At 36.0% G+C, this 72,089-nt stretch overlaps 3 protein-coding genes across 3 annotated transcripts; 1 reads left to right on the top strand and 2 right to left on the bottom strand.

Annotated features, from left to right (window-relative positions):
• Positions 1 to 28,100: 28,100 nt before the first annotated feature.
• Positions 28,101 to 31,661, top strand: LOC109789664 (peroxidase 16). Its single transcript, XM_020348680.3, has 4 exons — positions 28,101 to 28,478; positions 28,948 to 29,145; positions 30,083 to 30,248; positions 31,027 to 31,661. Exons 1-4 carry the CDS (start codon positions 28,269 to 28,271, stop codon positions 31,431 to 31,433), a joined length of 981 nt encoding a protein of 326 aa, XP_020204269.1. The 5' UTR covers positions 28,101 to 28,268; the 3' UTR covers positions 31,434 to 31,661.
• A 311-nt stretch (positions 31,662 to 31,972) lies between these two features.
• Positions 31,973 to 42,128, bottom strand: LOC109789662 (plasma membrane ATPase 4). Its single transcript, XM_020348679.3, has 16 exons — positions 41,791 to 42,128; positions 37,583 to 37,702; positions 37,253 to 37,489; positions 35,918 to 36,679; positions 35,687 to 35,809; positions 35,505 to 35,609; positions 35,268 to 35,412; positions 35,013 to 35,177; positions 34,506 to 34,744; positions 34,385 to 34,417; positions 34,203 to 34,284; positions 33,950 to 34,110; positions 33,689 to 33,862; positions 33,281 to 33,463; positions 32,891 to 33,072; positions 31,973 to 32,396 (listed from the first exon to the last, which is right to left on the bottom strand). Exons 1-16 carry the CDS (start codon positions 41,836 to 41,838, stop codon positions 32,300 to 32,302), a joined length of 2,856 nt encoding a protein of 951 aa, XP_020204268.1. The 5' UTR covers positions 41,839 to 42,128; the 3' UTR covers positions 31,973 to 32,299.
• A 9,986-nt stretch (positions 42,129 to 52,114) lies between these two features.
• Positions 52,115 to 54,208, bottom strand: LOC145952051 (uncharacterized). Its single transcript, XM_083064270.1, has 2 exons — positions 53,636 to 54,208; positions 52,115 to 52,420 (listed from the first exon to the last, which is right to left on the bottom strand). The coding sequence occupies exons 1-2, from the start codon at positions 54,206 to 54,208 to the stop codon at positions 52,115 to 52,117; spliced, it is 879 nt and encodes a 292-aa protein (XP_082920396.1).
• Positions 54,209 to 72,089: the final 17,881 nt, after the last annotated feature.

Here is a 72,089-nt window from a genome sequence, read left to right as displayed (position 1 = left end):
AACAGAATATTGATAAGACCATTACTAAACAAGACTCCCTATGAATTGCGGAGAGGAAGAAGACCCAACATATCATATTTCCATCCTTTTGGATGTGAATATTATATCCTAAATACTAAGGATCAACTTGGAAAGTTTAATTCCAAAGTAGACGAGGGTACCTTCCTTGGATATTCATACACATTAAAGGCTTATAAAGTTTACAACTCTAGAACCTCTATAGTAGAATAACCTGTCCATGTAAAGTTTAATGATGCATGGAATACTAATAGGAAACTATCATATCTAGAAGAAGATTTTGTGTATTTACAAATTGGAGAAGATCAAATGAAAGAACCAAACGCTACAAACCAAATGATGGACTCTTCTGAAGAATAGACAAATTAATCAAACAAATCCACCAAACCTTAGAGAGACTGGAATTTCATCAATTATCATCCTGAAGATCATATCTTAGGAGATAAGACTGAAGGAATCAAGACCAGATATGCTCTCGAAGATATTGCATCATGTGCTTTGGTTTATGAAACAAAACCAAAGAACATAGACGAAGCATTAAGAGATAATGACTGGATCATTTTCATGGAGGAGGAGCTCCATTAATTCGAAAGAAATAACGTCTGGGCCCAAGTACCAAAGCCAAAACACAAAACCATAATTAGAACTAGATGGGTATTCAGAAACAAACTGAACGAATAAGGTAAAATGGTAAGGAATAAGGCTAGATTGGTAGCTCAAGACTATAATTAACAAGAAGGTATTGATTTCACTGAAACCTTTGTTCCTATTGCTATACTTGAAGCTATTATGATCATGTTAGCCTTTGTAGCTCACAAAAACACAGTTTTTTCAAATTGATGTAAAGAACACTTTTTAAATGGAATAACTAAGGAGGAAGTGCATGTTAAGCAACCTCTGGGTTTTAAAAATCCTAATTTTAAAGAATATATTTTCAAACTCAGCAAGGTTCTTTATGGTCTGAAAAAATATCCTAGAGCTTGGTATGAAAAACTAAGTATCTTTTACTTAGAAATGATTTTATGAGAGGTAAAGTAGACACGGTCCTCTTTAGAAAAGAGTTTAGGACAGATTTCATTGTAATTCAAATATATGTAAATAATGTAAATTTTGGTGTTACTAATGAATCTCTGTGTAAGGATGTTTCTAAGTTAATGTAGATAGAATTTGAGATGAGCATGATCGGGGAACTAAAGTTCTTCTTAGGACTTCAAATCAAGCAAACAAACGAAGGCATCTTCATTCATTAGCAAAAATATACTAAATAACTTCTTTGAAATTTTGGAATGAATGGTTGCAATCTAATGCCCACACCTATGCGTTTGTTTATAAGTCTATCAAAAGATGAATCTGGTAAACAAGTAAATAAGACGATCTACAGAGGTATGATCGAATCTTTACTCTACCTAAATGCAAGTAGATCTAATATCATGTTCAATGTTTGTCTCTATGATGGGTTTCAATCTAATCCAAGAGAGTCACATCTAAAAGCTATCAAATGAATATTTAAATACCTTGCAAGTTCTACTAACCTTTATATGTTCTATGAAAAGAATAATAATTTCAAGTTAGAAGGATTTTGTGATGTTGACTATGCTAGAGATAAGATTGAGATAAAGAGTAAAAGTAGAGCTTGTTAGTTCTTAGGAAATTGCCTTATCTCTTGGGCAAACAAGATATAGAACACCATAGCTTTTTCTACTGTAGAGGTAGAGTATATCTCAATAATTGGATGTTGCTCACAACTCTTATGGGTCAAGTATCAACTTGAAAACTAGGCTAGTCTTAAACATAATATACCTATATTCTATGAAAACACTAATGCTACTAATTTATCTAAAAATCCTATACAACATTCCAAAGCAAAGCACATTGAGATAAGATATCATTTTATTTGTGACTATGAGTAAAAAGGAGTTTTTGATGCAAAATTTATTGACACTAATCATCAATGGGTTGATATCTTTACAAAGGCTTTAGTTGAAGAATGTTTTAGATTCATTAGAAATCATTTGCATTTAAAATGTATGTCAAATTGACCATTATATGCATCATCTCACTTTACATCATCTTACATTGCAATATGTATCATCTGACACACATCATCTTATACTTACGTGTCATCTCATTAATTTGACCTAATATCTACGATAACCTATCCTCTGAGTTTTTGATAGAGTTTCAAGTGCTTTTAAAGCTCATTAATGTAAAGAATCATGAGATTCTTTGGCTTTCGGGAAAGTAACGCGTTAAATAGTGGAAATGATAGAGGCACATCATGTTAGTACCTACCTCGTATCCCCTCATTCTACCAACCACGCTTGCATAGACCCGATCTCCCATTACCAACAAAACATAACCGTCTTTCCCTCCACTCTCTTACTCTCTCAAAAGAACTTCCATATGTATTTGTTCATCTTTTTTCCCAAATTTCTCTTTGCAAATACAAACCCTAATTTCTCAAATCACCAATGGCACCTAAAGCTACTCCATCTGGCCGCAAGGTACCTTTGGAGGAGTACCCAGAATCTGCATTCTTACCCAGTAAGACCATTGTTTTGTATAAGATGCAAGATGAGGGTTACCCTATGAAGACCTATCTTGACCAAGCAGGGTGGACCTCATTCGTTGAGTTGAAGCGCAACTAAAACCACGCTCCTCACACCATTTTTAGGGCATCTACCATCCAAGAGCCAAACTCCATCACAACCGAGTAGACTAATCCACCACCCACATCAATCCTTTGACTATTGCAACAATCTCTAGTTGTAAGGAGGAAGGAAAAGTCTATAAGGGTGATTGGGAGGCCACTATCACCCAGGATATAGTTGATGCACTTATCTACTCTAATAGCCCAAGACCATCAAAAAGAAACGCCTTGAAGAAATTCCTCCGACAAGCAAACCTGACTCCACTAAGCAGGATGTTCCATCACTTATTGCTCAACACCATTTTGCTAAGGTTAGGCTCTAGAGACCACATATCTTATGAAGATCACTTCTGTCTCTACTATCTTATGTTGGGAAGCAAGATTAATCTATCGAAGCTGGTCTACAACCATTGGAAGGCTTACCTCTCACAACGTGACCATGAGAGGATCAAGAGAGGCCTAATACCTTATGAGATGCTCTTTTCTTAGATCATCCAGTATGTGAAGATTAACACTTCATCCTTCTTTGCCAGCCCTAATGCAAGAGAGTTCTTAATAATCACACAACGAAAAATAGGCATAACCCGTCTCTTTCCTTCAAAGCAAAGTCATCCCTTGACCATTAAATATGAACTAATGGAAAAAAAGCCATCTACCAAAAAGCTCGCTCTGAATGTTCAGCATGTTGAGATTCATGGATGATGAATCAAACTCAGCTCTAAATTTTTGAGAGTTTTGATGAAAACAAAGGACACAAGCTAATTAAGAAAGGAAGACATGAAGATCATGAAATAATACAATATGTAATAGGAGTAGTTTATATGTTCTTATATGTTGAGCCTTATTGAGTCTATTTTGCATGTGTATGCTTTGTGCATGAGTTAATCTTAATCTAAATTGACTAACAGAGTGAGTATGATGATGATTCAAATAACTTAGAAAGTTTTCTAAAGTGTGAAATCGAATTTTTGAAAACTAACTCAAAATAATCGATTATTACTAACTATAATCTATTATTCCAGCAAGAGGTTCAGAGAACCTTGTTGTAATAATCGATTATCTGTGAAATAATCGATTATTCCAGGAAGTACTCTCTGGAATAATCAATTATCCTGCAAAATAATTGATTATTTTGTTCTTGAGTGATTTTTAGAATTCATGAAGAACAAAATAATTGATTATCCTTAAAAATAATCGATTATCTAGGTCTGGAAAACTTTATAAATAGTTTTCACACTTTGAAACAAAAAAAAAGAAGAACAGAGAACAGAAGACAGTATTCTACTAATTTTGTTAAGTCTTTGTGACCTTCTTGGAGTGTTTTCTTTGTGAAACCAAGAAGAAAAACATTTTGTGAAATGCTTTGAGAGAGATCATCATCATCGCTACATTCTTAGAAGAGAAGAATTGAGATTTGTTAAGAATTCACTATCTGATTTGTTTAGTGATAAATCATATTTTTTGTGCATTTTCTTACCTCTGTAACCCCCTATTGAGTATTATCAGTGCTTAATTGTTTTCTCTTGCCATATTTTACTGTCTTGAGGTTTATTGGGCTATTAATTCAGAATTTCAGTTAATTGGATTTATTAGCCTAATTAATTTCATAATTATTTTGCAAAGAATTTGGAATCACTTATTGGACTGGAAGCACTGCCACATGGGTCTACCATGTGGACCGATTTCAGCACAATTTTAATTTTATTTGTAATCTCATTTTTTGTTGTTGGATGGGCCAACTAGGCCAGCCCACTCTCTTAACCCAGTGCACTCAAACTCATAGGGAGACAAGATGCACACTAGGCATCAATATTAGGTCAGACTTGGAGGGGACATGAGATACACAGCCGCCACCCCCTTTTGGTTCAAAAATGAGATAGAGAAAAACACCATTTTTGTACTGCATTTGTGCTTGCTTTTGTTGTAGCTTATTCTCTGTAGTTCTTCCATTTCTCTTTTCGTTTTTCTTCTTTGTCTTCCTCCATGGAAGGCTAGATTGTAATAATCTCTGTTGGTTGTATCACACGAACCTCAAATTGACATTGTTTCTCCTTGAGAGACGACCTAGGAGTCGCTTCCTAATACTACAAATTTCATATTCTATTTGATCGGGTACGACACCGATCAAATTTGGTGCCATTGCCGGGGAACAACACTCCAGCCAAAGGTTAATAATATAGTGTGTGTTATGTTATGTTTGTGTTCGTGTATGTTAGTGTGTCTCTGTCCGTGTGTTCATTGTGTTGTGAAGTGTAGTGTGTTAGTAGTGTAGTGAGTTAGTAGTGTGTGTAGGGTAACTCTGTTTGGTGCGTGTATGCTCTATTTTGGTGCGTGTATGCTTTGTTTTGGTGCGCCATACTCTTTTTTCTGTCTCTACTAGTCCTCTATTCGGGTTCCAAAAACTTGGAAAATTTTGTGCTGGTGAATAGTGTTGAATAGTAGCCGAATTTTCCAATTAATTGGGATTTTTGGTTTTGATAGCTAGACTTGTTATTTTTGCCTCAAATTTTGTGTGGTAACTTCTTTCAACCTATATTTGTGTAAAAAATCCTAGAAGCACTTATAGTGGTCCTGATTTGAAGATACAAAAGTTTGTTAAACTAGTTTTCAGCAAAACTTCAAACTACCATAACTTTTGCTCTAGCTATCAGAATTGGACATATTATATATGCATTTGGGGTAGAAAAAAAAAAGATCTATCAAACCCATCTGGTATTGCTAGCTGGCCCTAGTTAGATTTTCAAAAAAAGGTCGTTTACTATTTTTTTTTCTAATTTTGAAGTTTTATTTTCCTATTTTTCCAAACTTTTCATAGGTGATTCATATAGTTAGGCTTTGAATTTTTCTTTGAAATTTTTTTGTGGTAGTTTCTAATGATTTTAGGATGATATATGTGCATTTTTTTATGGTTTCCAAGTTTGCATTAAAATTCCCATTTTACCCCTATTGTTCACGTGGTAGTTGCATGTGATTGCATGTAGTGCATGACTTGGAATAATCCAGGCATTTTGCATCCATTTGATCTTGAAATAGATAAGACCTTCCTTAGATTAGTTAGAGAACATATAGTCCCACCTTCTGAGTGTGATAACCATAGTGTGAGTGTAGCATCTGAGGTTGACTCAACTGAAAATATGGGTGACCAACCTGCACCTTGAGAGAGAACACTTAGGGAGATGACTGCACTTGATTTCACATATGAGAGTTTATGCATTCAATACCCTAAGGAAGATGTTCCTTTTGTGCTTAAAACTGGATTAATCCATTTGTTGCCTAAGTTTCATGGTCGTGCAGGTGAGGATCCACACAAGCATCTCAAGGAGTTCCACATAGTTTGTTCCACCATGAGATCGCATAATGTCCCTGAAGATCACATCTGCTTGAAGGTATTCCCTTTTTCATTGGAGGATCTTGCCAAGGACTGGTTGTACTATTTGGCTCCTGGTTCAATAACAAGCTGGGATGACTTGAAGAGAGTGTTCCTAAAAAAATTCTTCCCTACATCTAGGACCACTATAACCCGAAAGGACATATCTGGAATTAGGCAACTCATGGGGGAGAGCTTATACGAGTACCGGGAGAGATTCAAGAGGCTATGTGCTAGCTGCCCTCACCATCAAATTTATGAGCAATTATTATTACAGTATTTCTATGAGGGTTTGAACATAATGGATAGGAGCATGATTGATATAGCCAGTGAAGGAGCTTTAGGAGATATGGCACCTGCTTCTGCTAGAGGGCTGATTGAAAAAATGGCATCCAATTCGCAACAATTCAATATGAGGAGTGACGCCATAGTTGTGAGAGGTGTGCATAATGTGATAGCCTCAAATTCAACAGAACATAAGAAGCTGGAGAGTAAGATTGATGCTCTCACCACCTTAGTCTCCCAACTTGCTACAAATCAAAAATCTACTCAAGTCAAACCAAGGATCACCGTCGAGTATCCGCCAAAGGTTCCAAGGTCCACCTTCACAAAGGACGTCAATACTTATCTCGATTGAGAGACGTCGTTGAGCCTCTCAAATCAGTGAGCGACAAAGAGGGCATCGCCGAGTTCCTCAAGTCAAACCAAGGATCACCATCGAGTATCCGTCAACGGTTTCAAGATCCACCTTCATAAAGGACGCCAATACTCATCTCGATTAAGAGACGTCGTCGAGCCCCTCAAATCAATGACAACAAGGGCACTGCCGAGTTCCTCAAGTCAGCCCAAGGATCATTGTCGAGTATCAACCCAAAGGTTCTAAGGTCCACCTTCACAAAGGACATTAACAATATTTATCTCGATTTGGAGACATCTCTCGGCTCCTCAAATAAAGAAATGACAATGAGGGCACCACTAAGTTCTTCAAGTCAAACCAAGGATCACCGTCAAGTATCTGCCAAAGGTTCTGAGGTCCACCTTCACAAAGGACATCAATACTCATCTCGATTGAGAGACGTCGTTGAGCCTCTCAAATTAGTGATCAACAACCAGGGCACCACCGAGTTTCTCAAGTCAAACCAAGGATCATCGCTGAGTATCCACCAAAGGTTTCGAGGTCCACCTTCACAAAGGACGTCAATACTCATCTCGATTAAGAGATGTCGACGAGCCTCTCAAATCAATGAGCAACAAAGAGGGTTCTGCCAAGTTCCTCAAGTCAAACCCATGATCACCATTGAGTATCCATTCAAAGGTTCCGAGGTCCACCTTCACAAATGACGTTAGTACTTATTTCGATTGAGAGACGTTGTCAAGCTCCTCAAATCAACGAGTGACAATGAGGGCACTGCCCAGTTCCTCAAAGTCAAAACCAGGATCACCATCGAGTTCCCCACCATAGGTCAGTTGAAGCCTCAATATTAGTTCAGCCTAGAGATGTTGAGCTTAGAACATACTCCCTCTTCAATGAGCTACGAATAAGGATCACACTATCACAAAATAAGCAAAAGTAGCATGGGATATCTACATCAAGCCAGAAGCCTAGATGGTACAGTTTACAATCCTTGTCACCCAACGGAATGTAACCCAACACTCAGTTACTCCAAAGGGAAAGGACATAGGTAAACACCATCTACTCGAGGGAAACGATGTGGAGACATCTACACTATTGAAGCGAAAGGGAAAATTCAAACGTAGCAACAAAACAAGCAACATGGAACATTCACACGGAGCCCAAAGCCTAGATGGTACAGTTTACCATCCTTGACACCTAACGGAGCATGCAACTCAACACTCAGTTGCTTCAAAGGGCAAGGATACAAGTAAACACCCTTTATCCGAGGGAAACAACATGGAGGCAGCTATTGTCAAAGCGAGAGTGAAGACCCGGATCTTCACCTCAACAACAATAAAAGGAGCAACTAGAGCAAATAGCATGGAGCATCTACTTGAAGATAGAAGATCAGGTGTACAGCTTGTCACCCTTATTACCCAATGGAGTACACAACCCAATATTCAGCTATTCCAAAAGGCAAGGATACAAGTAAATCCACCTATTCAAAGGAAACGACATGGAAGTGCCAGCACGAAAAGATAGAGAGAAGACCCGGACGATATGTCTACATCTCTACTTGCCTTTGGAAAAGCAACACCTAGTCATTCAAAGGACAAGTAAAAAAGGGCAGTTGTAGACACCCAATTTCATCTGGGGTACCTAAACCAAGGACAAAGGTCTACTAGAGAGAGACAAACAACCCTTGAGGGGCCCAACGCATTAGGAAACATTTTTGTCATGATAATATCTCTTGTTACAACCTAGTTTTGACGATCCGGGTGTTGAAGTTAAAGATCAATGTATTGAGAAGATATCATCAAAATTTCAGCATGATCCAGCAGTTAAAGAATTCCCTAGAAGCCCCGCACTACAACTGGAAAAAAGTAGCACGTAACACCCCTAAGGGCCCAACAAAGCACCTAAACAGGCCAAGATGGCTCTAGAAGGCCCAAAAAACTCAAAAAAAAAAAACTGATCCAAGATGTAGAATGGTCGTTCCTAAATTAGAACAGGTCATTCTCGATGTTGGAACAGCCCATTCTGAAACCAGAATGACCCATTCCCCTTTCTAGAAAATTTTGATTTGAGTATCGTTTTTGTTCTGATAATATCTCTCACTAAAGTCTAAATTTTCATGATCCGACCGTTGAAGTTAAAGATAAATGTATTAAGAAGATTTCATCCAATTTTTAGCATTATCCAACGGTTAATGATTTCTCTAGAGGCCACGCATTGTAGCTGGAAAATAAGTCTTATACCCGACAACATTTTTGTTATGACATTATGTCTCACTATAGACCTAATTTCAATGATCCAACCGTTGAAATTGAAGATCAATATATTGTGAGGATACCATAAAAAAAAATCACAATCTGATGGTTAATGATTTATCTAAAGGTCCTGCATGGTGCCTAGAAAAAGATTATATTTTTATAAAATTTAGTACCACATCAGATAGCTCTCTTATGCTTATGTCTCCTAGTTGGCTATATAAGAAACCCTTTGGCCAAGGGATTAAACACGAGAAAAATTGAAAAAGTTTCATAGCTTCCCCTCTCTATAATTATCTGAGTGATAGTGAGGATTTTGTAGAGCGAAGGGTTGCTAAAACGCATCCCGCAGGCAATTGGGAAGATTTCCTTATAAAAGACTTGCTTCAAAGATTCTAAATTATTCTCTTTTATTTATTATTTTTTATTTATTTTATTTATTGATTTATTTATTATTTTATTTATTATTTTATTTATTTATTTATCATTTTATTTATTTATTTATAATTCTTATATGCCAATAAATAATCATGTAGATAATAGGTATTTTTTGTTTTGTAAATAATATTAATAATAAAAAGGGATAAGATATTTAAAATATTATTTATTATTATGCTAATATCATCATAGGGTACCGATTTAGGACGTTGTTGGATGCCTAACACCTTCCCTACATTTAATCGACTCCCGAATCCAATTCTGGCTATGAAGGCCTTTATTGCAATTTCAAGATCTTTTCTTTTTTCTGATATTTTGAGTAAAATATCGATGGCGTCTCCTTCAAACCTTTTTTCAAAAAAAATGTTGGTTAGGGATTAGTCTAGTCTTTGAGCATTCCCTAATCAATGAGATTTGCAAAACGGAAGTCCAAACCATTAGTTGTAAGAATGGAAAATTTCGGGTTACAACAAGGTTTAAAGTAAAAGAATACTTGGTTGTGAAGCTTGATAAAAGAACACTTGGATAGTTTCTTGAAGAGAAAAGTCAAAGAATACTTAAGATTGAGCAAGAATTGGTTTTTTAAGAGAATACTTGTATCTTTATTTAAAGATAGTGGAGCTCAATCCGGTTGGATTGAGAACTAGATATAGTATCAACGATTGAGGCAAACCAATATAAAAATACTCAATGTTCCATCTAATTGCTCTTCTTGCTTCATCTAACTGATGTTACTACTTCACTAAAAAATGTGCGAGTTTTTGATATATACTATTCAACCTCCTTTCTAGTGTTTATCTATTTGTCCATAACTTGGTATCAGAGCTTAACCTTGGACAGGATTGAGTATCTAATTGTGCTAAGGAAAAAGATTCATTATGGGAAGTAGTGAATGATAGTACCTACCAGAAGGAGCCTCACTCACAAATTTGCCTGCCTTTAATAGAGAGGACTACCTATATTGGAAGGACCGAATAGAGATGTTCATCAAATTCACTCAATACCACCTTAAGAGAATCATCACTCAAGGTGATGTTGTTGTTATCAAGCTTGAGAATGAATATACTCAAGATGAATACAACACATTGCAGCTCAATACTAAAGCAAGATACATCATTTTTTTCTCCTTATCCATAATAGAGTACAACAAGTTCTGTAGCTGTTCAATAGCTAAAGAAATGGTGTATGCCATCAGGGTAACTCATGAAGGTACTGAAGACGTAAGGCTCAAACGAGCTACTACACTTCAAAGACACTATGAGTTGTTCTCCATGAAGGAAATTGAATCCATAAACAAAATGTTTGGAAGATTTCAAATGATTCTAAATGGGTTAAAATCCTTGGGAACTGAGTTCTCTAGAGCTTAGAATAATCTTAAGATCTTGGACAACCTTCCTAAGATTTGGGAACCTAAAGCCATAGTTATCTTAGAAGCGTGTGATCTTAAATTTCTCACTCTTGATGAACTTCTTGGAGCTCTACGAGTTCATAAGGTTCATTTGAACAACAAAGATCACCCTAAAACAAATGACATTATTACTTTAAAGGGTGGTGAGAGCAACAAGAGAAGAGAAAAAGGAAAAGACCTAAAGGTAGAGTCAAAGTCTAGCAACCAAGATGATAGTTCCAAGGAATCCACAAACAATGAGATATCTCTAATGTCTAAGAAGTTTAAGGACATGCTGAAGAAGAAAGAAAGATTAGGAAACTTCTACAAAAAGAAGAACAGGTTCAAAAGGCCTAATTAGACTAACAAAAAAGAAGTTGTCTACTATCAGTGCAAAAACCTTGGTCACATGAAGGTTGATTGCCCTTCACAAAGGAAGAGGTGGTCTTCCAAGAACAATGCCAAGAAAAGTCTAATTGGGCTTGTTTTTCTTCTCTTGGCCTAAGGAATTGATTTGGCTTGGTTCAACCTTCATTTGGTTAACCAAAGCAAACCAATTCCATAGTTTTTGGGTCATCTAAGACAAGCCAAGGCCACCATGGGTCACCCTTCTTGGCTACTCCTTCACCTTGGAGCCACCTCTTCAAACCACCTAGAGACAAGAGGGCACTTGACACTTGCTCATTAGCTCTTTTAAATCTAGTTGTCTCCTACATGTCTCAAACATTTCCACTTGGTTTGTTTATGATTCCTGGAACTAGATCTAAGTGTCACCTCTTTGTCTCCTACATGTTTAACTTCCTCTCTATGCTACCTAGCTCTATATATAAGGGTTTTAACCCATTTTGTACATACTTTGAGATTTATACACGAGTTTGCCAAGAATTTCTCTCTTAATTCTCTCTCAAAGATTATTTCTCTCTTTGAAATTCTTCTTTTTCACTTATCCTCTTTTGAGTATGGTGAGAAATTGAAAAGGCTTATCATTCTTCAAGAGTTTGGTGCCATCAAGGATCAAAGACATTTCCATCAAAACCTTAACTAAAGATTTGTCAAATTTTGTAAATAGAAAAATAAATCTTGATAGACTAATTGGTGATCAAAGACATTTCCGAGATAGAGTCGCCCTGGGTTTTAAAGAAGAAAATCAGAGAAAGGTTGCATACAACTAGCCTTAGATTAGAAAAGCTAGCAAGAAATGTTCCAACTATAACAAGTGGCATCATAACACCTCAGAATTTTACTAGAAAAGGAACATGTTCAAAAGAAAGGTTAGTAACATCAGAGAACCCATCATAGTATAGGTACCAAAATCTCTTCTACTTTCTAATGTAGGAATGTCTTATGCACAAAAACAAGAAAGGACAAATGGTACTTGGACAATGGATGTTCAAGGCATATGACAGGAAATAAAATCAAGTTTTGACCCTTGAGAAGGAGGAAGATGGATGTTCTATCACATTCGGAGATAATAAAAAAGCATCAATTAAAGACATTGGAAAAGTAGGTAACATGCATTCAACCTAAATAGATAATGTCTACTATGTGAAAAGGCTAAAACATAAGCTTTTGAGTATTAGCCAACTATGCGATGCTGGCTATTAAGTTATGTTTGAACCTGATGCATGTCATGTTAAAGAAAAATCAATTAAGAAAGTTATCTTCTATGGAAACAAAGAAGAGAACCTATATAGTGTGCGTTTAGAAGATATCCTTGATCATCCATGTCTTGTTATGGTTGAAAATGATAAGTGGTTATGGCATAGGACATATAAACATGAAGACATTATCAAAGCCATCTAATCTAGCTTTAGTCAGAGGACTGCTAAAGATCAAATATGATAAAGATAAAGTATATGAAGCCTTCACTAAAAGAAAACAAAGTTTAGTTTTCAATTTAAGAAAAATGTAACTTCTCAAAGAGTTCTTGAATTGATTCACATTGATTTTGTTTGGACCAACTAAAATACTTAGTCTTGGAGGAAAGAAATATGATTTTGTTATTGTTGATGATTTTTAAGATATAATTGGATTTTATTTATTTCTCACAAAGATGAATCTTTTCAAGCCTTCAAAAACTCTTATAAGAAGGTAAAAAATGAAAAAGACTTGAAAACTATTTCAATAAAAAGTGATCATAGTGGTGAATTTGAAAATGCTATGTTTAAAGTTTTTTTGTGAAAAAAAGGAATCACATAACTTTTCATGTCCAAGAACCCAACAACAAAATGATGTTGTAGAAAGAAAGAACAAATCACTTTAATAAATGGTTGTAACACTACTTTCTGAGTATAGAATTCAAAATTATTTTTGGGTTGAGATAGTAAACATAGCCTGTTATATTTTGAATAGATTAACTCTTAGAAAGATTTTAAATAAAACTCCTTATGGATTATGGAAGAACAAGAAACCTAGTATTTCTTATTTCCATGTGTTTGGTTGTACATGTTATATTTTGAATAATAAAGATAACTTAGGGAAGTTTGATGAAAAGTCAGATAAGGCCGTATTTCTAGGATAGTTTTCAACATCAAAAGAATATAGAATCTATAATCTAAAAATACTATTTGTTGAAGAAAGTATACATGTTATGTTTGATGAAAAGGATAATACACTTTGAGAATTTCAAAAGCCTTCAAAAGCTCTTATAAAGGACCTTTTGATGCTACCTCAGAAAATGTCTCCCTAGAATTAACTTAGAAGAAGGAATCAGATTCTGAAGTAGATGAAAAATATGTTATGCCTAGAAGCTAGAGATCTGCATCATCTCATCCACCAAAATTAATAATTAGAGACACTACATCTATGTAAGAACAAGAGCTTTTCAATAGAGAAAGCAATCTTGTATTTCTTTTATCAAACATGGAACCAAATAAGGTAGAGGAAGTCTTATAAGATAAATCATGGGTTACTGCCAGGAAAAATGAACTAGATCAATTTGAGAAAAGTAAGGTTTGGCACCTTGTACCACCACCAAAGAATCAAACAATCATTGGTACATAAGGTTACAATCAACGAGAAGGAATTGATTATGAAGAAACCTTTGCACTAGTAGCAAGACTTGAAGTAATAAGAAAATTTCTAGCATATGTAGCATATCAAGACATAATACTATACCAAATGGTGTCAAAAGTGCAGTTTAGAATGAAAGGCTTCATCAATGAAGAGGTTTATCTCAAACAACCTTTTAGGTTTTAAAGATGATAGAAAGCCACAATATGTGTATAAGCTAGTCAAGGCACTATATGGATTGAATCAAGCTCTAAGAGCTTGGTATGAGAGGTTGAAAAACTTCCTTCTAAAGAATGGATTCACAAGAAGAGTAATAAACACCACACTTTTTAGAAAGGTTCAAAAGGAACATCTTCTGATAGTCCAAATATATCTAAATGACATAATATTTGGAGCAACTTCTCAGAAGATGTAGAAAGAATTCTTATAGTTGAAGAAAGGAGAATTTGAGATAAGCATGATGGGAAAATTAAAATTCTCTCTAGGACTACAAATCATGCTCTTGGATCAAGGAATATTCATACATCAAGAGAAATACCTCAAAAGCATTTTGAAGAAATTCAAAATGAATGAAGCCAAAGCCATGAGCACACTTATGCATTCATCACACATCATTTGTTCTGACTTATAACGTAAATCAATATGTGAGAAGAAGTACAGAGGTATGATTAGATCTTTCTTTTATCTAACTGCTAGCAGATCAAATATAATGTTCTCAATTGGTTTATGTGCCAGATTTCAATCTTCTTCTAAAGAATCCCACATAGTTGCTATAAAAAGAATATTTAGATATTTAATTGGAAACGCAAATCATGGTTTATGGTTTGAGAAACAAACAAGCTTTGATATAAGAGGTTATAGTGATGTTGATTTTGCTAGAGATAAAGTGGAAAAAGAGGGCACAAGTGGAACTTGTCAATTTTTAGGAAAATCCCTTGTTTCATAGGGATCCTAAAAGCAAGCATTAATAACATTATCCACTACAAAAGTTGAATATGTAGTTGTGGCTGTATGTTGCACACAAATAATTTGTATCAGACAACAACTCTTAGATTACTCACTCATATTTGAAAATATTCCAATTTTGTCTGACCACACAAGTACAATTGAATTGTCAAAAAATCCAATTCAACATTCTAGATCAAAGAACATAGATGTAAAGCATTATTTCATTAAAGATCACGTTTAAAAAGGACATATTGAAATAAAGTTCATTGAAACTAAGTTCCAGTTGGTTGATATCTTCACCAAACTACTTCCAAAAGATAGATTTAAATTTTATTACAAAAAAGTTAAATGTTAAATTATGACTAAAAATATCAAATGATGAATATTTACTTGAATTTCATGATTGATTGCATAACTTTTAAACCCACTTTTTGAGTAGTTAGGGCAAATATTAAAATAAAATAAAAATATGAGAGATAATTAATGGTAACAAAATGTTATTGTTTGAAGAAGCAAGCTACAAGGAGCATTAACTCATTCATCCATCTTTTTGTATTTCCACTATTTTAATGGAATAGCGTTCCCCTTCTAAACATCAATAAACCACCCTCAACTTTTCTATTTTTATCCAAACCATTCTCAACTTCTATTCTTATTCTTCTCCATCCTCACTCTTTAATCATGCCCTTGTCTAAGAAGCTCTCTATAGCAGAAAAGGGAAAGGCCATGTCCCCCCTAAATATGTATCCCTATCAACTAGTGATAAGGTACAAAGATTAGGAACACCAACCAAACCCACTGGGCTTGTGTGTAGACCACCACAATGGATGTTTGTAATGCTTTCTGCCATAAGAACCCTAAAAAGGAAAATAGAGAACAACAATGACCTTTTTAGAGAGAACAAATTAGTCAACTTTTTCAACAAATCATGGAAGGATATAAGAGTTGTCTTTGGAAGAATAGCAAACATGGATGAAATCGAGAGTATTGGCTAGGATCCTTTTTGTCTCATTAACAAACAAGGTTGGAAGAACTTCTTTGATATTGAAGGTTTCAAGTATCAAAGGCTAGTTAGGGGTTTATGTGCAGGTGTTGATGTTGATGACGAAACCAGTATAATATCTGTGAATCTTAAAGGCATAAATATCTTGTGAATTGTTGAATCTTTGGGAGTGATTTTATGACTACTAATAAATGGATTGGAGTTATTGGTCCAGTTGGTTTAAGACCTTTCAATTCTCTAAGAAGAAGGTGATTAAGAAGGTATTGGAGGAAGGAAAAACTAAGTTAAAGTCCTCCAACTTAATGTCTTTTGGTAGAATAGTTCACAATATGTGCCTCCACCTGTTGCTACCTAGAGTAGGAAGTTTCCAAAAAGTAACTAATCAGGATCATCTGATTATTTGCTACATGTGGAAACAAATTATAATCTACCTTTCCTACATTATTCTACAATTTATGATTAAAGTTATCAAGCCCTCTAAGGTGACATCCTGTGTCCTTTATGGCGTGTTTCTAACTAAAGTATTCAGACATTTTAAAGCACCTTTAGATCATGAGAATGTTGATTCTATGATCCCTAAATGGAATGCTTAGAACCAAAGCAAAATGCATCTAAAGCCTCACCCCAGAATGTCCAAGAAATGTACCTACTTAAATGACGATGAAGAGAAAAAGAAAAAGAAGAAAGATAAGACAAAAAAGAAAGATGATTTGTCCACTCCCTCTATCCAAGAATCCCTTTCACCAGACCTTTCTAAAAGGATTGCTAACTAGATGAAGCTAGGAAAAAAGTTTAAAATTAAGGTTGGAAAGAACTTTATTCCTTGTCCAAAAGTCTATCTATGCTTTAAAGGTTTTCCTTTTGAGCATGCAAAGAAAGAACCTTCTGTTGCCACTGGTGATGTTGTTCCATATTTCCCTACTACTACTAAGGTTCTTATTGGTGCTTATGTCTCACCCCTTGATGACCCCACTACTATTGCTACCACCATTGCTCCCTTTGATGATGCTCCTACTCAAGTTGCCATTGTCCTAAAAGATATAGTGATTTCTTCTAAAGGGACAATTTTTAACACCTTAAACCCAAATGCTCCTATTAACATTATTGAACCCTTAGTAGATCATCCCATTGTTGAACTAATGGATGAGGAGTCATTTCTTGTCCTATAAGACTAATAGAGAAGGACTAAACATATTCTCATTCTATTTCTGACTCATTAATTGTTGATGTATTGACCTAGCTTAAGTTTTGGGAGTTTCAGTTTGAAGTTCCTCCTCTTCAAAAGATGTGCCTATTGGCGAGGCTATTGTTGTCACTACTACTGAGGAAGTAACTTTTCCTGCTTTTCTTGCTCCTACATCACCAATTTTTTATCATGCCACTCCTTTTTTGGTAAGGACTCAGTTTTCAATAACGAGAATCTAAATTTGTTGTTGTAGTCTCCTACTTTTGATACAATAGCAAGGCTTGCACCTCACCCAAGAGTTCCTATTGAGGAAGTCCCCTTATTGTTCTTGCTTTTTCCTCCCCTTCATCCATCAACTTCAGATGAAGGTGGACCATCTTTGGTGCCTAATGTTGATAAATCAAATATTCCTATTGAAGGATTAGTCTTGTCAGCCTCTCAAGCTTCAAAATGTTGATTCTAGTGCCTCAAAATCCACTTAGAAAAGGCTTTCAAATATGGAGAAACATATTCGACTTTTGTTAAAAAGAGTACAAAGTTATTTTCTCCAACCAGGCCAAGCTTCAATTTAGCATGAATGACTTTTTGGACAGGTTTCTCATCCTTGAAGAATGGTTGGCTACTAAACTGGTGCCAAGAGTGATTCCTGATGTTCCACCACCTTCTCATGCACCTTATCCTCCTTTTTAAGAAGCAGACTGCCCCTCGTTTGAATCTTCAAAGAACATCTCCCCTTTCGAGACTATATAACGATTTTTTTTATAATGTCAAAATAGGGGAGAACTTAGGGATTTTAGGAGTTTTAGATTTATTTTTCAGGACAAATTCATTAATTTAATTCAAGTTACTTGGGATGACTGTAATATTGACAATTGTTTAGTTTCATTTTGTGTGCAATTTTTGTTGTTACTGCATCATGAACCCATATCATATTTTGCTAAATATATGGTGTTTATGGTTATTTTAGTATTTTTTGCTTTTGATGGTTGCTTTAATATCAGTTTTTAAAGTTAACTGATTATCTATGTGGATGGTATATGCATATTATGTTAAGTGTAGTTGCAATTGGAAAATGCATATATTGAGGGGGAGCATATCAGTACATGAATTGCTATATTAAGGGAGAGTTTGAAAATAAATCTGAGTGGAAAGTAATGAATTTGAAAACCAATATGAATGATAAGTAAAGTGAGTGATTGTATTCTACTTAGACTTAATTATAATCAATCTATGTAACATGATTAACTTGAGTAATGTAGAACATGTGAAATAAATTTTGATGAACTTGGAATAAACTGAAAAATGTAGAATAGGTATAAAATCTTTCGAAACTTTGCAACTAAGTTTTGCCATTATCGAAAAGAGAGAGATTGTAGGATCCTGCCTTAATGTATACTTTAATAATGACAAACTCTTAGTTTCAAGTTTTAACTATAAAGAGTTCTCATATGGAGTACTAAAAAATTTGTTCAAGTGTTTTAGATTTACTTTGTTAAGTACTTAGAAGCTTAACAAGTATTTAAGCTCATAAGCACCAACAAAAAGCAACTAAGCTACTTGAGTTGATAAATAACACCATGGTTGTAGCTGGTTCATAGCATACAATGGTTGTTGATCAAAGGAGTTCAAGATAAACATTTTCTCTCAAGGAAGATATCTTGAAGACTCGGTTTAGAGGTCAATCTCTTTGAATCATTCATCAGGAAGCTTTAGTTAAAACTCAACTTCTTAGAAGACTAGTACTGAAACTCTGCTTAGAAGATTTGAAGAGAAGGTTGCTTAGAAGGATACTTAGAAAGAAGCTCAGAAGGTATCTTGGAAGATAACAATTTCTAAGGGAATTATTGACAACACCAAAATGAAAGTACAAGTTGATGTCAACACTGCTTAAAAAATAAGCAAGCCCTAAGGCTATAAAAAGGAGACCAAGGCTGCATTTCTAAAGCAAGCAAGATCAAAGAGAATAATCAACACACAAAATTTTCAAACTGTAATCCTTGCTTCATACTCTATTTTTGCAAAGAACTTCGCTTCTACATTTGTAATCATTCTTGTAATAGAAAAAACGAAGTGTGAATCTTCCTTAGTGGAAGCTCTATTAGTCAAATAGCCTCGTGTAACTTAAGAGGGGGGTGAATTAAGTTATCTAATTTTTCTTCTCTTTATAAGTTTTTTAAACTTCTTTCTTTTAAAATCAATATCATAAACAAATTGTATGTAATGATGCAAAAACTTCACAACAAAATTAAAAGTATAGGGAAAGAGAATTGCAAACTTGATTTTATACTGGTTCGGCCAACCTTGCCTACATCCAGTCCTCAAGTCTCCCACTTGAGATTTTTCACTATGCTTGTAACTTTTACAAGACTTAAATTCTCCAACACCTAGGAATTCCCTTTCGTGTTGAGAATCACATACCACCAAGGAGAACAACACTTTCTCCTTTACAGATCAATAGATGAGATGAATGAAGTAGAACAACTCTCTTTGAAGAGTGGATTTTACACTTTGTTGATCTAGTAGAACTCTTTAGATAATATTTGCAAATGATTTTGGCCAAGTGATTGTAAAGATAATTTTTCACAATTGAGTTCGTAACCTTTTTCTGAAAAATTATTGGTATTTATAGATGATTGTTTCATAGGTCATGAATTTTCATGAAGAGTTGTGACTTTCTAAAATTTTTCAGAAAATAGGCTCTGGTAATCGATTACAGTAATTGGTAATCGATTACAACAGTTTAATTTCAAACAGTTTGGAACGTTGTAAAATTTAAATTCAAATTTTGAAGTTTTATCTTCTGGTAATCGATTACAGGGAATGGGTAATCGATTACCAGAGCACATTTTAATAAGTAAATTTTGAACATATGAGTTTCATCTTCTGGTAATCGATTACATGTACTGGTAATCGATTACCAGACTGTTAAAACTTAAGATATAAAAAAACTTCTATTTTCAAAACCATATTTAAAAAATTATATTTGGGTTTTCTTTGAAATTCTTTATTTTAAATGGCCAAGAACCTTATGTAATATTTCTAAAGATTTCTTTTTACATATAAAGGTAGGTTGACAAGACTTATCGAAAATACATTGAGATTTTTGCTTCTTGATCACCTTGCTTTAACTTGACTTCTTGTTTTCTACAATTGTTTTGGCATCATTAAAATCTTTTACATACTTTCTTCCACAAGCTCCAATTAGGAGAACCTATTATAACCATAATTGAGTGATAGGATATCCAAACCCATTTTCTATAAAAGCCTTCCTTACCTAGATCTAAGTTGTAAAGGTGTAGGAAGGAGAGAAATGTAGTTAACTAGGTGGTTCCAAGATCTCATAGTAGGTAGCTATGAGGTTGAGTTACTCAATATGTTGTTGAGGGGGAAACCGCGATAGATGGCTTAGTGGAAATCACTAGTAGCAGATGGCTATGTAGTGAGGAATCTATATCAACAGGTTACTAAAGGTGTAAGTTGAACAACAGTGATTGTGTATGGTGAAAAATCTCAAAAGGTTATGTGAGGATTGGATGTAGTCCAATTTGGGGTGAACCATTATAAAAACTCAGTGTGTAGTCTCTCTAACTCTATTTCCTTACTTGTTGTAGTTTTGTTATTGCTTTACATACCTCTACTGCATAATTTGTTATTACTTTAAACTGCTTAGAAGATAGTCTCTCAAGAAAACTAAGTTTTGAACACTCAAAAGGTTCACCTTCTGAAGGGCACATTTTGATAAAGAGATGATGGGTCATGGAGTCAAGTTATCAAGGGAACAATGAGAGTAGCGAAACTCTTACAATGACTAACTCTAACTTTAAGTTTGTAATCACAACTTTGTAAGTAAACACAAAAAAGTGAAGAGTATTACTATTATTATATTTTATTTTGTTCTATTATTTATAATTCATTGCAAATTTATAGATTCATGATAGTTTAAATTATTTCACTTCTTAATTTAACATGTCAACACATAAGATTTTGGGTTAGCCCGACTTGAGCCTATTTGGTCTATCAAGCTTAGTGAATTAGACCAAAATAGTATGATTCTATTTAGATTATTCTTTTTAAGACTCAACCTTATCTTATTTGCGAACTAAATCATTGGGATGACCCCAAATTGATAGGTTTAAACACATTTTTAGATAAATTTATTCATAAGTAATTCTAAGAGTAGAAAATAAGAAAAAAAATTATTTTATGCATACGAAAATTTATAAAATCTCTTTGATGTAAACTTTTTTAAAAGGTAACTTTTAACTTGTTGAAGAAACTAATTTTAATTTATAAAAACACTTATTTCATTTTCGGAAACATGTCCTAACAATGTGATTATTTAGTTGTCTATAGAGAGTGTTTGTTGTTGAAAAAATTTCTTCAATTGTGGCCCGTGTTTGTCTCTATCTTTGCTCATTTTTCCTTTCATGTATTTCCTTTGTTTAGCTCATAGAACTCTTCTTCCTTTCTCCATTTTGTTATTGATTCTGTATGCTCGCATGTGTGGCTATTTTAGTTTATGGGCATTGCCATGAGCCCATAACCATCCATTCATCCATATATCATGAAAGTTCTACTAATGATTTTCGTATTCCTCTACAAAAACAAATTATTTGAGCAATATAAGGGTGACTCCAATGACATGCTGTTAGTTCTACACTAGAATTTCCCTACCAAAAACGTGACACATTCAAACACTCAAGTAGATGTATAAAGAGTCAGAGATTGTTTGGGTTTGCAATAGTGTACGAAATGGTGGATTTGGTGTCTCATAATTTTCGAAGCTTTAGAAGTAGATGGATATAATAGTTATCGGGCCTAAACTTCAGTATTGGGCCAAATAAGGTGTTTGATCTAGAAAAATGTTCTTTGAGAGCAATTTTGTTGTAAAATAATGTTTCTTAATAATTTTTACTTGTTTCTTAACTTAGAAAAACTATTACACGACTATAGTTGTTTCATATAATCTTCAAATGACATAAAATTAATAAAATTCAGTTACATATCACATAAAAACTAGTTGCCACTAAAAATATCAAAGCTAAGAAATTACTTAAATTTTATCTCTCTCAACAAAATCTTTTTTATATGTACAATAAAAAAAATTGAACTTTTGTCAATATGTTTAAGGAACTTAATCTATCAACCAAGTATGCTAGACTTTATTGATATAAATATTGGTTATCTTGGATCAAGTAATAATTTCTAGCCACAGTTTTCTGTTTTTTAGAGATACGTTTGGATGCAGAATACATAATTATGGTCTAATAGCTAATATAATAGAGTATGGCTATGGGGTTATCCCCTTGTATTTCTCTTAAGCTTTGATATAATTGGAGTGTTGTGGTCTTAGTTATCAATTTTTTGTTGACTTAAACTTTTCACGCTCATGGCAATGCTTAACATAAACAAGTTTTTGTTACCTTTGGAATATTATTTTTGTATATTACAAAAAATATTACATACAAAAAATGTCACTAGAGGTACAATATATGTGAGTATATATCTATTTGACATATAACTATACACAATTTAAGTGTTGATTTTGAATGTGATTTAACAACATATTTTATATGTCACTATAGCTTATATCAATATTTTTTAATAATATACCAACATATATTGTATTTAGTGTATGAATAAAAGTACCTTTTAATAACATTTATTGTGTCACTACATACAATTTTCTTATAGTGGTATTAAGTGGATCCTTTTATTTTCATTAATCAAGTCTATCCATAAGCCTTTTCAAATGTTTAGATGAGGTATTTCTACGGTATTGTTGTGAGGGAAATCAAATAAATAGGTTATCATGTGCATGAATTAAAGAAAGAAAAAACTCAGTGAAATGAAAAATCACGGTCCAAGAATTAATATTTTTGCGGATAGGTAACTGTTACTTATATATACGCAGAACTCGAATCACCATGCTAGCTTGGTCAATTCACTCGTGAGTAGAAAATCATCATTCCATATTACCCTAGTATAATCGACAAAGGTTGATATAGTTAGTAAAAACCGAATTTATAAAAGAATTTGAAAAATTCAATTCTTATTGTCGATATAAGTACTTTGTCGATTTTTCTATAAAAGTTTATAGAATCTTGAGACCTGTTTTGATTCAACAAGTCTCTAAATTTAACTCATCTAATTTTTTTTAATAAAATAAAAAAAAACCCACCTAATCAAGTTCAATCACCACCTAATCCATGCATAAGATGAAGTTGATCTCACTAGCTATGTCAATGCCCTAGTTGATATCTTAATGTTGGGTTTTTGCATCCAACAATTAGTTTCTATCATATCATAATGGGAATAAATGATAAATCATAAATGCAATAATTAACATAATGTCATTAGTTTGAATTATGACTTAACTAGCATTTTTCTTGAGCTACTTCGAGGTGATTATACATGCCATGAACAATCAACTCTCAAAACCACTATGGTGCCGTGTATCATAAATTAATAGTTGATGCCATGAACAATCGAATTGTTATTTGTTAATAGTTCATGTTCTTTTCCTAAATTAAAGAAAGCTTACATAACTTTTTAATTCCAATAATATAAGGTATCTGCATTTTGATGATCCATTTATTTTTTCATCTTGATCACTATTTTTTTTTTTTAATTTTTATATGTTTTAAGTCATGACTACTATATGTTAGTGGAGACTGAACTCAAATAATTAAACTTCGTACGTCAATATATGATGGTAAAAAAAATTGATGATATGACTAATAAAAATAAAAATAAAAATAGGCTTTTTTTAAAAAAAATAATAATTGAAACTAAAATGAAATATTTCGTTATAACAGGTGTAACTTTTATTAAGTATTACACTGTTCAATAACTTTATATTAAATGTGAATTTTATAAATTCAACCATTGAATTATAACTTCATATCACTTTATATGTTTATATCAAAATTTGTTAAAATTGAACAACATCTTGAAGGTAATCAAAGTGTTCATATTTTATTATATTTTGAAATGTATATATTACGTTAATTTTATTTTATAAAAATGAAGTATCAAATCATATAGGATTAATATAAAATTTTGTATATATGATATAAGAATAAAGAACTTTCAATCTAGCGGTTGGATTTATTAAATTCACATTTAAAATAAAGTTATAGAACAATATGATATTTAATAAAAGTTATACCGGTATTTTTTGAACCAACTTATATCTATCTATCTATCTATCTATCTATCTATCTACATATATATAATTAATATTTAAATTAAATTTCACTTTTAATTCTCATTTTATCTCATTTAAGTGAAAAACTGAAATAAAAACAAGAATTAAAAGTGTAATTTAGTCTAAATATTATTAAATATTAATTACTATACCATTTATCTAGGTAGATAATAAAAAACTTTACAATCTTAACTATTAATGGATGAAAATATAGTGAAGGGACCAAAATTATTGAATTGAAGGACTAAAACAAAATTAAAAACTAAGAAACCAAAAATATGGATATGATATTATAGGTAGAGCAAAAATTTAATTTAACGAAAAATATTTAAGAAAATATATAAAATTGGGAAACAAATTATTGATATGATATCAATTATATCTTTTTCACTTTTTTTTCTCTCTCTCTTTTTATATAAGATTTTCTTCTGATTATCAATTGTATTAATCGGATAAAAATTCTCTTTCTCTTATGAGGATTAGAGAAGATAAATAGACATTTAAATATCTTTCTTCCAAACATTAGTTAATTATATGAAAAATTATTAAGTAAAAAGAGAGAAGATTAATTTTTTTTTTGGTAAAGAAGAGAGAAGATTAATTTAAAAATGCTAAAGGTAGTTTTGAAAAAATATTTTAAATTATTGATAAATTTAATGTTCTTAACTAAATTAAGTAATTTTTTAAAGTGTAATTTAGTTTAAAAAATCTAATAATTAATAATAAAAAAATATTATTTGTTTGGAGGAAAATAATGGGGGGAGAGAAAGGGAAAAAAGGATATGAATTTTTATTTTCTTTTTATTTGATTCAATTTTTAGACAGAGAGATTACAATAGAAAAAAAATATTCATCTAATTTTAGCTTCCTTTTATTATAATATTAGAAGAGACAAGAAAATTAATTTAAAATATGTTTAGTATATTTGATGTCTAAGTTACTTTGCTTTTAAATTCAAAATTAGAAAGATATTAAACTAAATTAATTTTTAAAATCATTTTGTTATTCTCATGAATCAAGTATTGCCCTCCGCATAATTAAACAGAACTTTCAACTCATTTCTTTTGCTTCCTCTGCTCGGTTGAAATCTATCTCCTGCTTGCCTCTGGAAAACTCCTTAAAATCCTTTGAAAAAATCTTTATTCGATCTTTAATCATTTGGAATCTATAACTCCAGATAAAGAAACAGATATTTTAATCATCTGGAGCAAATTATAAAAAAATAAAATAAATAAAAATACAAAAAATACAAAAGCGCAACCTGCGATAGTGGCCTTTTTTCGATTAGTGGTGTTTCTCTAATAAAAACAAGGCCAACCTGTGATAGTGGTCTGCGCAGCAGTTTTACACCCATTTATCTTTGTGTATTTAAAAGTAATAATTTAATTTGTGTAGAAATCTTTCGCAGGGTATAAATATCTACGAGTAATGCATGGATCCAAATTGATTTAATAAGTTTGAGTTAGATTTTTTTAATGTTAGGTCAAATTTAATGTAATTCGATTAAAACTTGACATTATACATGTTCGATAATGGATTTTCTATGTTTTGACTCGTCATCTGACTCAATCCAGTCATATATAATAATAGTTTTGACTCGTCATCCGATTCAATTCGATCATATATAATAATAATAATAATAATAATTATAATAATAATATTTGAATGATCTTTTATTTAGGACAATATTTATTGTGATCCTTGTTGGGATATGAACAAGGTCTTATATTGATAAAATGAGAAGAGAAATAACAACTTATAAAGTACACACATATTTCAATGATGAAAAGACCATTTGAATGATAACTAAAAATGAAATCGTAAAGGTTTAGATCCAAAACAGACAATATTTCATCATTGTGAAGTTGTGTGTGAAATAACTTTATAAAAAATAACAAAATTATAACCCCTCCTCTTAATATAAATATCTCCTCAAACAAATACTATAAAAATAACCCTAACTCTGGTATTAGAGCTGCAAATTGGATTTGAATTCCTCAAAGTTGCATAAAAGGTTAGGTCTTTTGTTTAAGGAAGGATTGTTGGTGATAATCAAAAGCAAAATCGTGAGAACTTAAGTCCAAAGTAGATAATATTTCATCATTGTGGAGTTGCGTGTGAAATAATTTTATAAAACTAACAAAATTATAACCTTTATAAAATATCCCTTCATACAAATACCATAAAATAACCCTAACAATCATTATTTAGTAACGACTTTTGTATTTTTAGGTTAATAGTATTGTAATAATATGACTTTATTTTAAATTTTATTTTATATTAATTAATGTTGATTTTTTAAGTTGATAATAATGTAACAAATTAACAAATTTATTTTGAAATTTAATTTGTATTATTATTTATTTTATAGGTTGATAATATTGTATTCATAATAATATATCAAATAATTTACATCTATTTTAAAATATTGAAATTTTGATCCTAAACTTGTTAAATTTTGATAGAGTCTGTAACGAATCCATTTAAATCCAACTCAACCTAACCCGCTTACACCCCAAGCAATGTTATCTATAAATGTGTTGTTATGATATTTAATTAATTTCACAATATATGAGCTATTGAACTTATTAAACACTAATAAAACTATACTAACGAGCAAATAAGCACGACGATTCCAATGATCTAAATGGTAAATTAAAGATATTTTGATGCTCAAGTGAAAGCGAGTTCAAACAATGCAAGTAATGATTGTATCATATGTGTAAAATAAAAGTTTTTGAAAAAAAAGAAAAATTAATTTTATAAAATTGAAATAGGGTTATAATAAGATTTTCTAAATAGTACTAGAGCTACGCTTGATTTTTTTTTAAAAAAAATATCTATCATTTATCCATACATCAAACTTAATAACATTGAGCATGAATAAATGTATTAAAAAAATTCAAGTTATATATAAGTTAATTTTACTTTATGAAAAAATTTAATTATTTTTTCTTCTAATTATTTTATGTTAAGTGTTTATAAACAAATTTATCCAAATACACCCATATAAATTTAACTCTTATAAACTTATATTACAGAGCTTCTTTATATCACAACATGTTAAAATTAAATTCTTAAAATAAAAGAAAATTCTTCCTCAGATAATATACTCTATCAATATGGAATAATCACTTGGATCAACCAGATAATAAGTAGCTAGATAATAACCAGGATTCTAAATTCGAATCATATTATCGCAATTCGTAAGTCCTACTGATAAAATAAAAAATCTGTATCAATATTAAGTTCCTAATAAATTATGCACACAGTGCACAAGCTAAACTACATATTAGCAAGGTAACGTTTGAAACAGAAGGAGCAAAACGTGGGCGTGTTTCTTTCCTCTGAGTATGTGAAAACAATTAGAATAGGAAACATGGTGGAGGACACGTGTCATTCTAACATTCATTCTGAGTCAGTATTGCATGTAGGAATTGCTATAAAGTTAATAATCAAAGTGGCTATCATATGCTCTATACAGTAGAAAAGAACAATATAAAAGCACTTACGTAAAACATTGGCCAAATTACACATTTGTAATGTTAGTTGCGGTTTGTGTGTATACAGCTACCATCTCACTTCTTGCAGGAATCCAACTATAAGAAGTAAAATATAGAAAAGAACTCATATGTGTGAGGGACCAACTTACTTTTTGTTATAAACTAAGGTGCACTTTTAATAAATAAGTTGTTTCACCACTCCTAGAGCTTCCATTGCAACCTCTTCACACAAATTAATGTGAGCAATACAGTGAGTGCTTCGTCAGATATTCTAAAGATACTCAACACTTTTCCAAAAGCGTTTCATCTTGGTGTGTAGTTCGTGTTCTGTTTCTTTCAAATTTAACACACTTGGATTCCTCAAATAAAAAAAATATTTATACCATAATTTGGTCTTATAAGTTATCACTAGATTATCTCATGTTGATGTTTTCTGATATCCTTTTAGGAAAGTGAATTTGAAACTAATTCAATCTTATAAAACTGATTTTTAAGGTGAGAATTGTCTTATTTTTGTACACTATGACCATCTCATTAACTGAAGTGGCATCTCCAACAATATTTATTTCAGTTTATTTCTCCTTTGACTATTTAAGGATGCAATCACTAGACAAAATGTATATTTCATACACTAGAACGTAGAACCACCAGAGAGTGAATATGAGTCCCCAGAGTTTCATTTTCCTTGCTAGCATGCTTCTTATGTTGCTAATAGCTGGTTGTCATGCTCAACTTCGAGTTGACTATTACAGAAGCACATGTCCAAATGTTGAATCAATTGTACGCAGTGCAGTTGAGATAAAACTTCAGCAGACTTTTGTGACAGCTCCTGCTACGCTTAGGCTCTTCTTCCATGATTGTTTTGTTAGGGTAAGCATAGTTATAACTTACAAGCTCTTTTTCTTTTTTCTATGCATGCACCTCCTTCCCTTCCTCTCTTTTTTTTGACCATGTTATTAGTACAGTTTGCCAATGATTAATTTCTGTTGGCCAGTTTAGCTACAGTGGTGGAGCTTAGTTGAGGGGGGAAGCCAAGGTCCCTCAAATTTTTTCTTTTCCTTTTAAAATGTGTATATATTTTTATGTATTATATTATAAATAATTTAAAATATATGTATTTAAGCATTTTGGTGCCCTCAAAATATTTTGGCAAGATCCCTCATTGCTTTGCTAGTCACTTTTAGTGAACTTTTCTTTTCTAATTTTACAAAACTCGAACTTGAAATCCTATTTAAAAAGATTGAGTCTAATACCACTTAGACTAATAATTTATTACCTCTTTGACAATAGGTGTTTACTAAACTAGTAAACTTTAATGTATTTTGGTGCATGTGGACAGGGATGTGATGCTTCTGTGATGCTAGCTTCAAGAAACAACACATCAGAGAAGGATAATCCTATAAATCTTTCACTAGCTGGTGATGGGTTTGACACTGTGATCAAAGCCAAGGCTGCTGTTGACCGTGTACCCGGCTGCCAGAATAAGGTTTCATGTGCTGACATATTGGCAATGGCAACTAGGGACGTGATAACATTGGTAAATAAGCAATAGCCTTTGCAATAAAGAGAGCTTCTAATCAATATCATAAATTGTATCACTTATAAAATATGTTCAATCCTAGTACACTGGTTGTCTATATAATAAGTAACAAAGGTAGTAGAATTAGAGAACTCAAACAATTAGCATTGATTGAGGAAAAGATGACACAAAATCGGTTAAGGTGATTTGGACATGTATAAATACCTGAAGGCACCATTATGGGCAATAAATTAGCATGGTTTGTAGTACTCTGAAAAGGAGGAGTCAGAGACTAAGAAAAGTACAAAGAAATTTGTTTAGAGGGGTCTTATAGTAGATAATATCTCTTTGAGATTTGGTCTTTATCCGATTTTAAATGGTGTCGTGTAATCCATATAACTGACTTCACCTAGTGGCGTAAGACTTTTGTTTTGTTGTTTTGGGTAGAATTAGAGAAGTATTACTAGGAGATTAGGATCCTTGCATCCTCCATAGAGTACCATATTTCTTTTGATTTTGTTGAAACATACAATAGCAACAAAACCGTTAATCATAGAAACGATAAAGAGATAAAATGAAAATGGGAGAACAGAGTAATTTCATTTTTGCTGCATAACCATGTTCTTCTACATGTTTTCATTCTATTTAAGTGAAATACATAATAAGAGATAATAGCCATACATCAAAGGCATGCATGCTATCAGCTAAAAGAAATGTACCCATTATCATTAGATGTACAGTTATGCTCAAAAACAAATACTTAACTGGCATTATCCACTGAAGTAAGTAAACATAACTATGCAGTAAAAAAACCTTTTTAGATTTTTTTTTTTGAAGGTTTAACAGATTTGTATTTATAAGAATATTTTATTTTGGCTATGTAGAAAATATATGCAACATTTTAATTCCTTGTACAATTTAGCTGAATACCAAATGAACATTCACTTTGCTTCAGACAGGAGGACCATCTTATGCAGTAGAGTTGGGAAGGCTAGATGGGAGAATCTCTACAAAAGCCAGTGTTAGACACCATCTACCTCATGCTGAATTCAAACTAACACAGCTGAGCCAAATGTTTGCTTCACATGGCCTCACCCTCACGGATCTAGTTGCTCTATCAGGTATTTATTCTCTATGAGCCAAATACTTGTTAGCTATCTAAGGGTCTGTTTGATAAGTTTATCTAGAAGAACTTCTAGAAGAGAAAAGTAAGAAGGAAGAATGAAATGAGTTTTTCAATAAGCTAAAATTAACTTATGCATAAACTAATTTGTAGATATTATTTCCTATTAACTTATCTAAAATCTTATTTTTAACTCATGCATAAGTTATTTTTACCTTATGGTTTATTTCAATTTTTTTTTTCTATTTTTCTCTCCTATAAGTTCTTTCGGAGAAACTTATCCAAGCAGATCCTAAGTTAACAAAACTTGAATTTGTGTTTGGGTATACGTTGGGGCGGATCAAACCTACGTTTTGCAATAGGGAAGGTGGAATTAGCCAATTTTCAACATAGTCTTATGTTGGCATCAAGTCTCAAACTGGATTTTAACTCTAAAATCAATTATGAGAAGAGAGAAGTCTGGTGTAAGTTTTGCATTAGGTTTTATGCCATGTTTTATTACTAACTTATTTTTAAGATAAAAGTTACCAAACATAAGCACTTCACATGAAACTCGCTTTTAGCTGAATAAGTTTGTAAATTGCTATATGAACACACACAAGCTAATTTTAACTTACGAAGGAATTTGTTTCATTTTTTCCTTCTATTTCCTTCTCCTATATGTACTTGTTGAGAAATTTATCTAAACAGACACTTAATAAAGTTGTCAAATATTAGACCATCTGGTTTCCTTATCCCCAAAAACTCTAAATCTAGATTGAAATGAGTGATTGCAGGAGCACATACTATTGGGTTCTCTCACTGCAGCCAGTTCTCCAAACGCATTTACAACTTCAAAAGCAGGAAAAGTATTGATCATACACTTAATCCTGCTTATGCAAAACAGCTCCAACAAGTGTGTCCAAAAGATGTGGATCCCAGAATTGCCATTAACTTGGACCCTATTACACCTAGGACATTTGATAACCAATACTACAAGAATCTCCAGCAAGGAAGAGGACTCCTTGCTTCTGATCAAGCTTTGTTTACTCATAAAGGATCAAGAGATATAGTGAACTTATTTGCATCCAACAACACAGCCTTTGAAAAGTCTTTTATAAGTGCTATAACAAAGCTTGGACGGGTTGGGATCAAAACTGGAAACCAGGGTGAAATCAGGCATGATTGCACAATGATTAACTGAGCCACTTTGTTTATGTTCAGATCATTGTCTAATATTTCTTTCATTTTCTTTGTTTAATAATATCTGAAAGACCACTTCAGGAATGGGGATAATAATAAAATACACAGAAAGCCACTTTAGTAGAATTTGATTCTAGAACAGTTTCTAAAATCTATGTAGACTAAGCATGACTTCAGTTGACACTGTTTTAGTTCGATTCAAATAATGAAGCGTTTATTTTATTTTTAATTTGTTACAACCACATCTACCTATGATTGTGGACGACAATAACATGACAATTGTGATTGTAAAAACACACTTTATAGTGAAAAATTATTAAGTAATTTTAAATCACATGATTCCTAATTAATCTTTACACGATATGTAATCAACTTTTCTTGTAAGTTAAAAAACTTAAATATATATCATGTAGTAATTGGTTAAGATCATAAATATTTAATGGTCTTAAACTACTTAATACCTCGACTGTGAAAATGGATTAGCCATCTCAGACGACAGACTCAACTTGTTTTCTGGTTAAAGGAAAACACAGATTTAGATTGAGTTAAATATTCAGCAACGGTGTCAACACCACTGCATTAATCTTTTAGTATGATCTTAGTAAGCAATAACACTAGAATACTACCAGATAAAAAGATGATAGTAAACCCTACCAATTATGTTATTTGGAACGTAAAGAGCATAGTATCCCCAAGAAAAGATGGAGACAGTGACAGAGACCATTCAAATTTTCACAGGACTGTCATGTTTTTATATAACTTAAAGACGGATTGAACATGGTCTTGGAGTCCTTCTTCGTCATTATATGCGATTTTTTTTTTCAAAAAAGCACCGAAACGGTTCATCTCGAAGCTTGTCCAAGCTCCTTAAACTGTGTAGTGCTGCTGAATCGTGTCAATGTCAAGTCCCTTCAGCTTCACCACTGACTCGACGTGTCCCTTCAGAGTATGAAGCTCCCTAAGCCTGTAACACATTTTCAAATATCGTTAGAGGAACTTCATACATATCATTCATTATCCCTCAGTATCATACATCCAAAAAAGCTAGCAACACACTATCACAAATTCTTTTAAACACATTTTTTTATTAGGACAAAATTACTATTGATGTTATTATCCAATCAGAATTGGAGTTTCACCTTAGTAACATGCATAATTAAAGATAACATTAAATGTAAGTGTATATTAAAGAAGTTGAAAATTCAATTATGATTAGAGAATAACACAACTTGTAGATATGGCATTGTATGCAAGTTTTTTCCTTTTTATTATGCAGTGAAATTCATGTGAATCTCATAGTGGATTTCACTCTATATTATTTAGAAGGATTCACTGGATTTCACCTTGTGCTGAAAAGAGTATATCTCACAATGTGATGCTCACATCTCTCATATTAAAATGGCCACTTCCTAAACCTTTTCAAGCACTAGATCAATGTGATATAACTTAATGGGTTACCTTGCAACTTCAGCACGTCTCTTGGCTTGCTCTGCAATCTCTGAAAGCTCCCTGTAGCTATTCTTGTCATTGAAGAGGTTGGAAGTTTCCGGAGGCTGAAGACCGTGAAGAGTCCTCTGTGCAGCTGCCCATTGAGCTTCCCTCTCTTCTTTGCCATAATCTTTCTTTGTAGTGAAGGCAGTCTGTGATGAGAGGAAGAATATGATATGAATCTAGATACCTTTGGACTGGAGCATGTCTGGGTACAAGTCTAGAATAATTTTTAACAGTTTTTTTTCTAGAAAATACTCTTTATTTTCAGTAGAAAAATTCTCAAAAACCTTTTTATTATGTATCCGTTCTAGATTAAGAATGCAACAAATGTTAAATAAGAAAATGAAAAGAACTTACCTTGTTCTCCAAAAGATTATCCCATGCCTTCCCACTTAGAATATAGCGGATTGCAAATTTGAGTAAATCAAGAGGGATATAGGTAACCACACTGTACAGCCAGATCACACCAGCCCAACCCCATCCCATTCCCTTTATTCTTGCAAAGCCCCAGTTAGCATATACTGCTATAAAAGTTGCCACCTGCCAATTACACAACAAATTATTGTCACCACCAAAGAAAGCCAAGAGCACTAAATAATCAATTATTGGTAGCAGATCTTTACTTTTTTGGTTGTTTTGGAGAGGAATAACAAGTGCATAATGTAATGACAATGACATATCTCTAAATATAACCAAGTTTTGCTATTTAAATACTAAAACAAACAACTTTATATACTGCATTGCTAATAGGAGATTCAATCTTACCAACTGGGCAATCAAGAAAGCACCAAGTAGGAGAAGACCAGGTCTTTCAACAAATGACCAGCTGCGGGACCTAGTGACAAAGATTAGGGCCTGACTTATTATACTGACTTGTAGGTATAAGGCTGCCATCATTTCTTCAGGGTTATTTCTCAATGACCTCACTCCAAATTTGTTCTGCAAGAGTGAAAGTTGTGCTCATAGCCCTTAGGATTTCCATTAGTTGGTGATGATATTGAGGTAAACAGAAGTATAAATATGTACCGGGAAGAAGTTGGTATCTTTCATTGCCCAGAAAAATACTACTGTCATTAGTGCCATGTAACTTCCTAGCACAACGCCAGTAGCAAATATCTCCCTCAGTTTCCAGCTATCAGGCAGTGGAGATGGTTTCACCCTATCCTTGGAGATAGTCATAATGGTGCCTAAGTGTATGGTAGTGTGAGGAAATCAGTGTACACATTATTGCATAAAGGAAAGAGTAAATAACAAAAAGTTCAAGAAAATGTTATCTCACCGTCGTTTAGTATGGCAATAATCAAAACCATGAAGGGTGCAAAATCAAACTTCCAGATCAATGCAATAAACAAGAAACCAAACTACAAAATAAAAAATAACCCACATTAGTATACAGTTCGACTGTATAAGTACATAGAAAAAATTAACATTTTTTTGTATCAGCCCAATTTCAGCACTTACCACAATACGAATGGTGATTGACACAGCATAGATCTGTTCCACAATCAAATTTTTTGAGTTTAGACAACTACAAACATTAAAATAAAGTCATATATATAACTAGGAATGCAACGAAACTAACAGTATAGTTCTTCATCCTCTGGAAAATTGCCCTACTGGTGAGCACTGCACTAATAATGACACTCAGGCCAGGTTCAGTGAGGACAATATCAGAAGCACTTCTAGCAGCATCTGTAGCATCAGCAACAGCAATTCCAATATCTGCTTTCTTTAATGCAGGGGCATCGTTTACACCATCTCCTGTCATTCCACATATATGCTTCCTCTCTTGCAGCCTCTTAACAATTTCATATTTGTGTTCTACCATATGAGACAAGAAAAAAAGATTATAACATTTGAAGCGTTGCTCAATTTGAAACATCATTACACTTATGATAAATATAGCAGTTTCAATACATGCATAGAAGACATGGAAAGTAAAGGATGTTTGAAATATTTGAAAGCATAAAGAAATGGATGATTAGTCATCAATACTATTACCATATAAACATTGAAGTGAATTGTAACACTTCAAAAAGTTAAATATGATACACACATTAGTCTTTACATATAAATCTAAAGGACATACCAGGAAATACTCCTGCAAATCCATCAGCCTTCTCAATCAACTCATCAACTGGAAGAGCTGAAATAGAAGCATCCTTGTCTTGGCCAAGCAATGCAGATGAAGGGTACATGTTTGTTCCCATTCCAAGCCTTCGGCCCGTTTCCTTTCCAATGGCAAGCTGATCCCCTACATAATCACAGAGCCACAAGCAATTTTAAAGCTACATGCTTTCATTACACAGTTCAAGCTACAAGAAATTATGGCTTCAAATCCTACCAGTAATCATCTTAACATTCACACCAAGGTTAAGAGCTCTTCTAATGGTTTCAGCACTGTCATGCCTGGGAGGATCAAACAATGGTAGCAGACCAACAAATTGCCATGGTCCACCAGGACTATCTTTTGATTTTTCAGGCACTTCCTGTTGCACAGATCATATAAGCTTTTAACAAAAGAATGTTATTCATTTCAATAAAACAGAAAAGAAGACTCATGGATATCAGCTTTGCTTACCTGTCTTGCAACACCTAAAGATCGAAGTCCACGCTCCGCAAACTTATCAATTACTGCATGAACCTTTTTTCTGACGTCCTCTTTGCAGTTGCAAAGGGTGATTATCTAAAGCAGGAAAAAAACATTGGTTTAGTCATCTTCAAAAAACATAATAAGAAGATGGCAATGAGACCCATATTTACCTGCTCAGGAGCCCCTTTGCTAGCTCTATGCCAATTTCCCTCGGAATCAATGTATGTCAGTGCAGTCCTCTTGTCCACAGGGTTGAATGGAAGGAAATGCACCTCCCTGATACCACTACGTGCCTGATCAATCAGAACATCAAAATTATATTTTATATACACCCCAAATTCAATTTTTTTTCCTTCTATTTATCCCTTTTGTCAAAAAGAGTTAGATTTTGGTATATATACCTCCTTTGGGTCAGCAAGCATCCCAACAATTGCAGCATCAATGGCATCTTGGTTTTCAGTTCTGGAAGCTCTGGCTGCTAGAAGGATAACGTACTCTTTCTCAACACCCTTAGCAAACACCTCAATCAAGTTTCTGTCAACACTCAACTTATTCAAAGTGAGAGTCCCAGTTTTGTCACTGCATAGGACATCCATCCCTGCCATTTCCTCAATAGCAGTCATCCTTTTTGTGATGGCACCTTGCTGAGAGAGCCTGTGAGAACCAATAGCCATAGTGACAGACAACACAGTTGGCATGGCAATGGGAATTCCTCCAATCAAGAGCACTAACAGGTTGTCAATTCCATCCCTGTACTTGCGATGTTGAATCGGGTACATGACTATGAGCTCGATGGCGATTCCAACAGCAATTGAGCAAATGCAGAAGTTACCAATCGCTGTAAGCACTTTCTGAAAGTGTCCAACTTGGTTTGTGCTGTCAACCAGATGAGCTGCTTTGCCAAAAAAGGTGTGCACCCCAGTTGCAATCACAACTGCTTCTATCTCACCCTTCTTAACCGTTGATCCTGAAAATACTTCATCTGAGGAACTCTTTGTCACAGGAAGAGATTCTCCGGTCAAAGCAGACTGATCAACACTCAAAGGATCACCCTCAAGAAGACGAGCATCAGCTGGGATGATATCTCCTAACTTAATGCTGATTATGTCTCCAGGTACTAAAATTGAAGCATCTTGTTCACTCCATCGGCCATCCCTTAGTACCTAAAATTTAAGGCCACAGAAGTTTAACAAACATTGATAATCAAATGATGGTGCCATAAAAAATGCAGAAGTATGCATAACTAAGGATTTAATGTAGTAATTTTGTCTCTGAAAGTGGCAACTTCTGTTGCTAAGATCCCTAAATGTTTCCACCTAAATTCTTTTTTTGTACAAACTACAAATATTCTTTCTTTGGGTATTTAATGCAATTGTATATCTAAGGCTCAAACTCAAAACCACTAGTTTAGCTAGATCATTGTAAGCTAATCCATGCACTCGATGGTATTGTTTTAATCAACACAAATTAGTCTTCAAACAATGAAAATGTAGACAAAATGACAACTTGTGTGATAAACTTATTGGCAAGTTGATACTTTCAAGGATCAAAGCATTACCAGCTGCAACTTTTAGGGAGAAAATTGTATTTTGGCCTATTCGGATACAAGCTCACAAGAGCTTCTCTATTGAAAATAGAGAGCTTTCTTTGGTAGAAAAACTTTCAAAAGAACTTTTAATTTTTGTTCAAATAGGCTAATAAACTCTATAAATAAGTTTGTGGATAAAGGAAAAAACCTTAGTCTTGGGAGCTAAACCAGCCATAAGAGCAGCAGCAGCATTGCCAGCATTGTTTTCCTCAATAAAACTGATTGTGGAGTTGATGACAAGCAGAGAAATAATTCCCACAAAATCCTGCCAATCTGGTGGCCTTCCTCCTCCATTTGCCAAAGCAATGGCCATTATAGCAGCAGCTTCCATGACCCAAGACAAGGGGTTCCACATAAAACCCAAGAACTTCAGAAACTTGCTCTCCTATTTCATGACACAACAAAACATCATCAACTATGTGCACCCTAATGAAGCAAAAATAACCATAAACTGCAAGGAGGGTTTGTGAAAACATACCTTTTTCTCTTCCAATTTGTTTGGTCCAAAGACTTGGAGCCTGTTGGCCCCTTCCTCTGATGTTAGACCTGCTCTTGAACATTTCAGCTGCTCAAACACTTCCTCAATTGGAATGCGTTCCTGGGGACAAGGTTCATTTCAATGCTTGTTACTTCTCATAATACTACTTAACACCATGCATAAACCAATTATAAAAATTACATGTAACTCATTCATTGTCCTCCTTCACTAAACCATTTATAATGATTATGAAAACAACAACACTGATAATGACAATGATATGATATCGATCATCATGATGGTGGTGGTTAAGGTATTCATTACTCTTAAAAAATGTCACTGAAAACCGATTACAACAATCAAGCCTTCAGATGTTGAGTTTCTACTTGCTGCTAACGAAGTTCTCCTAATGTCACCTTCCCCCTCCTCCGAAAAAACCAGCAAACTCGAGCATTTAAATAAAAGTTTAATTACTTTTTTAATTAACTTTATCTTTAAGTTCTTATAGAAATAAATAGCAAAAAAATTAATAAAGAACAAAAATAATATATATAGAAATTAAAACAGAACATTTTTAAGTACACATACTTTAGTTAAAGTTTATCAAATATAGGATCAAATAATTAAACCTAAAGTAAATATTACACCGATTTATCCTCTAGACAAATAGTTTTAACTAGTATATTTATTTTATTAACCTTACTATTCATTAACTACTTTAATTATAACATTCAAAGTTTTCAATTAATTTTTTCTATTTAAACATAATTTACACTAAAATTTTCGGTAGCCATTGTATGGAATTTTATAGTTAAATAATAAAATTAAATATAGATCTAAAAAGATCATATTCCATAAACTGGGAAATACATTGTTTTATATACCCAATTTAATTGCGTAACATTACTCTTAATTATTATAGTTTTTCTTTAAAAAAAACATTGAAAACAAAAATATAAACCAATATAAAGTTTAATCCAAAAAGATTACCATTATTATTTTAAAACGAATTTGATTAAAATTCTAGGGATAAAAATGGATTATTTTAATAGAGAAATTATCCAACCGAAAAGAAGAAAAAAATGTTAATTCTATTTGCAAAAATTAAGACTTTTTCTGAGTTTAAAATAATTTATATCTATAGACTATAACTTAGAATCCGGTTGAAAATTGAACTCCTAATTGGGTTAAATTTAAAAATATATTGAAAAACATGTGGTGAGTAGATCCAAGATGAATTTGAGAATTTCAAACTCAAAGAGTATACTATTCCTATTCGCCTTAAAGTCTTGAAAAATAAATTAGAACACACATAACAAAATACGAAAAAGATAAAATAAACATTAATCGTATATATACTCGCATCCGATTTAAATTTTAGATCTAAATTCTAATAGATCAGTGGAAATAATAACATAAAGATAGGTAAAATTTTTAGTATTACCTTTTATATTTGTACTTACTAAGATTAGATCTTTTACGACCAATATTTTAATAATTGCAAACTATAAGAATTAATGTTTAACGAAGATTAAACACCAATATCAATGTCTAAAAACGAATAACTATTAGAACCAGAATCCATATCAAGTACAAATGTAAAAAAATAAATCATTTTAACCAAAACATTAAATTTTCCAAAATTCTGAAGTTGATGATTGAAATTAAGTTTAGATTCAATTCTATATAGCATTTTAATTAATTCAACAATATAAATACTCACGGTTTTTTACAATCATTCAATCACAAATTACTATTTACTTTATTGACTTCTATAATAATAATTACCTTAAAAATAATACAAACAATTCGGAAATTTTTTTACGTGAATGAACATTAAAAACATATAAATAAAAACTATTTTGACCTCTCATGATCTAATTCACTCATTGCAACAATAAGACGGTACATAAAATTTATCAAACATAAAGTAAAAAATAAAAATGCACAAAGCAAAAAAGACAAATGTTTGCACCCTTAATTCCAATTAAAGAGTCTAGTTTCATTAACTTTAAATTAAAGTCGAATATTTCCTTATCTTTTCATTTTAAGAATTCTTTTTTTGGACGAATCATTTTACAAACTTGAAAAGTGATTCATACGTACGAAGCACACAACCTCGGAAGAAGAAAATCCATAAAATTTTGATGAGCGCGTGCGTGCGTGTGTTCCGAAATAGAGAGAATCGTGCCGTGCGTGAAGAAACAACTATTTCTAGTCGTTTTTTTCTGCCACTAATCATCATCGTACGGTGCCGATTTATTGGAATCTGACGAAATCATTTTCTTTTCTTTGTCCAAGCAAAAATTTCATCACTACTTCACAACAACCTTGTATTTTTACATTATTGTTAATAGTTAGGTATAATTTCTTTAAGTGCAATACTATTTTTTAATTAGAATTAAAATTTTATCTTAATAATAATATTTATTTCTATTTAATATATATATGAAGTAAAATTTTAATTTTGTTTGAAAAATAATACTGTCTTCATTCTAAAAAAAATTATTTGTTGAAATTTAGTAAATTTTTATTTTTATTTATTTGTCATTTACAAGTTTCTAGACAATATTAATTACTGTGTTATCAATTATACTTTTACATCTCACTTAATTTTTTAATGAATTTACTCAAGACAACTAATATACATTTATCAAGAAGTAAAAATGAAAAGAAAAAAAAATAGAAAACATATTTTATAAAAAAAATGAAAATTTATTTCGTTTTTTAGTGTGGATTTGTGTAAAATAACCTTAAATAACTATTATAAAAGAATGAAGATTGGAATAATCAATTCTAATTGAAAAATAAAACTAATCCCACAACTGTACTTAAGTTTTCTTTTAAATATAAAGTGGTAAAAAAAAAAAAACAAGTATTAGTTAGATAATTAATTGTGAACCAATAATGAGAGGTTAGGTGAAAGGAACACGGGATTAAGAGAGAAAAACTTGATACTTGAATTGTTTACGAAGAAGGAAAATTATGCATTTTTTACTTTTAGAAGTTAATTTTTTTTTTCTTTCTTGATTTTATTTTTCTCTAACCAAATAAAAATTATATAAAAATATGCATTTTCTTTTAAAAGTTATGAGATATGATAACAACCCAGAAAAAAGGGGATTTCAATTGACGCGGCGAAATAGGTCAAGCACTTAATTATCAAAATGACGTTTAGTAGAAGTTATCTAAGTATGGTAGGTAGTTGCTAAAAAATGTACTCTATATTCAAAGAAATTTCAACATAAAAAATTTTCTACATGTTCATTAAAAAGAAAAAAAAAAAATAATAGTCATGCATTATTGATTGATGAAAAAGAAATTTACACCATCAATTAATGAAATTCATGATCATGATAAAATTTCACAAGTTTATCGTATATGAATGGTTTGTAGTTGAATGCATGTGAGTGGCTGAGTGCATGACTTTTTTCCTCTTAAAAAATAGTAAGAAATAAACACCCCAAAATTGTTTTTTGTGATCATTTAAAGGGTAATAGACTTAATCATCAAATACAAAAAAAAAATCGACAACTAATATTGTGTAATTATACTAGCCAAACAAATCATGTGCGTTGGAAAACCATTTGTTAATATCCAAAAATTAAGAAGAAAAAAAAAGTTCATAATTGTGTGGTGAGAATCTTTACCCAAAAAAATGTGTCGGGAGAATTTAAAGCTTCGTGTAGTACACTGTTAGAATATCCAGCACATAAAAAAAAATGCCCAAAGATTTTTACTTTTTTCTTCTTTTTGGGGTTTGGAAGAGGAACAAAAAGGGTACGTGACTGCAAGTTAAAGTATCATCCAGTGCTCGTGAGTTTTTCCAGAAAAAAAAAATATTTTTTTATTTTATTTTTATGAACTACTACAATAAAGTATTCAAAAGTTAAAATTAACAACGAAATAATATGCTTAAAAATGGTTAAAATAGATTAAGTCATCTATTTTAATTTTAAGCTTCACTTTACTCCTTTAAATTTTTTTATTAGTTAAACTCACTCTCTATTAATTTTAATTGACGTGACATTTTTCATCATGCGTCACTAAGATGAAGAAATTAGTTAAATAACTTGAGAGAAAAAACACCGGTTTGATCTGATAAAAACATTTTAAGAGATCAAATCAAAACCCTTTTAAACAAAAAGAATGAAATCGAAACAAAAACCTTTAACCAAAAGAAGAAGAAGAAGAAGAAGCATAGGTACCAGATCGACGTTCTCGTTTTTGATTTCTTCGAGGCTGATGCCACCCATGATGAACGATGAATGATGAGAGAAGAAGGTGAAGGAGAAGAAGAAGAAGAAGAGTGTGAATTATTATGGGAGAGAGATGAAGGAGGAGGAAAAAGAGAGGGTTAAATAGAGGGTATCGGAGGGTGCATGAGTGGAAAAGTCCAAAAGAAAATAAATGCAGAGAGGGGAAGAAGGATAAAGATTGAAGCTTGAGGTTGGGTTTTGGTTTGATGTGAAAGTGAAGCCGTGAACTTCTCTGGGTGCTCCCGTTCTTCACTTTTTTTGAGCTTTGGCCTCTAATCTCTTGTGTGTATATATATATATATATATATATATATATATATATATATATATATATATATATATATATGTGTGTGTGTGTGGCTATTGAGAGTACAAAAGCTTTGTGCCACCGGAGTACACACTTTTACCACTCACATTCACATACAATGAATACAAAGGGTTAGGCCTGGGTGGCTCATGTTTCTGCTCATGGGTCCCACACTCACTAACACTTCTTCTTTTGTTTGTTTTGAGGATTTCTTTTAATATTTTCTAGCATTCAATATGGTACTCTTTTTGCTTTAGTTTTCTAGGAAATTGTTGAGATAAATGCTGGAAGAGAATACTAAAAACCAAACGTATTTGATTCCATGGTTGTAAGGTACTTATGTGACACCATGATTCCATATATGTAATCTTAAAGCACTATTTAGTTACATGAGTACATATTAAATTTTAGTAATTAATTTTAGAATATTATAGATCATTTTTTTAAGTATATTTAGTTTTAAAATATTGATTTATGCAGTATTAAAATAATATTTAATTTATCAAAGTCACATCTTGTGAGCATAGAATAACTAAGGAATTGAGACAAGTGACTAAGGTATTGAACCCAAGATCAAATCGTTTGTACAATATCACAGTTTGATCCTTAACAGATATAATTATTGACTAGACTTTACTTACCTCTTGGTTGAGCTAGAATAATTAAGGCGAAATTTTAGGACAATGGTGCAAAATAAAAATATATTAAGTTTTGAGTAAATGGTTAAATGAGTGCCTAAAATTATATAATGTTCTTAATTTAGTCCCCGATTCTAACAAAACTAAAAAAAGAGTCTCCAAAAATATAATTCGTCACTCATTTAAATCTTTTGGTTAAATAAGCTCTTTTGTTTTTAACCAAAAGTGTCTACATTGTACAATAGTGCTATGTGACATACACGTGGTACATATGTGAAGTAATATATGGGTGTGTCACGTGGCAAATATGTACCAAGTGGCACAACACTATCATTTTAATCTCTAAAATTGTAACATTGTGTTAGTTGAGTCCTTGAAATTATATCTCAATGTTACTTTAGTCCCTAAAATTTTAACTTGATGTCATTTAATTAAGTAATTATGACTTGAATATTTACATAATAAAATAAATAATTAAGTTAATATTGTAGATATAATGATAAATACATTCATCCTTCGATTGTCAAATTTTTATTCTTTTTTATTCATTTCATTTTATAATAAATAAATAAATAAAATTCTATTATATATATATATATATATTATTAAAATAAAAAATTTTGGGAAATGAAAGTAATAGGTATTTTTCACAATATAAAAATAATAATTTATATAAAAGAATTAATTATGAAAATAAAATTTAAATATAGATAAATTATAAACTATTTTTATTTATGTATTTTAGAAAATAAAATGGATAAAAGAGGGAGAAAATTTACAATTAGAAGAAGAGATACAACATATTTAAAATAAAAATTAGTATTTTAGTGTGTATAATGCACACGTTAAATATTTATTATATATACCTAATATTTAAAATAAATTATGTATAAAAATAGATATTATGTTTGAATATATAAATTATATATAAATTTTAAATAAATGGTTATTTTCAAATATATAAATTATATTTTAGATTTATGATAAATAATTTATATTGTAGCATAAGATTATTTTTATTTAATGATAATTTATTTTTAAAATATTAATATTTAATTCATAAATATTTACGATAAATAAAAACTGAATTACATATAAAATTAAAAGAATTCCTAAAAACTCTCTCATCAAAGAAAAACTCTTATAAATTCTCTTATGCAATATAGTTGTTCATATTTTATACACAGGAGTTGATACAATGTTAAATACCAAATTGTTAATATGATTTGAATATATATTTATCAACCTATTTATAATATTAATTTAATTATCTATTTTATTATAAAATATTCAAGTTATAGTTACTTGACTAAAATAAAATTATGATAACATTTGGAGATTAAAGTGACATTGAGTTACAATTTTAGGACTAAAGTTGTAACATCCTATTTAAAAAACATAATAAATAAATAAATTAGAATAATTAGAATATTATGGGGGAAATATTTTTATTAATAAGATAAAGAAAATGAGAGAGATAAATTAGGAGGTTGTGGGTTAGACTATGGATCCAATTTAGGGGCTAATTAAAAAAATAAAAAGGGAAAGGGTTAGGTTATTTCGCCTTTTCTGAAATCTAGGGTGCTTGCAAGAGAAAATCTAAACCTAGAGGAGGTCATCGAGGAAGACACAAATTAGCAGCTTGAGTTTCAAGAAGTGTGTTATTCCATAGGATCATCCTTTCAAGTAGAGGGAGTGAGATTTTCAATGTTTTTGGACATATATGAGGGATAAGGGTATAAGGGCAAAACTTAAGCCTTGTAGGTTTACGAATTTTGGTATGATGTTCTAATCAATCTATTTGAATGATGAGTTTGTATATTTCGAAGGGTCGAGTTGTTCATATATGAAATTGGGGGTTTGCATTAAGAGTGGACGAGTCTTGATAATTTAATGTTGTAATGATGTTTATTGAGTATAGAATGATCAAATGACAGATTGGATTGCATTTTGGAACTCTCAAATGTGTTTGTGTGTAATTGAGGAGGAAGAATTGAGCAGATCGCGATTTTGTGAATTGTGACACCCTTACTATCCCTAACACATATATAATAATGTAAATAAACTAAGAAAATAAATTTTTCAACATTGGTAAAAGGGTTCACATGATGGCATCCTTACTTGCATGAACTTGAGATGATCAACAAAGAATAGGACGCCTTCTCCAAGGATCAAGTTCTTCAAAGGTGGCACAAGGTTTTAGGGTGGATGATGATGGAATGGACGAAAGTGGAGGTTGGGTAGAAGGTGTTTGAGGAAATGCTTGAGAAGGGTACTCTAGGGTTGGCTCACTTCATGATGATGAAGGTCACTTCTAGGGTTATTTCTCTCAAGGTGGAGATGGGGGGGAGGTGGCCGAATTAGCCAAGGATGACTAAGGAAAGATATAAAGGCACAAAAGGCTCTCTTTATATTCAATATCCAAAGTATTTACAAGGTGTGGTGCCTAGGGTATTTATAGGAGTGAGAGGCATCTAGAGTTGTATTTAGGGTTGCATTGGCCGAAATTTACAATGCCAAATGCACACCAAATGAAACCCAAATTAACCCTAGATGCAACTTGGTGGCCAAGGATGGAATCTTTGGGTTTAGTTAGGCTACATCTAGGTGCATGATAAGACCATGCAACCTTTGCCCTCCACTTGGGCCTAAGTCTTTCTAAGTCCAAAAATAGGTCCAAACACCACCAAAAATATGTCTAACTCCCTAATTAAATACCTTAGCCCAAAATTAAAAACCTATAATCTAAAGCACCCCATAATACAAGAGTAAAATGGGAAATACAAAAGATAAGGGCAAAATAGGAATAAATTTTATGCTAATAAAAACGTAGGAGCTAAGGCCCAAAAGTAGGCCTACTCCTCTTAGGATTTTCAAAACTATCCCATTCCTCTTGCCTCTTTCAAAATATCACCTCTTAGTCTTCTTGGCCTTAATGTGATTCCATCATCCCCTCCCTCTTGAAAAGGACTTGACCTCAAATCAAGAGGCTCTTCATCATGACCAATAAAAACATAAACATGAGAGGCAATAGTATATGATATAGATGGGAAGTGCATCCTTAGAGGAGTTCTACTAAAAATGCTAAAAACATTTTCTAAACTAAAAGGACTAGACTCCCTAATGTTAAGGATAAGATCCTCCCCATGGTGAAGTCTAGGTGTATAACTAAAACCTAAAAAGGTAAAAAGACTAAAACTATAGCACACTAATGCATTAGTCCTAAAAACTAAAATATCTTGTTGGAGGCACCCAATGTAGTGACCTAGGTATGTATTGGAAAATAAAGAAAAATTAACTAAAAAATTACCTAAACAACTTTGTATTGCATAATTTGTTAGATACATATGAGAAAAAGGTGTTAAGAGGAGTATAGAAAACTCATATAATCTAAGTTTGTCTTGTAGGGAAGTGTTCTTACCAGAAATCTGCTGTAGAGTTGGTCCATCCAATAAGATCGGTGAGTCTCCTTTGCCCGGTGTATTGGTGCTCCAAGATGGGGGAGGTACCTGCAAAAGAGACTCCGATGCCAAAGTTAGGGTTTGCATGAGTAATAGTCTCATATATATAATGCACGTACCTTGAGGTGATCTAGGTTTGCCTTGGGCTTTTGGGCTTGAGATAAGATATATCATGATATGATATGATATAATTGAAGGGCGGATCTGGTCTGGGACGAGATCCTCGGAATCAGGTATGATTTGCTCAAATACCGGGCTGACGTCATGCACCGCGTGCCCGAGGTCACCTATTTGCATTACTAATCCGGGCTAGGAGCCCGGGTGCGAAATACGGTTAGTACACTAGCCCCCCGAGCTCCGAAAGCCGTAGGTCGAGGAGTTAAGACCGGGCTCATTGGAGGGGAGCGGCTTTTCGCTATGCGTTGTCCGAAGGTTTGCCATGTGTCACGACTGTTCATTTCCCGAGGGCGTTCGAGTGACGCGTTAAGGGAAGTGACGGTTGTGTAATGATGGTTTTGCAATAAATGTGTTGTCAGTTGTGCTTTTCAGCCGACACGTGTCGCGTCGGTTTTGAATTTTGGGGGAGAGTTTTTCCTTTTCTTCCACTCGCGCCTCTTTGTTTTTACTCTTTGTCTTTCTTCTGACTTCTCGAGTACGAGAGCTTTTCTTGCTTTCTTGCCTTTGCGCTTCCGTCGCCGTTTCCGGTAACCCCTTCTTTGTTAGGGTTGTTTTCTGAGGAGGAGTACCAGGTACTTCCTTTTTATTTGTTTCTTCTCTCTTTTCATGGCCGGTGGAAGTGGTGTCGGATCCACTGCGTCTGCCAGGGGCAAGGCGCGTGGCAAGGCGGTGGCCACCGGAAGGGTCATTGTTGAGAAGAAAGACCCGCCGCCGCCTAGGGGCCCGGAGCCAGGCGTTCCTGGTTACGACTGGGTCAAATGCGAGGTGGCTGAGGCTCAGAGCATTTTTCGCTCTTTCCTCGAAGTGAATGCGTTTCGGAGAGCGCATAGGGTTTGCGATTCCTCCATCTCCCACATGATTCGGCTTGAGCCCTGTCAGGCTGATGAGGGCGTGTACATGGGGAGGTCTACTGATCCCCCCCATTTCTATGTATATCAATGCTTTTTTAGGGATTTGGGTGTCTGTCTTCCCTTCACTCAGTTTGAGTGCGATTTTTTGAATTTCATCAACACGGCTCCTTGCTAGTTGCATCCCAATAGTTGGGGTTTTTTGAGGGCTTTTCAGGTTCTGTGTACAGTTCTAGGTATAGAGGTGTCTCTTCGCGTCTTTCTTGATTTTTATCAGTTGAAGATGGGCGTTCCGCCTTATGGCATTTTGTCCCTGAGCGGGAGTAGGGATGGGGGTTTGTTTACTCCCTATTCCCAATCGTATAAAAATTTCAAGGAGTTTTTCCGGGTCGCCCTCGTGGGTGTTGACCGTTTGGAAGATGAGGTGTTTTACTTTGGCGGTTTTCCGAGGTTTCCGTTCTATTGGCGTCCCAAACCGTCTAGGTTTCACGGTTTGGGAGATCAGAAGGTGACGGTCGCGGAGGCGGCCGCCATTAAGAATCTTGCCGCGCTCCCTCGTCCGCTGGATTGCAAGCTCGTTCTGTCGCTTGCAAATTTGCCTTATAGGGAGAGGGGCCTAGAGAGTGAGTATTGCACGCTTCAATAGATTGCCGGGCTTGTGTAGTTGCCTTTTACTGATGTGCTTCTGTTTCTTATCTGCAGGCATTATGGGGAAGAACTTGTGGCGTGAGCTTAAGCACCGTTACAATGTGGCTGAGCTCGAGGTTCCCGAGCTCCCGGAGGAGGATGTCGCCCCCCTGAGGACACATCGCAAAAGAAAAAGGGGAGAGAAGGAGGTCGGGGGGACCTCTGCCCCTCGTAGTGCCGAGGAGGTGACCTCCAGGGCCACTGATGCCGATACGGTGGACCTTACCGAGAGTCCGCCGTCCAAAGAGGTTTTCTCAGTGGTTGCTGAGGATGTGACTCGAGCTGCTGAGCAAGTTGTTCGAGTTGCCGAGGTGGTGAGTATCGTGTTTTTTCGATCGTCTCTTGTTACAATCTTTGGTCTTTTGACCTGGTACCGTTTTTTGCAGGCTGGAAATGCCGCCGAGGTGGCGACGCAGGCTGCTGGGCTGGCCGCCCAAGCTGCCGAGGAGGGGGTTCTGGCCGCCGAGCATGTTGTTCATGCTGCCGAGGTGAGTAGTGTTTGTTCTATTTGTTTTTGTGGTTCCCCGTATGTCATCTTATTTGTTCTTGACATGGGGTTGGTCTTTGCAGGTGGGGTCGGGGGTCCCTACCGTTGACGTTCAGGATGCCGAGCAGGGGACGCCGATCTCTGCTGTAGCTTTGGCGCCGCCGGCGGGTTCGTCGCAGGGGCCTTCCCGGACCCATTATCTGGCGCATCGCTTCGGGAAGGGTTTGGACAAGGTGCGGCTGGATCACGTGAGTGCTTCCTCCGACATGAACTCGCTGTGGAGTGCGGGGGTGACCGTTGAGAAGTTCTTTCCTCAGGGTTCATTGGGCTCCAACGACCAAGGATTGATAGACGAGGTCAGTCTTGAATATAGTTTTGATGCTGCCCAGGTCATGCTGCAGAGGGTTATGGGCATAATGGGCCATTGGAAGCCTAAGTGGAAGCAGCAGTGGGAGGACCTGGCTAAGCAGCAAGAGGATTTGGCCAAGTTGAGGGGCCGACTTCATCCTTGGAAGGAGGCGAGCAAGATCCTGAGGGAGGAGAATAAAGTTCTCAGTGCCTCCGTCGACGAGGCTAAGCGGCAAGAGGCTGAGCTTCGGTCTGTGCATGGCGATCTTGCCAGGGTGCAGAAGTCTTTGGAGATCGCTTTGCGGTCTAATGAGGCTTATGCTACTCAGGTGGGGGAGCTGCAGCAGCTCGCTGCCTTCTCCCGAGGCCGCGTCCGGTCCTTGGAGGATGAGGTGACGTCCTCTCGTGGTCAAGTGCGGGCTCTGGAGGACGTCGTCTCTTCTCTAAAGGGGGAATTGGCGGCGGCGGCCGAGGAGCGCCTCCGCAATGAGGTCGTTCTTGGTGGCCGAGAAGACGAGATTGCTTCCTTGAGGGCGGAGCTTGCAGAGTTGGCGACAGGGAAGGCGGCCGTGGAAGAGAGGCTCGCGGAGGTCGAACGCTCCGTTGTGGCCGAGCACAAGAGGGGTTTTCAAAAGGCTGTTCGTCAGGCAAGGCTCCTTGCTCCCGGGTTTGACTTCTCCTCCATGCATGTGGAGAAGGTGGTTCGCTTTGGGAGGCTGGTTCAGGAGGATGATGTCAACGACAGCTCTAGTGAGAATGCCTCTGCCTAGGTTGCCTTTGTAATAGCGTAGTTGTTTTTCTTTTTGTGAATTGTATCTTGAGGACTTGTCTTATATGTACGTATATATGCCCATTTGTTTTCTGTTTTTCCTTGCGACCGTATCTGATTTTTCGACACTTGCGCATTTTTAAGCTATATGTCTGGTGCCTATGGTGTGTTTTTGGGCTGAACACATAATTAAGCTATATGTCTGGTTCGAATTTCGACCCTGCTTTTAGGATGAACAACATAATTAAGGTTCGAACTCGACCTTGTGCTGAGAGTGTCGAGGTTCGTATTCGACCCCGGATTTTCATGTTCGAGGTTCGTGTTCGACCTCGCTTTAAAATGAACAACGTAATTAAGGTTCGAATTCGACCTTATGCTGAGTCCCGAAGTTCGTACTCGACCCCGGATTTTCATGTTCGAGGTTCGTGTTCGACCTCGCTTTAAAATGAACAACGTAATTAAGGTTCAAAATCGACCTTATGCTGAGAGTCCCGGAGTTCGTACTCGACCCCGGATTTTCATGTTCGAGGTTCGTGTTCGACCTCGCTTTAAAATGAACAACGTAATTAAGGTTCAAATTCGACCTTATGCTGAGAGTCCCGAGGTTCGTACTCGACCTCGGATTTTCATGTTCGAGGTTCGTGTTCGACCTCGCTTTAAAATGAACAACATAATTAAGGTTCGAATTCGACCTTATGCTGAGAGTCCCGGAGTTCGTACTCGACCCCGGATTTTCATGTTCGAGGTTCGTGTTCGACCTCGCTTTAAAATGAACAACGTAATTAAGGTTCGAATTCGACCTTATGCTGAGAGTCCCGAGGTTCGTACTCGACCCCGGATTTTCATGTTCGAGGTTCGTGTTCGACCTCGCTTTAAAATGAACAATGTAATTAAGGTTCGAATTCGACCTTATGCTGAGAGTCCCGAGGTTCGTACTCGACCCCGGATTTTCATGTTCGAGGTTCGTGTTCGACCTCGCTTTAAAATGAACAACATAATTAAGGTTCGAATTCGACCTTATGCTGAGAGTCCCGAGGTTCGTACTCGACCCCGGATTTTCATGTTCGAGGTTCGTGTTCGACCTCGCTTTAAAATGAACAACGTAATTAAGGTTCGAATTCGACCTTATGCTGAAAGTCCCGAGGTTCGTACTCGACCCCAGATTTTCATGTTCGAGGTTCGTGTTCGACCACGCTTTAAAATGAACAACATAATTAAGGTTCGAATTCGACCTTATGCTGAGAGTCCCCAGGTTCGTACTCGACCCCGGATTTTCATGTTCGAGGTTCGTGTTCGACCTCGCTTTAAAATGAACAACGTAATTAAGGTTCGAATTCGACCTTATGCTGAGAGTCCCGAGGTTCGTACTCGACCCCGGATTTTCATGTTCGAGGTTCGTGTTCGACCTCGCTTTAAAATGAACAACATAATTAAGGTTCGAATTCGACCTTATGCTGAGAGTCCCGAAGTTCGTACTCGACCCCGGATTTTCATGTTCGAGGTTCGTGTTCGACCTCGCTTTAAATTGAACAACATAATTAAGGTTCGAATTCGACCTTATGCTGAGAGTCCCGAGGTTCGTACTCGACCCCGGATTTTCATGTTCGAGGTCCGTGTTCGGCCTCGCTTTAAAATGAACAACGTAATTAAGGTTTGAATTCGACCTTATGTTGAGAGTCCCGAGGTTCGTACTCGACCCCGGATTTTCATGTTCGAGGTTCGTGTTCGACCTCGCTTTAAAATTAACAACATAATTAAGGTTCGAATTTGACCTTATGCTGAGAGTCCCGGAGTTCGTAATCGACCCCAAATTTTCATGTTCGAGGTTCGTGTTCGACCTCGCTACTCGACCCCGGATTTTCATGTTCGTGGTTCATGTTCGACCTCGCTTTAAAATGAACAACGTAATTAAGGTTCAAATTCGACCTTATGCTGAGAGTCCCGAGGTTCGTACTCGACCCCGGATTATCATGAAAGAGGCCAGTTTAACTTTGAGTTTTACAAAAGCAATTCGTGAGGAAATGGATTGAGCAAAACGTATAATTTTATTGATTTGTTCTTACGTGCCTCGTTAAAAACCCTCTCAGTCGAGGACTGAGGCGGGAAAAGAGTGCACATCTTGTTCGTACTGAAAGTAAAAGAAGATTAAGCAAAAAACTTAAGGAGCTATAGTGGGGGGATTCTCCTCGCTTTGCTTGCTCGACGAGGAGATCTTCAAGCTCTCGGCGTAGCATTGCCGAGCTATCTTCTGATTAGCTTTGACGGAGATGACCTGACCGTCCTTGCCCGGGAACTTCATAGTGAGGTGTGGGGTTGACACTACCGCTCCGAGTTGGTTCAAGGTTGGCCTCCCGATGATAATGTTGTAGGAAGTGTTGACTTCCACGAGGAGGTACCGTACCTTGACCCGCCTTGTATCTGGTGGCGTTCCAAAAGTTGTCAGCAAGTCTACGTATCCCCGAGTGTGAACTCGTTCTCGCGCGAAGCCGACTAGGGGCTCCGTGTGAGGTTGAATGAGAGAGTGGGGGACGTCTAGTTTGAGGAAAGTCGGCTAGTACAGGATGCCAGTCGAGCTTCCCTTGTCAATGAGTGTTTTCTGTACTTTCCAGTTGGCTATCTCCACAACAATGACCATGGGGTCATCTTGGTTAGGGCTGACGCCGGCGTAATCTTCATCGGAGAAGGAGATCGGCGGCGAACTTAGGTGCGAGGTCGAGGTGGTAGAGTGGACGCAGTTGATGTTCCGCAAGTGTCTTTTCCAGGCTGAGTTGCTGGCGCCTCCTCCAGCAAAACCACCTGCAATCGTGTTGATTACTCCCCGTAAGGGAGCCGACGCTGTTTCCTGACTTATTTTGGCCTGTATGCGCCGTTAGCATTTTGCTGGGACCCTGTGGGTAAATTTGTGCGAGCTCCTGACCCGCGGCCTCTCCCACGTCCCCGACCTCCAGAGCCACCTCGGGAACCTGGCTGTCGCTGGATGTAGTGGCCGAGGTGGCCTGCCTGGATGAGCTCTTCGATGCGGTCCCGGAGCGTGCGACACTCGTCAGTGGTGTGGCCGTAGTTCCTGTGGTACCGGCAGTGTTTGGACTGATGGGCGCTGTTGGGGGTGTGGCCGGGTGGTGGAAGGGCTTGATGGAGGACCATCCATGGTACTTCATGTGAAACCCATCACATGGTCCAATGCTATGACTAATTTTGAGTAGTGTAGGATTTATTTGGTTTATTCCAATTTTACCCTTGTATTTTGGGGTATTTTAGTCATAGGATTTATTTTCTTTGTATTTCCTATTTTACCCTTGTATTATGGGGTGCTTTAGATAATTAGGGTTTTCAAATTTTGGGCTAGGGTGTTTTAGAGGAGGTGACGCAATTTTTGGCAAAGTTTGGACCTATTTTTGGTGTTAGAAAAGCTTAGGCCCAAGTGGAGGGCAAAGGTTGCATGGTCTTATCATGCACCTTGTTATAGCCAATCTAAACCCATAGATTCCAAACTTGGCCACCAAGTTGCATCTAGGGTTAATTTGGCATTGCATTTGGAGTGCATTTGGCCTTGGCATTTTCGGCCATGCAACCCTAAATGCAACCCTAAATGCAACTCCTCCTATAAAAACCCCACACCCCACCACTTGTAAACACTTTGGATTATATAGAATTTGAGTGAGCTTTTATGCCTCAAGTCCTTATCCTTAGTCCCTAGGGTTGCTTCGGCTAGCCTTCCTTCATTCTCCACCCTTGGAGAGTGAAACCTAGAGTGGCCTCCACCTACCTTGGAGTGAGCCAACTTTGAGCACCCAAACACCTCCACCCTAAGTGCTTCCGCCCAAACACCATCATCTCACCATATATCCTCCTTTTGTCCACCTTGTTGAACCTAGATCAAGGGCAAGGCTTCCTCTCCTTCATCTCTACGACATTCCATGGAGAAGGAACCCATCAGGGCTAGTAGGTTATTGTTACTGGCTTGTTCCAGGATGTGGACTCTCGGGGCGTTTAGGGGAGTGTAGAAGTCATACCTCCCGCTTCTGTTGGCTTTGGCCGGCTTCTTGAATTGGCTGTCATTATTGACTTTTACCTTATCTTTGTGGCCCTGTTCCGGTTTTAGGAGGCCCTTCCCGCGAACTTGGTCACGGAAGGCCGAGTGCTCTTCCATCTGAATGTAGCCGGCGGCGCGGGCACGCAGCTTATCCATGTCGCGGGGGGCGTCGCGGCATAGGCTGTCGACGAACGATCCGGGTTTCAGTGCCATGAGCATGGCGTGCGAGGCGACCTCCGGGTTTCGATTTCGGATCTGAACCGAGATGTTGGAGAAGCGCTCCATGAAAGCTCGCAGAGATTCATCATCGTTCTGCCTGAGGTTGGCCAAGGCGGCCGAGGTTGTGTGGTGAGGCCGGCTGGTGGCGTATTGTGCCACGAATCGCCGCATCAAGGTGGCAAAGTTGTCGATGGATCCGGCTGGTAGTTGGGTGTACCAATGAAGCGTGGGTCCCTTGAGTGAGGTCGAAAAAACCCTACACAATATAGCGTTGCTGTTAGTGTAAAGGTTTACCTGAGTTGTGTACGAGTCGATGTGCTCGTCGGGGTCCGTGGTGCCGTCGTAGCGGTCGAGGTGGAGGGGCTTCCACCCGCGGGGCAGTGGGGTCTCCATGATGCCATCCACAAAAGGATGACGGTGGAAGGGTTCTTGGCCCTCGGAGACATGGGTGGGGGCCCTGCTAGTACCCTGCCCTGATCTGTGCGTTGATGCATGAGACCGGTGCGTGGCCGGCCGTGAAGTCGGTGCCTTGGTCGTCGCTCGGGATTGGGAGGCTGAATGTGCCTCCTCCTCATGAGTGTCGCTCCCGTGCGAAGGTTGTTCGGAGTGGTTTTGAGGGAGCTGGGCGCGAATGCGCTAATTCTCGGCACGTAACGCTGTGAGGTCTGCTTCATTAGCGGTCCGCATCGCTGCAAGGTCATTTTCGTGCTGGGTGCGCATGTTTTGAAGGTCAGTGTCGTGCTGTTGTCGCATCTGCTCAACTTGGTCGATCAACCGCCTTAGGGTTGCAACGTCGCTGTCCATGTTGATTGAGTGGCTTGCGTCGTCTGTCGCTCGTCTGATATGGCTTCTAGTAGAAACCATGCAGGTGGCCGATAAGAGTTGTCTTGATCGGCCCCACGGTGGGCACCAAATGTTCTTACCAGAAATCTGTTGTAGAGCTGGTCCGTCTAGTATGATCGGTGAGTCTCCTTTGCCCGGTGTATTGGTGCTCCAAGATGGGGGAGGTACGTGCAAAAGAGACTCCGATGCCAAAGTTAGGGTTTGCATGAGTAATAGTCTCATATATATAATGCACGTACCTTGAGGTGATCTAGGTTTGCCTTGGGCTTTTGGGCTTGAGATAAGATATATCATGATATGATATGATATAATTGAAGGGCGGATCTAGTCTGGGACGAGATCCTCGGAATCAGGTATGATTTGCTCAAATATCGGGCTGACATCATGCACCGCGTGCCCGAGGTCACCTATTTGCATTACTAATCCGGGCTAAGAGCCCGGGTGCAAAATACGGTTAGTATAGGAAGTAACCAAGTTAAGTTCAAATATGTTTGAACTTGCTTTAAGATCATAAATAGAAGATACAACAACATGAGATGTATCCAACAAACCATACAAACCAAAAGTTGGGTGCTTTATGAAGAGAACTAAAGTAGAAAGAGTCTTAAAGAAAGAAGGCTTATCTACCTTGGGCACCACCAAGGAAGTAGCACAAGAAGTGGTACTAAGTGAAGTCCACTTCTTCTTCACTAAATCTTGAAGTTGAGATTCTTTTTCTTTAAAAAGGACTCGTTTTTGAATCTCCACTTCATGACTAGTGGCAACGTGAGAGAAGGAGTTAAGGTCTTGATGAGTGAAGAGAGTCTTTAAATCATTTTCAATGGTAAAGTGACTCTCTTTAAGCATAAGCTCTTTGGAAGAAACATTATCCTCCTTACTCTTCTCTAAGAGTATTGTTTGTTGTTTTTCATTTTCTAACCACTCTTGAACTTTCTCTATACTTTTCTTTATTTTTTCATTCTTTTCTATTTTCTTTTCTTTTTCTTTTCTTCTAAGTTCTACCTCTCTTGTTGTATTTTCTTCCTCATGCATACTCCTAGGGACTCTAACTTCTTTGCCTATTTGAGATCTAGTTGGAACAATCCTAGGTTTGGATCCACTAGTTTCTACCAACTTTGCAAGTAAATTTCTTATTTCCTCATTATTCTTTGCATTTTATTTTTCTCTTTTTCTAATGTCTTCCTCTCTCTTTATGTTTTCCTCTTCTTTTTTTCTTATGTACTCCTTCAATTCCCTAATCTCATCCCTAACACTAAGTCTATTTCTATAGGAATTATGACCATGTACACTAGAGTGATCACTAATCTTTGATCAAGAAAAGGTTTTCACAAATATGTTGTAAAAAGATAGGTAAAAAAAGTTTTCACAAAGAGTGAGTGGTAAAAAATTTTCAAAAAAAGGTTTTCAAGATTCAAGATTGGTATGAAAAGGCCTAAGTGTACAAAGTGAACTATCAAGGGAGGTGGACTACTAAGAATCACTTAAAAACAAAGCATTTTCAAGTAAAAATCACTAAGCCTTTTCACACTTTTCTCACAAAAACAATTTTGCACAAAAGCTATGTGTGTGTGTGCACAGCCCCCTAGTAGACAAATTGAAGCCTTCTAGACTAAAATAGACAAAGTAAAGTCCTAGGCAAAAATACCAAAAAACTTTAAAGCATGCAAAGGAAAACACTTAAAACATATGCTAGTCGGATTCCTAGGTGAAGGTTTTCAAATAACCTTCAAACTACACGAAGTTACCACCAAATTGAAGAGGTTTGAAATGGCCAATTACAACCAAAAAATGAAAGAAAGCAAAGGCCAAAATACAAAAAAGTCGAAAAGTTAATAAGAAAGAAACAAGTTGAAAAGATTGCAAGTCTTCAAGTCTTCAACTCTCCACCCCTTCACATGGAACACCCAAGGTTAGCTTTTCAATGGTGTTTGCACTCTTTGATTTAGTGTAACCCTCCAAAGCTCCTTGAACTCAAATCGGACAGCCCCTCCACTCAATCCACCAAGAGAGTGTGTGGTGTTTACAAGCTTTCCTCACCTAGGTCAAGAAAAAACCAAAACCCAAGAGTACAAGAGGCCAAGGAAGAAAAACTAAAAAGGCACAATTAAAAAAAGGATAAACTCAAGTGGAATTGATAAGACAAACTTGAGAGTAGAAAGAAGACACAAAACTAAAATTAAGGCTCATTAAGAAAGGCAAGCACACAAAAGAATAAGTCCTAGAATGGCACTAGAATAGAATTTATCAAATAGGCTTAAAAGAAAGTAATGCACTTAACATGTTTGATTAAATGTTTCATATTGCCATACACTAGTTTTTTCAAAGGTCCAAGAATAACTCCATTGCTAAGGTAGGAAAATTTTTGTCCCAAAGTCCGCAAGTCTAGCAAGGTTCCCTTTTTTCTTGTTTTTGTTTCTTTTGGTTCTTTTTAGCTTGTCCAAGTCTCGGTTTTGATGTTCCAAGTCCATCCACTTTTCCTTTTTTTTTTTTTTGAATTTTTATACTATTATCCTTCTTTTGCTTGGGTTTTACACTTGTGTTCAACAAATGGTTTAGCAATAATTTTTTAGGAGTATTCTTGTTAATATTTTGTGATGGCTTAATGAGACAAGATTTGAGTGTTTTCTTAAAGTTTTAGTGTGCAAATGTACAACAGAAAAATATGCACATGAAAGTCATGTTTTCACACTCAAATCATCAAACAACATATAGGCATGTGAGTGCATTAGGAAATAGTCAAGAATGGCCGAAAATTTTAAAGCAAGAATGTGTAAAGGATATAATCACACATGAAATTTTAGTGATATGGAACATGTTAGAACTAATTAGCATGCATGATTGACTTCTCTAAAGCACATATAAGTCACAACCAATTCATCAAACATATGGCATGCATGTCATATTTTTCTCATTTCAATGGTTAAGCATAAAAACTTGGAATTTCTTTTCAAGGTAGTTCAAAGAGACAAGCTTATGAAAAAACCGGATGGATTAAAAAAAAAATAAAAAGCATTAATATATCATCCAGCCCAAAATTTCCAGCAACTCAATGTCGCGACCCAAAAATTTCCGATCTTGCGACCTATGGTTTAGACATCCTTTTGAAAATCTCATCAATTAAGGAATGCACGAACGCCAGACTAATCCTTAATTAATGGTTTTGAAAAATAGGTTCTTGAAGTCGCCACCAATGTTTTACTCAAAACATTGGATAAAGTAAAGGTTTTTAAAAGTCCAATAATGGCCTTGATAACCAAAATTGAGTTCGAGGGTCGGTTATGTGTAGGGAAGATATTAAGCACCCCTACAACGCCCTTAATCGGTACCCTATGATGAAATTAGCATTATAAAAAATAATAATATAAATATTAAATCCCCTTTTATTATAACTATTTACATACTTGAAATTTAAATTATACAATTGACCCTAAAATGTCTACATGGTTGTTTTTATTATAACAATATTTAAAATAAAAGAAGTGAAAGATGGAGCAAGAGATTGATGAGTAATACCTCGTAGCAAGCTTTATTAGATCTTCACACTACAATATATCTAACAAAACTCAAGAAATACAATAGGAGGGAGAAAGAGAGAAATTTCGAGCTCTAAGGAGTCTTGACGAAATTTTGTGGCCCTCAGAACTGTGCCCGAGCTGTCTATTTATAGACATCAAAAAGTTTCCAGAACGGCCCATTCCAAAATCAGAACGGCCCGTTCTGGATCTGACCGTTCTGTGTTAATTTTGTAACTGGAACGGCCCGTTCTAAAACTAGAATGGCCCGTTCCAGAGATGAGATTAACACATAATTGGCAACTAGAACGATCGTTCCAAACAAGGGTTTTTAGGCCTTTTTCATAACTTGGAACTGCCCATTCCAGTTTAGGAACATCCCGTTCCAGTTAAGGTTTTAACTTTTTTTAGGAGCTTGGAATGGCCCGTTCTAGTTTGGGAATGGGCCGTTCCATTTGAGGAACGACCCATTCCAGTTTAGGAATGACCCGTTCCAAACTAGGGTTTTAGGCCCTTTTAGGAACTTGGAACAGCCCGTTCCAAATTGGGAACAGCCCGTTCCAGTTTTGCAACAACTCATTCCAGGCTACTAAAACCAGTTTGTTTGGGCTTTTAGGCCTCCTGATGTCTTGTCCTGCTATTTCCATGCTTCAAGAGCTCCTTTCATTGATAATAGACGTCCATTTCATTGTTTTTGTGGGTCCAGATGAAATTGGGTGTCTACAGCTGCCCCTCTTTACTTGCCCTATGGAATAGCTATGTGTTGCTTTTCCAAAGGCAAGTAAAGACGTAGACATTTCGTTCGGGTCTTCTCTCTGTCTCTTTGTGCTGTCGCTTCTACGCTGCTTCCCTTGGATAGGTGTATTTGCTTATATCCTCGCCCTTTAGAGCAGCTGAGTGTTGGGTTGCATACTCTATTGGGTAACAAGGGTGACAAACTATACACCTGATCTTCAGTCTTCGAGTAGATGCTCCATGCCATGGCTCTAATTTCTTCTCTTATGATAGTGAGGTGGAGATCTGGTTCTTCAGCTTGCCAATGTTGAGTATTGTTGTGTCGGCCTCTCCAGGCTAGTTGCTGATGGTGAGTATTGTTGTGCTGGCCTCTCCAGGCCGGTTGCTGATAGTGAGTATTATTATGTCGGCCTCTCTAGGCCTGTTGCTGATGGTGAGTATTGTTGTGCCAGCCTCTCTAGGCCGCTTGCTGATGTTGTGAGTATTGTTGTGTCGGCCTCTCCAGGCCACTTACTAATTTTGTGAGTATTGTCGTGCCAGCCTCTCCAGGCCGCCTTTTGATGTTGTGAGTATTGTTGTGCTAGTCTTTCCAGGCCGTTTGCTGATGTTGTAAGTATTGTTGTGCCGGCCTCTCCAGGCCACCTGCTGATGTTTTGAGTATTGTGGTGCCGGCCTCTCCAGGCCGCTTGCTGATGTTGTGAGTATTGTGGTACCGGCCTCTCCAGGTCGCCTGCTGATGTTGTGAGTATTGTTGTGCTGGCCTCTCTAGGCTGTATGCTGATGTTATGAGTATTGTTGTGCTGGCCTCTCCAGGCCGCCTGCTGATATTGTGAGTATTATTGTGCCGACCTCTCTAGGCTGCCTGCTGATGGTGTGAGTATTGTTGTGCCGGTCTCTCCAGGCCGCCTGCTGATGGTGTGAGTATTGTTGTGTTCGCCTCTCCAGGCTGCCTGTTGATGGTGTGAGTATTGTTGTGCCAGCCTCTCCAGGTCGCCTACTGATGGTGAGTATTGTTGTGTCAGCCTCTCCAGGTCGCCTGCTGATGGTGAGTATTATTATGCCAGCCTCTCCAGACCGCTTGCTGATGGTGAGTATTGTTATGCTGGCCTCTTCAGACTGGCTGTTGATGGTGAGTATTGTTATGTTGGCCTCTCCAGACTGGCTGTTGATGGTGAGTATTGTTATGCCGGCCTCTCTAGATTAGCTGCTGATGGTGAGTATTATTATGCCAACCTCTCCAGGCTGGCTGCTGATGGTGAGTATTATTATGCCGGCCTCTCCAGGTTGGTTGCTGATAGTGTGATTTGCTTGCCCCTTCTTTTTGGTGAGGACGTCTGATGAAGATGAGGATTGCTCGTAGGTGGTGCCCTTGTGCTGGTGGGCAAAGGAGTAGATGGGTTACAGGGATTCTGGTGTTGCTCCTGACATGTGAGTATTGTGATGCCTCTCTAGGCGTGTGCTTGTGATAGTTTTTTTCTGAATTTCATTTTTGTTTAGCTTCGGCTCTTTCATGTTTGAAGCTTGCCTTTTTCTGCTATTTTTCTAAATGCTTCGGCTTTTTCAACATTTACGAAGCTTGCCTTTTTCTGTTTTATCTTGTGTTGTCATCATTGGTGGAGGGATTTCATCCCATGATGATGTTATTTGCTGAATCTTTATTAATGAGTATTATTTCGAAAGCCACTCCTGGCTTTGGTGAGGAAACCATTCCTAGTCTTGGCATCCTCTTGGATCATCCTTCATTTGGTTGAGAAGTGAGGCGCGGTGGCCTCTTTCTGCTTATGGGCTTGCTTATTTGATTGATTCCATTCTATTCCACTGTTGATATGTCTTTGCTTAGTGGGCACATAGAATACTTGGGGTTATTGTTTGACCCGCTTCGGCTCATGCTTGGCTATTGAGCTTTTACGAGTGCTTTGTCCTGATGACTCCTTCTATCCAAAGTAGAATGCATGGATGCATGGATGCAATGAAAATGCAAGAAAAAAATAATTTTATTATTTATCATTATTTTTTTGTGTAACACCCTTCCATATGCCCCTACCTCAAATGCATGCGATGCAATTTATGCTCATGTGTTTGTTCCTAAATATGCAATTCAATTTTTTTGTTGGGAAATTAACCTGTATGTGTTAAGGTTAATGTTGACGATTCCTTTTTATCCATGTCGTTTGTGATCATTGCTGGAGTATGTTCTTTTGAACTCAAGATCTTAGTGGATCCTTAATTATCTGGTCAAACGTCTCCAGACTTTGTTCAGGGACATCTCTGTCTTCCCTTTGTGAATATTCACTATGCATTTTTCGTGTATCTTTTCGGTACCATTTTAATGCCATAAGGGTTAAAAGAAAAGAAAGAAGGGATGTTTGTATTTATTTATTTTTTCAAAAGGGTTGTTAGAAGGGGTTTTCTCAAAAAGGGTTTTTAGAAGAATGGCTAGCCAAGGTAGGCTTTGGTGTTTAGGATTATCAAACAAAACATCTTTGCTACAAGGAAGCTATCATTGTGTTTTAGCCTTTTTGGAAAGTGGAGTGATGACTTGGGTCGTGCTCTGATTGAATGATTCCCCGGAGCTACCTTTCAGTTTTCAACTCAGGTTGTTGCTTTAACGTCCTAACTTTTGCTAAGGTCACTTGGGATGTGTTTCCTAGCAGACATTTTTCTTTTGATCCTTACTTTTTCCTAGGTTACCCTTTTTGATTGTGGGTCCCCTAACGGATCTTGCCCTAATTTTGTGCAGCCCCCTTAGTGGGTTTCTGTTAGGCTTTCATTTTTGCAGTGGTTGTGTGGAACGCCCTATTTTTATTAAATCATAGTCATGTTTGGATTCCTGATTGTTCCTTTGTTATTCTTTCCATGCTATTATCGAGTAACATCTTTGTCGCAAATACATTTTGTTTATTAAGGTTGATGGATGAGGCCTAGAGTGAATATTTAGAGGGAGAAGAGAAACAAAAGAGTGTTATGGCATTTAAAACAGTACTTTCAATTTACACGTGCCCCTTTAACAAAGCTCGAAGGCCCAGGCATGCCCCGAGTTCGTGATTCATACACAGAGATATAGACGGAGGTTGCCCCCTAGAGAATCATGGATGATTTGATAATTTCAAAAAAAAATCGTTCCACTTGCTTGAACGTCGGTGTTTTGAATTTGGAGTGAAACCTTTATGAATTCTTGCTTTCGAAGGGAATACTTGAGCCACCTTTCGATTCCAACTCAGATAGACATTTCTTATTTTTATATGTCCCTAACTTTTGCATAGGACGTATCCTATCAGGATTTTGATTCTTTTTTCTTCACCTTAATTTTTTCCTAGGATGCCCTTCACGAGTTTTCATCCTAGCGGGTTTTTGTCATGCAATGCCTTTATTCTTTAATTGGGTTTTGTCGTGTAATTCCCTAGAAGCAAGGATTCGTCCATTCTTGATCATTCCTTCTATCCCAGCAATTGTCATTTTCGCATGGGAAAGTCACAGTGTTTGAATCATCGATTTGGGCGTGTGATGCCCCCAATTACTGATAAGTGTTCCCCGATTTGATGTGTCAGGTTCGCATTTGATTACAGTAATTTCCATTATCCGGTTAACACGCACAGTTAAGTTTCCCTTTTTATTTTTATTTATTATTTACAAAGAAGGCGTGCTATCCATATGAAACGTAAAGTAAGATGTAAAGACACTTGAGAAATTCAATGAATAGCATTCCCATTGATTTGTTTGTTTAGAGAACATTCTTTGTACAAGATCTTTCGGTGCACTTTGATGATGTTGTTGCAGGCTACAAAAGCTCATGCTTGAATGATGTCCCTATAGACATGCTTGCTCGTTCTTTGATTTGCAATTAGTCTTCGTTTCTTCTCAGATTCTCTTCTTGCTATTCCCATCAGAAGTAACTGTCAATAGGATCTTCGGGTTCCCCACTATTTTGGTGATTGCCAAAATTTTAATCTTTATTAACGAGGTTGATGAGTCAGAGAAGAAAGATGCAGTTTGGAGTGATTTAATAATGAATTGGAGGTGTAAGGGTGCTTATTATCATTTTTTTCAAACTCCGTAAGTTCATGATTTCTCGTTCATCAGTGGAGTTTTCTTTAGCTTCCCAAACTATGTTCTTTTGAAGCAAATTCTTTTTCTCTCTTTTTTTTTGTTTTTTTTTTTGCTTCAATTTCCCTTTTTTGCGTGCCTCCTTTTCAAAATTTCAAATAATCTCATATTTAAGTTAAGGAATGACATCTTTCTAGATTGGAAGAAGTCTGAGAAGATGTAGACTTTGTCTTCTGTTGAAAGGATGATGAGAGTCCAAAGTCTAGTAGGCCTCCTTAGTATAAGGGTACACGATTTTTGTACTTTAGAATGTTCTCCTTTCGCAAAAATCTTTGCATACTATGTGCCTTCCATTTCTAATGAATGTATATGCTAAGCTAAAAGATGCATGATATTTGTTTTCTGCCTAAATTTTATCATTTTTTTTACTAAGGTTATGATGCATGATTTTTGCTATATATGTTTTTATTTTTTTATTTTTTATTTTGAAATAAACTATCCTATATGATGCTTTGAGGTTTGGGTATATAGAAGGGAGTTAAAATTTTTTATCATATTTTTTTTATTAATATCTATTTGTTTGTAATTCTTATCCATTTGAAATAAATAAACACAAACAAATGCAACACACATATGCTCAAGCAAATGTACACTCGCAAACAGTCACGTTTAAATCCTTGGTTTGTGGTCCCTGCAAGAAAAGTGCATTGTATAGGACAGTTCTAATCTCACTGGTCTTAAGGCCTCCAAGGTGCCCCATTGTAGGGACCCAGTATCTCTGTCGCCGTTACCTGGAAAACTCTAAGGTCTGTCGCAGTATTTCATGTTAGAGTAACCGGTTATCACCTTGAGTGTGATTTCCGACAAGACTTGCAGGCTCTAAGGCCAAACTTGGGTCGGTCGTACGTCAACCACTCCCTATGTTTATTACCCTCATGCCCCCGGTGTAGAGGAACTGTTGTGTGCAAAGGATTGTGTACAGTTTTATTCAAACAGGTGCAGAATTTAAACAAACAAACAGATATCAAAGCCAAACAAATAAAGCAAACAAAGTAAAGGGGAAAAATATTTAAATTATTATTTTTATTTTATTAACTTCATCAATTAAATGGGTCTGACCCTCTTTAAACTTCTCCAGTGGAGTCACCATCTGTCGTAACCCAAAAATTTCCGATCTTGCGACCTATGGTTTAGACATCCTTTTGAAAATCTCATCAATTAAGGAATGCCCGAACACCAGACTAATCCTTAATTAATGGTTTTGAAAAATATGTTCTTGGAGTCGCCACCAATGTTTTACTCAAAACATTGGAAAAAGAAAAGGTTTTTAAAAGTCCAATAATGGCCTTGATAACCAGAATTGGGTTCGGGGGTCGGTTACGTGTAGGGAAGATATTAAGCACCCCTACAACGCCTTTAATCGGTACCCTATGATGAAGTTAGCATTATAGAAAATAATAATATAAATAATGAATCTCCTTTTATTATGACTATTTACATGCTTGAAATTTAAATTATACATTTGACCCTAAAATGTCTACATGGTTATTTTTATTATAACAATATTTAAAATAAAAGAAGTGAAAGATGGAGCAAGAGATTGATGAGTAATCCCTCGTAGCAAGCTTTATTAGATCTTCACACCACAATATATCTCACAAAACTCAAGAAATACAATAGAAGGGAGAGAGAGACAAATTTCGAGCTCTAACGAGTCTTGGATGAAATTTTGTGGCCCTCAGAACTGTGCTCGAGCTGTCTATTTATAGACATCAAAAAGTTTCCAGAACGGCCCGTCCCAAAATCGAAGTGGCCTGTTCTGGATCTGACCGTTCTGTGTTAATTTTATAACTGGAACAACCCATTCTGAAACTAGAATAGCCTGTTCCAGAGATGAGATTAACACATAATTGGCTAGGCTGGAACGGTCGTTCCAAACAAGGGTTTTTAGGCCTTTTTCATAACTTGGAATGGCCCGTTCCAGTTTAGGAACGGCCCATTCTAGTTAAGGTTTTAACCTTCTTTTAGGAGCTTGGAACGGCCCGTTCCATTTGAGGAACGGCCTGTTCCAGTTTAGGAGCGGCCCATTCCAAACTAGGGTTTTAGGCCCTTTTAGGAACTTGGAACGGCCCGTTCCAAATTGGGAACGGCCTGTTCCGGTTTTGCAACAACCTGTTTCAGGCTACTAAAATCAGTTTGTTTGGGATTTTAGGCCTCATGATGTCTTGTCCTGTTATTTCCATGCTTCGGGAGCTCCTTTCATTGATAATAGACGTCCATTTCATTACTTTTGTGGGTCCGGATGAAATTGGGTGTCTACACTAAAAAATTTAAAGAAAAAGACAAGAACCTAAATAAGAAAGCCTAAAATGCCAAGATGATTCACAAGGAATATATGGTATGAATCAACACATGAGAGGAGATTTATGGATCATAAAAGATATGGCAATTATGATGATTCATTTAAGCACACTTAGAAGACATTTAAGGAAGACATGACATGACCGAATATATTTAGAGACAAAGAGAATGTTACCCTTGAAGAACCAAGGCTCTAGATACCACATGATGGCATCCTTACTTGCATGAACTTGAGATGATCAACAAAGAATAGGAAGCCTTCTCCAAGGATCAAGTTCTTCAAAGGTGGCACAAGGTTTTAGGTTGGATGATGATGGAATGGACGAAAGTGAAGGTTGGGTAGAAGGTGTTTGAGGAAATGGTTGAGAAGGGTACTCTAGGGTTAGCTCACTTCATGATGATGAAGGTCACTTCTAGGATTGTTTCTCTAAAGGTGGAGATGGGAGGGAGGTGGCCGAATTAGCCAAGGATGACTAAGGAAAGATATAAAGGAACAAAAGGCTCTCTTTATATTCAATATCCAAAGTATTTACAAGGTGTGGTGCCTAGGGTATTTATAGGAGTGGGAGGCATCTAGGGTTGCATTTAGGGTTGCATTGGCCAAAATTTACAATGCCAAATGCACACCAAATGAAACCCAAATTAACTCTAGATGCAACTTGGTGGCCAAGGATGGAATCTTTGGGTTTAGTTAGGCTACATCTAGGTGCATGATAAGACCATGTAACCTTTGCCCTCCACTTGGGCCTAAGCCTTTCTAAGTCAAAAAATAGGTCCAAACACCACCAAAAATACGTCTAGCTCCATAATTAAATACCTTAGCCCAAAATTAAAAACCTATGATCTAAAGCACCTCATAATACAAGGGTAAAATGGGAAATACAAAAGATAAGGACAAAATAGAAATAAATTTTATGCTAATAAAAACGTAGGAGCTAAGGCCCAAAAGTAGGCCCACTCCTCTTAGGGTTTTCAAAACTAACCCATTCCTCTTGTCTCTTTCAAAATATCACCTCTTGGTCTTCTTTGCCTTAGTGTGATTCCATCATCACATAAAAACCTTCATAAATGTTCTTCAAAATCCAAAATAATTGAAAATAAAACTTGGAAAATAAAACATAAGAGTTTACAAATTGTTTTCAAAAGAATAAGTATAACTCTAAATGCAAATAACAATCTGTGTCCTAGAAATCCTCTGCCCCAATGTCACAATATCAAAGCATACCCATAATTCAACTGTTGGCATTCTAGATGCCACTCATAGCTGATCTTCCTCACCTAAAACATCCACAAATTGTACAATGAGAAAAGAAAACATCTATATGTAAAGCACATACAAATACACCACAATGTAGTTTCATTCTAACTCATTACATAATGAAATATTTACAACCATTTCTTTATATCATAATTCTATCAATCATGCATCATCTTTACATCACAATTCTCAATCACACCAATCTATCACATCAAATAATTTGTACTATGTTAAGCTCACGCCACCCCTGTAGCATCTCGTGCCCAAGGTCGTGCCATGCCAACATAAGTACTAAGTGAAACACACAAACCTTGCAATTAACACTATGTCATTCTCACGCCACCCTTGTAGCATCTCTTGCCCAAGGTCGTGCCACGCCGACATATGTGTTAATTGTCTCACACATCCCACACTATGCCATGTGAAGTTAGATGAAAAACACATAGAAGGGGGTTGAATATGTGTCTGTGTGAACAAGGGAGTTTTAAAAACATTTTTGGCAAACAGACACTCTTTCGTCTAGTAAAGTCTTATCAGCGAATGCTGATTAGAAGCTATCCAAAATAGGTTTAACAAAATCATTTTGCGTTTGGGAGTTTCATCTTCTACTAAGGGAAAATACTTCTTAAACGAAAATCGTTCTTTTAGGATAATCAATTGAACAAATACGATTTTCGTCTGAAGTTAGTTTTAATAGAAAACCTGCTTTAGACGAATTTTTCAGTATATTAAGTCAATAAAATAAAGTGCATCTAAAACATTAAAGCATAGTGTAGGTATTTTTATACTGGTTCACTCAAACTTAGCTACGTCCAGTCTCCTTCAAATGAAGGGTTCCACTAGATATACAATGAAATACAAGTATTGTTTGTTCAGCCTCTTCAAGCTCGTAGTGAGTATTATAGACCACCCAGGTCACAACCACTCCTAGTCCCAAGTATTCTCAACCACTTCTGGCTCGTCAGCTTCACTCACAGACGCTAATATTCTTTACTCAACCACTTCTTGCTCTCAGTGAGTATTATCGACTAGCTCCCGACCTGTTGACTTCACTCATCAACACTAGTATTCTTTATTCAGTCACTTTTGGCTCTCAGTGAGTATTCTTGACCAACTCCTGGCCCGTTGACTTTACTTATCAACGCTAGTATTCTTCACTCAGCCACTTCTGGCTCGTAGTGAGTATTCTTTGACAAGTCTCTCCAGGCTTTACAAGTATTCTTTCCCTAGCCTCTTCAGGCTTTACAAATTTCAATTGGACAGGTTTGGTTTGAATGTATGGGTTACTCTCATAGAGAGGATGCAAAGGAATATACACTCACTAAAGTATGCAACCTTAGTCTTTACAACGATTGAGTGTTCGATCTACTCTCACGAAGAGGATACATAAATTGGTACACTCGCTAAGGTTTTTTTTGTAAGATGCACATGTTTGGAACTCCTTAGTTTATAGAGATGAATACACTATGGTACATTTGACTATATACGCTCTATCTCTAGTTTCGTTGTTTTGTGCGCTTGATATCACTTGGTTAGGAATGCAAAGCCAAAGGACAGCCAAAAAATCCAACCTTCCAAGGTTTGAGATAGTGATATATATATATATATATTGTCTTGTAGAATCTGCCCGTTGCAAGTTTCCGTTGAAGCAGATATAGTCGTTTATGACTAGTTCAATCTACTCATTTAATGCTTGAGTTCTTTCATTAAATGTTGCTTCTTGTGATAGACCTTGTGTGAAGTCTTCTTTGCCTTGTTAGCAGCAGTGTCTGAATTTAGTAGAGACCTAGGAACCTTTTTGTCCTTTTCTGGTCACATAGCAGTAGAGTGTTGTCCTTATCTAAAAAGTGATGTACTTTTTCTAACACATGCATGCTTTTGCTTTTGCGTGCTTCTCTTCTTTTTCTTTTCCCTTTGATCATGCGTTTACATTAAAAGCATTCGAGTGATTGTAGACGATGCCTTTGATTTGTCTTTTAAGACTTGATTATTTAATTTCTTGCGTGGTAGTCTTCGTCTGCGTCTATTGGTCCTATGCATGTCAAACTTGGCCTTCGTTTGAGCATCTAAGTTTAATACTTTGACCCTCTTTTAGTTTGATCACTATGATAGATGGACGGGCTTTGTTTCCATCTTGAATACCTTTCAGTCTGATACATAGTTGACTTTCTTTTGGTCAACGCTTCGTTCTATTTGCTTTTTAGATTGTCCTTGACACATCTTCATCTGTCACATGACGCTTTCCTCTTTATCTGATTCTGGAGTAGGAGGTGGCACATGCACATGCTCTATTCTTCAGTTTTCCTGTACTTATTTTTGAAACACTTACACACTTGTTAGAAATAACAACATGTATTATATTTGTCTCATTGAAAACTTTGCTGGGAATTTCTTCATCTGACTCAACAATCTCTCCCTTTTTGATGATGAAAAATATAATTGATCAAATTGTTTTAGATAAAACTTAACCAAAGGAATTTGTTTGCCTGGCTCAATAATCAATCTCCCCTTACTAGATTGTGAAGTTTGACTCTCTCCCTTAGTGTATGCTCTCCCCCTTACTAGATTGCCTCTTAATTGTTGGTTAGGATTCGTTGTCATATCATGTATATATTTGATTAATTTAATGAATTAATTTATTAATTTATTTCATCTATTTCTCCCCCTTTGTAATCATCAAAATAAATGTAGATCAGGATAAACATCAAACCCGAGCTAGAATCTGTGAGAAATGTCATAGTAGTTTGAACATAATAGAATTAAGATTTAACAGATTAAGAAATATCATCAATGATTTTGGATGAAAAGTACGCACCACATTGAATTGAATTGTTAATGTATACAAAAGAGAGTCAAGAAAGAAAGAAAAAAAAATCTCCCCCTAACTTAGTGATCCCTAAACTAGTTCCCTTAGAATGATCAAGAAGATGGAGGTGGATCCTTGGAGAGCTGAGATGCCATTAAGTTAAACAGGCGATCCAACTTGTTGTTCAGATTTGCTTTGAATTCATTGAAAGATTCAATGGAGACATATCATTGGCTAGGTTCAGATTGGGGCTTTGTACCACGAGTCTATGACAGCTTTTCCTTCATCCTTGTATAGATCCAGATTGAAAAGGGCAGAATGAATGAAGAACTCTTTGTTGAGAGCATCAAGGTCAAGTTCACGTTTCTTGTTGTGAAGAAAGGTGACTGATGTATCTGAGAAATGCATCAATTTACATGGGGTTATCTAGCAATACCCACGTAGCATGAGTGTTTTAGCTTTTTCTTCGTCTGAGAGACCAGATGAACTTGCCTCCTGATTGCACTTGTACATGAAGTTCTGGTAGACCTTTTCAACATCATCTTTAGTGTACTGGAGTGCTTTGGTAGGGTCTTGTGGCTCGTCCAAGCTCACTCCTTTGTAGTAGCGAACCTCAACCCTCGATGGTTTGGGCATTGGTCCTATATGAATTGCAGGATCCTTCATCTTGTTTGGATTTATCGGAGGAAGACAAGGACACACGCGATCATAATAGACAAAAATTTGGGCTTCTGCTAGAGCATATAGTGAGGGAGGTATATATAGCTAAAGGGGTGAGTCTATACATCAGTGCAGATGGCCAATTGATTAGAATAGACAAAAATTTGGGCTTCTGCCAGAGCGTATAATGAGGGAGGTATATATAGTTGAAGGGGTGAGTCTATACATAAGAGAAAATGGCCAATTGCAACCAGATCAGATGCTAAGAGGGAGCGATGGTGACCGATATTTACAGAAGAGAATTTGGCTGGTGTTCTGAAGAGCTCTACCTTTGGTAGAAGGGATGGATACTATCTTGGTCGACTGGTGGATAGAGTTTTCTTCTTGAGTGGTGATGAGAATGGTTGTTGATGCAAGAAAAGGATGAGTTGAGGAATTTCCTGTGGTGGAGTCCACACAAATTTGGACTTAATCACCCCTCCTGGATAGATCTTCTTCTAGAAGGTAGGTGGAGGAAGAGTAGTGATTGTGCCTGGTGAGAGAGTCAGGTAGGCCTCAAACACACAGAGAGGAATGTATGGGCAGTAAGGTGTGCAGTGGTACACCCTTTCTTCATATTTATATACCGACTTAGGGTATTCTTCTCGATTCGATGAAGAGGCTTCTTCTTCAACTGTTTGAGCGTGAGGGTCAGTGACAGTAAGTGCTGGAAAGTACTTCAAAAGATAGTAGGCAGACGAAAGACATCTGGACTGTTCTTCAATCATTTGTGGAGATGAGGGAGGTGACTTCTGCTTAAGTCCAAAGGCGGGTGGACATGCAAGCCTAGAGAAGGGAGTAGGAGGAGGAGGTTGCTCCAGATAGTAGTACTCCGGTCCATATGTAGGCTTGTTTGCCAGAATGGCTTCATACTTGTGAGTATTTCCTTGTGAATCTTGCCGAGGGTTTCCTTCAGCATCTAATATGATTGAGCCTTCTTCAAGCCAAGAGTACACTGGTGTGTAGTACCCCAGAACATGCTTCGTGGGCTTCTGAAACACATACCGCCCAGCCCAGTTGATGGGGTAGCATTCACAAAGCACGCTGATCATCTTGTTTATGATGTAGGGTCATGGTTTTGGATGCAATCCCACTTTATTCCTTTTTATTGTGTCCTTGTTGGTTGTGAGTAGGACATCCTAAAGCAGTTCAGGCTTTCCTTCTAGGTCAACTGCACCTGGAAATACGATGGAATATAGATCTTTTTCTGGGTGCATCCCTTTTGGAATTAGAGGGTTTATTGATTTCCATTTTAGAGTGGACGAAATAGGTTTTGTGGGCAGGACCATTCGATCAGCTCTGATCGCTGTTTTTCTTTTTTTTTAGAGCAAGGGTATTTACAAGGATGATCTGTAATGGAATTGTGGTTAGACCAAATTATGAATATAGAAGCAGAAAAGGATTATTGTGAGAATGTCACTTACGGAAGAAGAATGTACAGTGACAAGAGTAGAAGAAACGTCCACAGAGTTTTTCATTTGAGCTGAAGGGACGATGACTTCAGCGACTGACATAGCTGCCTCCTGTTCAGCTTCAAGTGTAGGAGTGCATGCCGACCGCTCCATTTTTGCAGCCACCTTTGATCCCATCTTATTGATTCTTTTTTGTTTGGGCTGAGGTGGTGCAAGAGGAGGTTGAGGAACCCTTTTCTTCAAGGCCTTCCCAATGGGTTGGCCATCCTCAGCATCAGACGCAGAGTCTTCACCTGATGCCAGAATAGTTTTCCTTTTAGTTGGTTGTGCAGCAACATCCAAGGCTTCATCCTTCTTTGGGGATGGAGAGGATAGACGTTTCCTGCTAGAGCGTGTTACAGGTGTTCTCCTCCAATCTCCTTATTTATCTTTAGGGCTACTGTGGGGTCGGTGATGGTGTAGCTTATAGGCATCTTCCCTAGGTTAGCCTTCTCAAAGACAATGGGGTGCAATATCTCTTGTCCTTTCCCATTGCCAAGATCCTCTGTTTCTCGCCTTCTTCAAGAGAGAAGAAGGTGTGGTAGACATTGTGATCCTAGAGGAT

This window comes from Cajanus cajan, chromosome 9 (genome assembly GCF_000230855.2).
Source record: "Cajanus cajan strain Asha chromosome 9, NIPB_CcT2T_4, whole genome shotgun sequence".
Taxonomy (NCBI): Eukaryota; Viridiplantae; Streptophyta; class Magnoliopsida; order Fabales; family Fabaceae; genus Cajanus; species Cajanus cajan.
Note: the sequence above shows the minus strand (reverse complement) of the source record. Positions and strands in the feature narration are given on the sequence as shown.

Bases quoted from the DNA above. Each gene is read 5' to 3' on its own strand.
- LOC109789664 (XM_020348680.3), top strand. From the start codon at position 28,269: ATGAGTCCCCAGAGTTTCATTTTCCTTGCTAGCATGCTTCTTATGTTG. The intron at 28,479-28,947 runs GTAAGCATAGTT...GCATGTGGACAG, and splicing joins TCCATGATTGTTTTGTTAGG to GGATGTGATGCTTCTGTGAT. The intron at 30,249-31,026 runs GTATTTATTCTC...GAGTGATTGCAG, and splicing joins GGATCTAGTTGCTCTATCAG to GAGCACATACTATTGGGTTC.
- LOC109789662 (XM_020348679.3), bottom strand. From the start codon at position 41,838: ATGGGTGGCATCAGCCTCGAAGAAATCAAAAACGAGAACGTCGATCTG. The intron at 35,810-35,917 runs GTATATATACCA...CTGATTGATCAG, and splicing joins TGCTTGCTGACCCAAAGGAG to GCACGTAGTGGTATCAGGGA. The intron at 35,178-35,267 runs GTAGGATTTGAA...GTGATTATGTAG, and splicing joins GAATGTTAAGATGATTACTG to GGGATCAGCTTGCCATTGGA.
- LOC145952051 (XM_083064270.1), bottom strand. From the start codon at position 54,208: ATGGAGACCCCACTGCCCCGCGGGTGGAAGCCCCTCCACCTCGACCGC. The intron at 52,421-53,635 runs GTAAAAGTCAAT...CGGCGCATACAG, and splicing joins AACAGGGCCACAAAGATAAG to GCCAAAATAAGTCAGGAAAC.